The 71,345-nt window shown below is 33.4% G+C and overlaps 8 protein-coding genes across 10 annotated transcripts in view; 3 read left to right on the forward strand and 5 right to left on the reverse strand.

Annotated features, from left to right (window-relative positions):
* The window catches only part of LOC17894894 (protein TRIGALACTOSYLDIACYLGLYCEROL 3, chloroplastic), a 2,620-nt gene extending 2,551 nt beyond the window's left edge, over positions 1–69 (forward strand). For both annotated transcript variants that reach the window (XM_023788268.1, XM_006300473.2), the window contains exon 10: positions 1–69. This exon is cut by the window's left edge and continues 200 nt beyond it. The gene's annotated coding sequence lies outside the window, so the exon portion shown is untranslated.
* A 69-nt stretch (positions 70–138) lies between these two features.
* Positions 139–1,124, reverse strand: LOC17895529 (ycf20-like protein). Its single transcript, XM_006301911.2, has 2 exons — positions 735–1,124; positions 139–607 (listed from the first exon to the last, which is right to left on the reverse strand). Exons 1-2 carry the CDS (start codon positions 872–874, stop codon positions 160–162), a joined length of 588 nt encoding a protein of 195 aa, XP_006301973.1. The 5' UTR covers positions 875–1,124; the 3' UTR covers positions 139–159.
* A 9,737-nt stretch (positions 1,125–10,861) lies between these two features.
* LOC17894813 (tubulin-folding cofactor D) lies at positions 10,862–19,917 on the reverse strand. 2 transcript variants are annotated; one of them, XM_023787099.1, is made up of 22 exons: positions 19,775–19,917; positions 19,487–19,532; positions 18,271–18,326; positions 17,752–17,953; positions 17,121–17,668; positions 16,875–16,977; positions 16,493–16,669; positions 16,158–16,343; positions 15,743–15,859; positions 15,531–15,635; positions 15,239–15,409; positions 14,912–15,127; positions 14,483–14,681; positions 14,027–14,232; positions 13,721–13,942; positions 13,132–13,641; positions 12,778–13,050; positions 12,661–12,702; positions 12,389–12,574; positions 12,023–12,307; positions 11,418–11,544; positions 10,862–11,249 (listed from the first exon to the last, which is right to left on the reverse strand). In XM_023787099.1, exons 4-20 carry the CDS (start codon positions 17,935–17,937, stop codon positions 12,026–12,028), a joined length of 3,729 nt encoding a protein of 1,242 aa, XP_023642867.1. In that variant the 5' UTR covers positions 17,938–17,953; positions 18,271–18,326; positions 19,487–19,532; positions 19,775–19,917; the 3' UTR covers positions 10,862–11,249; positions 11,418–11,544; positions 12,023–12,025. The 2 variants fall into 2 exon arrangements, with proteins under 2 accessions (XP_023642867.1, XP_006300653.1); XM_006300591.2 differs by lacking the exon at positions 18,271–18,326.
* Positions 19,918–21,525: 1,608 nt separating this feature from the next.
* On the reverse strand, positions 21,526–26,691 carry LOC17894457 (probable E3 ubiquitin-protein ligase ARI8). The gene is made up of 15 exons (XM_006302018.2): positions 26,483–26,691; positions 26,149–26,273; positions 25,944–26,049; positions 25,763–25,853; positions 25,490–25,662; positions 25,226–25,330; positions 25,035–25,123; positions 24,622–24,729; positions 24,231–24,321; positions 24,043–24,132; positions 23,401–23,448; positions 23,039–23,110; positions 22,867–22,966; positions 22,268–22,394; positions 21,526–22,025 (listed from the first exon to the last, which is right to left on the reverse strand). Exons 1-15 carry the CDS (start codon positions 26,621–26,623, stop codon positions 21,791–21,793), a joined length of 1,701 nt encoding a protein of 566 aa, XP_006302080.1. The 5' UTR covers positions 26,624–26,691; the 3' UTR covers positions 21,526–21,790.
* A 1,032-nt stretch (positions 26,692–27,723) lies between these two features.
* Positions 27,724–35,939, reverse strand: LOC17896372 (transcription elongation factor SPT6 homolog). The gene is made up of 17 exons (XM_006300582.2): positions 35,822–35,939; positions 35,573–35,655; positions 35,355–35,447; positions 34,444–34,573; positions 34,151–34,214; positions 33,899–34,046; positions 33,675–33,795; positions 33,346–33,583; positions 33,047–33,247; positions 32,862–32,969; positions 32,380–32,766; positions 32,199–32,306; positions 31,315–32,094; positions 29,663–30,976; positions 29,348–29,557; positions 28,725–29,187; positions 27,724–28,543 (listed from the first exon to the last, which is right to left on the reverse strand). Exons 2-17 carry the CDS (start codon positions 35,601–35,603, stop codon positions 27,969–27,971), a joined length of 4,971 nt encoding a protein of 1,656 aa, XP_006300644.2. The 5' UTR covers positions 35,604–35,655; positions 35,822–35,939; the 3' UTR covers positions 27,724–27,968.
* A 5,601-nt stretch (positions 35,940–41,540) lies between these two features.
* Positions 41,541–44,851, forward strand: LOC17895888 (omega-hydroxypalmitate O-feruloyl transferase). Its single transcript, XM_006301921.2, has 2 exons — positions 41,541–42,125; positions 43,811–44,851. The coding sequence occupies exons 1-2, from the start codon at positions 41,661–41,663 to the stop codon at positions 44,699–44,701; spliced, it is 1,356 nt and encodes a 451-aa protein (XP_006301983.1). The 5' UTR covers positions 41,541–41,660; the 3' UTR covers positions 44,702–44,851.
* An 877-nt stretch (positions 44,852–45,728) lies between these two features.
* LOC17895851 (chromatin assembly factor 1 subunit FAS1) lies at positions 45,729–50,128 on the reverse strand. The gene is made up of 11 exons (XM_023788339.1): positions 49,468–50,128; positions 49,242–49,341; positions 49,010–49,157; positions 48,810–48,933; positions 48,297–48,682; positions 47,899–48,219; positions 47,332–47,413; positions 47,087–47,224; positions 46,423–46,836; positions 46,208–46,345; positions 45,729–46,109 (listed from the first exon to the last, which is right to left on the reverse strand). Exons 1-11 carry the CDS (start codon positions 49,927–49,929, stop codon positions 45,936–45,938), a joined length of 2,487 nt encoding a protein of 828 aa, XP_023644107.1. The 5' UTR covers positions 49,930–50,128; the 3' UTR covers positions 45,729–45,935.
* Positions 50,129–64,025: 13,897 nt separating this feature from the next.
* On the forward strand, positions 64,026–66,267 carry LOC17895285 (protein FLOWERING LOCUS T). Its single transcript, XM_006300493.2, has 4 exons — positions 64,026–64,285; positions 65,165–65,226; positions 65,688–65,728; positions 65,848–66,267. The coding sequence occupies exons 1-4, from the start codon at positions 64,085–64,087 to the stop codon at positions 66,069–66,071; spliced, it is 528 nt and encodes a 175-aa protein (XP_006300555.1). The 5' UTR covers positions 64,026–64,084; the 3' UTR covers positions 66,072–66,267.
* The last annotated feature ends 5,078 nt before the right edge of the window (positions 66,268–71,345 follow it).

A 71,345-nucleotide genomic window follows, 5' to 3' on the forward strand; every position in this document is an offset into this window, starting at 1 on the left:
GATCAGGAAAGCATTGTAAGTTGTGAGATTGAACTATAATGCATAAATGAGAATTGGGTTCAAACAAAACTGAGACTTGTGAATCTCTAAAACAGTAGTAACAAGTGTATATATATACACAAACATAACTCAATCTAGTAGAAGAAACAGATCCTTTATTCAACTCCCCAACTTGAAAGCATCAACAAAGAGACCTAAGCAAACACCAGCTTTCCAGAAATTCATAAACACAACAAAAGACTGCAACTTCCCTGAGAACATTGAAGAAGAAGGTCTCTTATACATAAGCATACCGATTCCTTCGATCGCAGCCACGACAATTCCCGCAACAAGCACATCCCAATCACCAGTCTGTCCAAGAATCGTTGCCAATGCATTGGCAGTGTAGAAACCAAGAAGCAGCAAAAAGATCTTCATTGGGAAGTTTTTTCTTGCAGAGTTTATCTTCCCAAGTAACAGTTTCCCTCCTGCAATCGCAATTCGACCTAATCGAGTGGTACCAAGACCGCTTCTGTCTTGTCCTCCTATACCATTATCATCCCCAGGAACAGAAGAACCTGTGTCCAACGCAAACGCTATTTTCCGGTTTGGTCTTGTCATCTGCAAACTATTGAACAAAAGGAAGAAACTTTTCAGTAATCAGACCAATGATTACGCCAAAATTCAATAGCAGAGCAATGTTGAACCAATGATGATGATAATGCACAAACGCAAACGCAAACGCAAAACGCTACCTTTTTAAGGGATAAGGGAATGAAGAGAGACTAATGGACGAAGCTCTTCTTCGTCTATGGAAGACGTTTATCATAAAGGAGAGACCTTTTTCAATTTCCGGAATTGGGGAGACGCGTGAAGCTTGAATTTGACAAGCCATTAGACCAAGTGACAAAACTCGATTGAACAAAAAAGGAAAAAGGAAGAAGCTTGAGTCGATTGAAACAATGGAGATCGGAGAAGATGAGTGAGATTTGAGAGACTCTCGACGCAACAGTGATGAACATTACAAAAGCCTTTTTTTTTTTTTTTTTCATCCACTTATGTTGACTTTCTTTTAACCCTTTTACTCCATAACTTTTACAGTTTTGAATTTTTTTCTTACAAAATTTAGTAAAAGTTATATCTTAAAGAATTGTGGATTGGTTGTATGAAGAAAAATGTGAGAATTATGTGAGTACCGTGAGGCTTATTTTGATGAGAGTTTAATAAACTCTCTAAAAGTTATATCTTAAGGAATTGTGGATTGGTTGTATGGAGAAAAATGTGAGGATTATGTGAGTACCGTGAGGCTTATTTTGATGAGAGTTTAATAAACTCTCTAAAAGTTATATCTTAAGGAATTGTGGATTGGTTGTATGGAGAAAAATGTGAGGATTATGTGAGTACCGTGAGGCTTATTTTGATGAGAGTTTAATAAACTCTCCAAAAGTTATATCTTAAGGAATTGTGGATTGTTTGTATGGAGAAAAATGTGAGGATTATATGAGTACCGTGAGGCTTATTTTGATGAGAGTTTAAGAAACTCTCCAATTAGTTACTTGATATTTCACTTCATGTCTCTACTAGCTACTACTATCACCACTACTTGGCTCTCCTAAAAGTCCGACTTGAGTATCTTCTGATTCGTATCATTATTTGAAGATCTGTTGTGAAGATTTCTTTCGTCTTCTTTTCCTTGGAACTTCTTCTTTATTAGAATCGAGTCTCTATGGTCAAGCTTCACAAATAGGTGTTGGTCAAGTTTCTATGGACTAATTACTATGGATACATCATTTTTTATTTTAACATGGATTCAATTTTTTTTGTCAACCAAACTTATATTAAAATGATACTCTCTTATTTGTAATCCAAGTAGGAGTAAAAAAATTTACACAAAAGAAATTTGAAAAAGCAAAGATCTTACTCTCATAACACCTCACAGCACAGATTTCATTTCCTCTAGCCTAGAACCACCAAGAACAGCCACCAAACACCACCAAAAAGCCTCACAAAACCCTCATAAAACTTTAGAAACTTTGAAAACACTTCACTTTCTCTGAAATGTTAAAAAGCGGATGAAAAGAACAAAACTCGACTTCTCTTCCATTTAAAACATGATCTAGGGTTAGCCAACCCGATCCCAATCAATTTCACAATTAAAATAAAACCGGATTAACCAAAAAAATGTTGGTGTCGATCGACACCACCCGTTTTCGAACACGGGTGTTACATTAAATCTCTCCGCAAACCGGGATCTGCACAATCTGTTTCGATTACCTGGCAATATTTCCTTCTTGTAAGGATAGTCTTCACACTCGAAAGTAGAGCTTCCATTTCTGCATGTAAAGGAGAAGGGCTTCTTCAGAGGCATTTGCCACCTATTAAAATTGAGCATCTCCTCTAAAACACCACCATCCTAGGACCCTAAAGGAATCCAAAATTTTCCACGAACCATTGAGCCGTGGGCTCTGTATAATTATTTTCTTCCTCTAAAATGGCTTATGCTTCTTCCCATGGCAACATGAATGTAATTTTTGATGTAAGAAATTAAAAAAATGGTTTCATGTGTTCAAGATTTCTTGAATGGTTTATAGTTTAGAATTTAGTGTTTAAGGTTAGGATTTGAGGTTTTGGGTTTAGAGTTTTGGACTTATGACTTAGGCTTTTAAGTTCTCTTGTTGCAGCTCTGAGTTTATAGGAAGCTATTTAGTCATTAAAAGTATTGAATTTCATTTTACGTAAGAAACTATATTATGATTTGTGTGGGAATCCACGTGAAGAGAACTGAAGTGACTTTGAATGGGATCCTATTCCCTGTCCGAAGCCATAGTATCTGTGAACAGTGTTTTTAAGTAGATGGTAAATTAAAGTATATAGCTTTATTGCCTCGAAAGATCAGCCCTTTGTACAATTGACCCTATCAGCTATTTATACAAATCAATCGTAGTCATTAAATGGATCGCGAGCTCTGCTCCGTTAACTTCGCGATCCTCATTAAGGCGGGATTTGACCACGGAATTGTCAGTTACGATCCGCTCCTTTACTTCTCGAAATCGCGTCTGATCTCTCCTTGGTGGGCTCAAGAAGTTCGGAAGTGGGCTTTTTGTCGTGGGTTCGAACAAAATGGGCCTGCCGGCCCGAAGTGCCAATTTCGGTATCCACAATGTGGAGAAAGACAACTAATTTTTGGTATTGAAAATGGTGAACAAAATATTATATCCACATAAGGTTTTTATTTGTGCAAATATTTGTGGATATCGTGTATATATATATATATTTTTTTTGATCATGTTAAAACTTGTTAATAAAGTTTACCATTAACTTAGCCCAATTGTTGGTTTGATAGTTTTTATGACTAATTTACCAAGCCTCAAACTCATTCATCAATTAGGTTTTCATTTTTTAAACTGTCTATAAATGATATTGCAATTGATATCCATTATGGGAGCCAAATCCCATACTCATGAATCTAAGTGGAGGAAACAAGATTTATTTCTTAAATAAATAACTAGGGATGGACCCGCACGTACGTGCGGGATCTATCTTAACATTTTTGAAGTACATTTTGTACTAAAATCTATTTTGGCTTATAACCTTTAATTTTTTAATATTTACAAAATCAAACCCTTGCCATTTGAATAAATAACAAAACTTAAAAGTAAATTTTGTAATTAAATCATAAGCAAATCGCAAAATTGGAAACAAATATTTATTACATCAAAAAATTTCCTAAAATCTCTCTCTAATAAACTGAATATCTGTTCAATATATTTATATACTCTTATTTGTTTTAAATTTATATTATTACATAAAATATATTTATAATAAAAACACAAATTTTTTTCCACACATTTTGCAATTTAAAATTTTGAAAACGGACGTATTTAACTCAATCAATAAAGGAAAAATATATGTACAACGTCTACATAAGATAGGAAATTTTAGATAATAGTTCAAAACCTTTATAAATAAGACTAATATGTTTACAACTACAAATGAGCATGAACTTTGATTTCTCAAGTATCCAAATTAAAAAATTTATTAGTTTAATACGGTTCTTTATTTAAGAAAAATAAAATTTTTAAAAAGTTTCAGAATATTATAAATTTTAATTTTTTAACAAGTTTAAAATATGATAAATATTAAAACTTTTAAAAGCTGAAAATTATGATATTTTATTTAAGTTTTATAGAATATTAAAATAATGAAAATATTTAATTCTACAAAAATTAATAGTATTATTAATATTTTAGCTCTACAAATATTTAAAATATAATAATATTGTATATAAATATGATTGAACGGGTTTGAATTTACATAAATATGATATATTTTTCTGCGGGTTGTCTATATTTAAAATATTTTACGGGTTAAGTTAAAATATATTTTTTTATTTACAACAAAATCGTCTCGTGATGTACTGTCGGTTTAGCACATATATCTATGAATCTACTTATAATACAAATTCATGAAATTATATTAAATTAAATGAAATAAACATGTATAAAACTAAACTATATAAACCAAATACGAAAATGATCAACCAAAGAAATATATTAAACTATGGACCCGTGGTGTACCACGGGTTAAATCCTAGTTGATTGCAAAACCTAAGTTCTATCATAAAGTTTGCAATATTCGGATCGACACGATAAGAGATTCGGATCGAGTGTGAATCGGATTAATGATAAATTAGAAATCAATAAATTCGTGAACTATCACATCACATAAAAACAATAGAAAACATTAAAAAAATTTAATAAAACAAATTTAGATGTCAAGAGAGTCAAACCCGTTTACTATGCATGTCGTGCAACAAATTGAAATATTTTGGCCCACCCACATGAATAAATAATATGTCTTCCTCCATGTTACCCATAATTCTCTTTTGTATATTATTAGACATAGTTATGATAATAACATTTATTTTCTAAATTACCCGTTCTCTTTCCGTATCCGTTATTTTTGTCCCGATATTTGAAATATTTAAGTAATTTGAAACTTACTTTTGGTATTTAAATTTCATATTCCTTTATCATACCTGTCATTAGATATTTGAAAGTTGAAATTGAAATGAAGTTTCCAAATTTTTTATTTCGTCTTGTTTTTGATGAGAAATAGTTTAGATACTTTTTTTTTAATTACCCGTTCCTTTCTGTACCCATTCCCATTTTGTACCCGTTCTTTCTCTTTAAGATAAGGTCATATGTTTTTATATATAAATGACATCATTTACATGTTTTCTGTTTTAAAAATTAACATTATGTAGTCTACAATTAAGTAATTAAATTACCCGTTCGTTCTCTTTTCATATATGTTATTTTTTGTCACGATATTTGAAATATTTAAGTAATTTAAAATTTATTTTTGGTATTTAAATTTCATATTCATGTATCATATCCGTCATTAGATATTTGAAAGTTGAAATTGAAATGAAGTTTCCAAATTTTTTATATCGTCTTGTTTTTGATGAGAAATAATTTAAATATTTTTTTTTATTACCCCTTTCCTTTTTGTACCCGTTCTCTTTTTGTACCCGTTCTTTCCCTTTAAGATAAGGTCATATTTTTATATATATATATGACTTCATTTACATGTTTTCTGTTTTAAAAATAAAATTATATAGTCTGTAATTAATTAATTAAATTACCCGTCCGTTTTCTTTTTCTATCTGTTATTTCTTGTCCCGATATTTGAAATTTTAAGTAATTTAAAACTTACATTTGCTATTTAAATTTTATATTCTTGTATCATAACCGTCATTTTATATTTGATAGTTGAAATTGAATTTAAGTTTCCAAATTTTTTATATCGTCTTATTTTTGATGAGAAATAATTTAGATTATTTTTTTTTGAATTACCCGTTTCCTTTTGTACCCGTTATTTCCCTTTAAGATATGATCGTAAATTGTTTATATATATATGAAATCATTTACATGTTTTATTTAAAAAACTACATAACATAGCTTGTAATTAACTAAATAAATTACCCGTTCTCTTTCTATATCCATTTTTTGTTCCGATATTTGCAATACGTAATTTAAAACTTACTTTTGCTATTTAAATTTCATATTCATGTATCATACCCGTCATTTGATATTTGAAATTTAAAATTGAATTTAAGTTTCCAAATTTTTTCTATCGTCTTATTTTTGATGAGAAATAGTTTAGATTTTTTTTTTGATTTACCCGTTACCTTTTTGTACTTGTTCTTTCCCTCTAAAATAAGATCTCATGTATATATATACATATTTTTAATATAAATGGCATATTTTACATGTATTTTTAAATAACATTATATAGCGTGTAATCTGTACTATTAATTGGAAAATATAATAATTATGTGATATGATTTCATGAAGTGTTATAAAATTATTAAATGCTAATTGCATATTAGTTAATATCCCGCAAGATTGGAGGGTTAATATATTATTAATTGATGTTAATAATTATGAATGTTTATTTGACTATTTTATTTTTGGTCACATGCTATTTTTGGTTTTTTTATTTTATTTCAAAGAAATATATGTATATCTCATTTCTAATCAATATATCTCAAAAAAAAATTGTTTTGCTATATTTGCGAGATTGTTTTTCAGTATGAAGATTTTTAATGTGAAAAATATTGTATGTGATATAAAATATTTATTCTGTTGGTTTTTGAAAAAAAAAATTTATCATTGATTTATTGAATATTTTTATTTAAGAATTTTAAATTATTGATTTACGATTTTTTTTTAATCATATTATCAATTCTGTTGAATATTTTTCTCCATATTTTATGCTATTGTACAATATATAACATATTTATTTTTGTGTTTAAAATATATGATGATTTTGTAAGGCAAAATAAATTTATTATCATATCATAAGAGATATAAAAAATAAATGTATCATAAACCATTTGAATAAAACCATTAAACAAAATAAATAAAATACAATAAATTAGATTTTATCAAATATTAAATTATTGTTTAAAAATATCTCAAAAATTAAATATGTTATATATGTAAATTTTCGAATTTAATTGTCCACTGTTTTGGCAACAAAATTAATATGATTTCCATAAATATAGGTAGTTTCTGTTTTTTATTATTTATTTAATTATTAAAAAGATTTTGCTGTCATTAATTTTGTTTGGCAACATGTTTTAGTTTCATGACATTTTTTAAAAAAATTGGGGGCTGTTTGGCTTCTTGTTGTGATTCCCAATTAATAGTATAGATAAATAATTTTGTATGAGGATAACTATAGAAAAGATAAAAACGTGCTCAAGAAATTTGTATAGTATTTTATCCTCCCAAGAGATCCCCCTTCTTCGAAAATCTATACCATGTATTTATATTCATACATGTGTTAAATACAAGTAAACACAATTATTCTCTAATCAATATATCCGTTTTGATTATGCATTTATTACGTAATGTCCTGACTTTTACTTTACTTGATCTCCTTTTGGGCCTTCTCCCAATCCCGCTATTGTCCACCTGAATCACTCTAGTATTGAACTATTCTTCGTTTCCCCCGAATTCCTGGAGAACTCTTTGAGATGGCACATGTTCTTCTTCTTCGGTTAGAATGACAAGTTTTACTTCTTTGGCTACAGAAATTAATTCATGAATTTAATCACACATTAATGCTAATACTTTACTTATATGAAACATGAATATTCTTGGACTTCTAAGTTGACTGGCCTTCCCAAATGGAGGAAGTTTTGGTCCCAACATCTAATTATTAGTGAACAAATGTTCAACTACAAATAGAGAATACAAAACATACTAAATCCGCTTAAAATATAGTAAAATGCAGCCTAGAAGGGGAAAAGATGGAGTGTATCACCCTAGAAAAATGGCTTTGATCACTCCTATAGACATATGGCCTTGTTGGGATCGTTCTATGTCTATGGAGTTTATAGAGACTAAAGATGGATACAAATACTTCAGGTATATTTTCTTTTGAGAGACATATTCATTTGTTTTCTTAATCGTGTATCCATCATTGTAATTCTGGCTTTTCTTCAATACACATATATGTCCAATCACCCTCATATAAGAAAGCTTAGTTGACATTTCAGCATGTACAAAATATATGTATTATTGTTCTCAATGAGAACTTACCATATGGATTCACTTATATGTATGGCTGGATGGTTGGAGCTTACAAAAAAAATCAACGTCACATGGCTGCAGATTCCACCGGGAGATGCTTATATGGACTCGAGCGGGCTTGGCATCCTCAGTTCACTCTGTTGAAAGGATATTGCAGGATGAGTAGCAAATCTGACGCAGACAGACCATTCTTCAAAGTTCTCTTCATTCGAATCAGGAATATGGGATCTGCCGAGATTCATAAAGCAGCCTTCGAAGAATACTCCACTATGTTGACTATTTTGATTTGAGAGCAAAAGAATACACTTGGCTGGAATGATTTGTGGAAGAGTATCGAAATGATTCATCGCGCGCTTTGGCTACTCTCGAACTTCTAATACTGATTAGTTGTTGCCTGACGCATTCTAAATCTTCTCCCCCCCCCATTTTAAGAGCTTTTGAAAGAGAGAGAGAGAGATATTAAATCATACATATTGTAGTGCATATAGGGTACAATAACCACAAAATGTGACTTACTAAGAAACAAATTAACATTATTTACTTTTGAATCATACATATTGGCAAAAACCCAAAAAATACCCCATATATTTATTTTTTTGGACGTTAAATACCTAATTTTTTTGGTTGGAAAAATAATAGCCCAACAAATAAAAATGTGCAACTTAACATTTAGAAAATATTATGCATCAAAATTTTAAAAATAAAATAAATTATTGGTGTTTTTGTGAAATTAGTACCTCCTGAATTTTGCCAGATGAAGTGACTTTTTGGTCTCCACTAATTTTTTTCTTTGATATTGAAAGTGCATGACTAAATTAGTTGATATTTGAAAATACAATATAAAATTATTAATTATGTGGATAAAGGTGGGAGACACTAATGTAGTAACAAAGATGCTTCAGTGGCGACTATAAAATTGAAGAAGACTAAAGCATGGATTACGAGAGTGGCTGACCAATGATTTATGTTTGTTGATATAGCGCGAATTCTACTTTTGTGTTTCAATTAGTAAAACTGCTCTATTTTCTCTCGATCCCTTTGAAATGATTGTAAAGAGTTATGTTTTTTTGGCTTTTTCTGAATAATATTAGCTAAAGATTGTGGTTTGATGTTTTAGGAATGTAGACTGATATATGAAGGATAAATTTGAGAGACGGTACATCAAGAGGAAACCACAATCTGATTTCATTTTTTTCTTTCTCATACACATATTTGATTTCATTAGTGCAAGTGGGAGAAAATAGTTTCGTCATTCTAAATTCAAGTTGTGACATCCAAGAAATGAATGAGACAATGTGGCATAAAGTGTAAGTTTTTTTTTTAACTATTCATATCAGTTTGGTTAAAAACTCTAAAAATAAATTATATCAAACACAGTAAATGCATCATATCAAATCTATGTTGTAGTTAGAATGAAAAATAATTAGCAAAAAGGAATGAGTAAAACAAATCAAAAATAAAACAAACTTAAAATTAGAAAATCAACATTGTTTATGATTTTTTTAATTCTTTTTTTTGGTAAATTATGAATTTTTTTATATGTTGTTTGTTTTTGTATTTTTTTTTTCTTACAATTTCTTCAGATACCTCATTTTAAGTTTTCTTTCTAAAAGTACCACAATTCTTTTTCCAAAATTACCATAATATATGAGCTTTAACCATATATTTTAATACTTCGCTTATTCTCGCAAATCTAATAACAACTATAATTTTATTTTATCTACTCTCAACCATTTTTTATATCTCCATACTTTCGTTAAACAACTCATGTTTTTTCCTACATTCTTTTCAATATGTAAATAAATTTACAATTTCACAGTTTTTTAGAATCAATAATTAATTTATATTTTTCTTAATCAAATTTTTTGTAAAGTAATCCTTTTTCTTTAGAATTAGGACATTAAAATTAAAATAAGTACACAATCTTATAATTTTGAATTTTATTAAAAGTATTTATATAATTATACTTTTACATTTTTAACATTGTTAAAAATAAATTTTTTGTTTTACATATGGTAAGATCTCTGATCGATAAAGTTTATACATGTCACAATCATGTAAGTTATTTAGTTTGAAAACCAATTTTTATATAATTAATAATATATTAGAAAATCTGGTCAAATTAGATTTCATATCTCTTTATAGCTTTTTTTTTTTAATAACTTGATTGTTTATCTAAAAACAATTAACATTATAGTAAATATATAGAAATGAAGCAAGTTAAAACTATAATCTAAAATTCCGAAACAAAACGAGATATATAACAAGAGGCATTCATTTTTCATATCAAAACAAGAAAGAGATGGAAGTGACTGCTCCATCATCACTACCAGACGATGTCATAGAGGAAATATTTGTGAGGCTTCCACTGAAAGAACTGATCAGACTCAAGTTGTCTCTCTCAAAAGAATGGCGATCGAGGATCGAGTCTCACGGTTTCGCGACACGATTCTGCGGGAATAACCCAAAACTGCACCAGGTTTTTATAGTGTTAGGAAAATACATCCTTAGGTGTTTATATGTGTTCTCCAAACCTGGTTTTACTTTGTGTTTTTCGGTTTTGTTTTATCTTGCTTTCCCTTTCCTAGTCCTTTTGGCTTTGATGTTCTTTATAGGTTTTAGAGATAGTCTTTCATGGATAGATCGTTCTTTGAGTACTTTTAAGAGATCAGACCTTATTTGAATGGTAAACAGAGGTTTTTGAGAAGGAGATTCTTGTGTGACCTCGAACAAACGTTTCCATTGACTCCATCACATTTATCTTCTAAGAACAAACGTTGTCATCAATCATGGCCGATATATTCAATTGATTGGATCCATTTATTCCAGTACGAAAAACATACAAAGTTATAAGAGACTTCAACTGAACATATGTATGACCAAACCCGACCAAACATTACTATTAGAGTCTTTAAGGCCACTTAGACAGATTTTTTGTTGGCATTTCACTGGCCATGTTAACAGATTTGGCAAATGGTGGTCGACGTTGAACTTCTAGACCATTGGCTGGAAGTGGAGCTGCTGCCTATAGAAGTTGATCCCTTTTAGTCTTCCCCCACTAAGCGCTTTGAACTTGAGGTTTGATCATATGCACCATGTGAGCTCACATCCGATAGCCCATTCTCCAGCGATTGAACCAAGTTAACAAAATAGTTCTTGGTAACACTGATCATTTCCAGGTAAGAAAATGTTAAAAGCTTCTTTCATAACGAAGACTTTGATAACTAAATATCTTTGAAACTGTTTCCGAACAGCTACTTTTTTCTATCAAGAGCATCACATGCCATGTCGCGAATTAAGCTTAACAGTTTGTTCTGTAGGTTTGTAATCTACCTTGTTAAACCTGCCAGTTATGTGTGGAACAGTGGAACTCATTAAAATCTTCACATGGACCATCTAAGTATGGTTGCAGGTCTTTTCAGCACACTGATGAAGTCATCCAAGCCCGACTCAGCTCCACCTAAATGCATGAGAACAGAAGAGAAGAAATAAAATGATAAACTTTAGTACAACAAAGCTTAATTCAAACAAAAGTCCCTATATAATATTATCAAACTGAAAGTACCAGGAACCCCTGATCAAATTGGTTAAGATTCAGATTAAGGAACTGGCGATAGAGTCCCTATTATCTCACATCAAACGTATCCTAAACTAGTCCCCATCTTACTAAAAGTCTAAGACTTATCACACAGAACAAATCTAATTGGTATGGTCAAGATCTTAAGAGCTTAGCCAACTGTCCTTGGGAACCCTACCTGTTGCTATGATAATTAACCACTAGTTTCTTTCTTATTCTAATATGAATATTGTATAATCTATTTTTACTATTGCAGTAAAATAAACTTGGTTGCAACTTGCAAGACTCCATAACTGTGAAAAACAAAGCAAAACGAAAACATAGTATTGAAAATTGACTCGAGTACGATGCATACGCTTACCAATCAGAAGCCAGAGGAATCTACCAGGGCTGAGTAAGAAGCATTCTCGTCCAAAGCCGTCATCATATCCCTCTTCACCCTTCTATTTCTGGTCCTGAAGACTACTCCATGATCTAAACCAGTCAATTCACACAATTCTAACCTCTGAGATTGGGTTGAATCCATGTCAGCATCCCAACAAGTCTGTGATAATATATCTTTCACATTCTCAATCTTTTCCTCTGGTACTAAGATTTTGTTTTGAAGGAGTGCAAGATAGGCTTGAAAAGCCGCCTTATTTCGGATCTGGATCAAGTGAACAATATAGTCATGTAACCAACATGAATTTTCTAAACATGGTTTGAGATGCAGAGAAGTGACATGAACCTTTGGGTATTGGTGGGCAATAAATGGTAGAAGCTGAGAGAACGCTCGAGTGCTGACGGGTTTCGAGACAGAAGCAATAGACCCAAGTATTCCAACGCCTGCCTCTACCTTTTCAAATTTCTTTAAGGCTCTTAGTTCGATGGCTAAGGAATCCATGACTCTCGTGTAGAAACCCAACATATAAGCCTGAAATTAAATGACACATAAGCTTTACGTGGAATCTATAAGCTTTGGCAAAATCTAATCAAACCTAGTAAAATTCTAAAACTAACCTCTTGGTTTCGAAAAATCCTGTCCAAGAGCTCTTGAATTGTCTGTGTCAAAAGAAAAATGCTAAGATATGACTGTTAACGATTGACATATAAGATAGAGATTAATGGTGTATTTACCTTTAGACAGGGTACGATAACTCGGTCACATTTCTTGTACTCTTGAAGTATCCAAACGATGTCGTCACAAATCTCAGATTCTCTAGATTGTTGTTGTTCAACATCTTTTGCTTCACCTTCTTCCCTCACATACTCCAGTAATGCAGAGAGTGAAGCAGTTTTAAGTGACTCTTGTAATCCTCCAATTGAGATTACTAGTCCAGACATTACCTGTTTGCTATAACAACGGAATTTCAATAGCTGAACAAAACGTGGGAAAGAGAAACCCGGAACCTACAAAAGAATAGAATATCTTATAGTCAGATAAACAATTTGAAACAGAAAAAGCAATCCAAGGCTCCAGGATCTGCATACCGCCCATTGCAAGCTTGCTTTGTTGGGAAGAATTTCTTCCAGTGTTTCTCTATGAGGTATGAAAGGGACGGTGACATTTTTGTGATACAAAATCCTTTGAAGAGCTTTTGCAGCGGTTTCTCTTATTTTATCCATTTTCTCCATTCCTTGCTTTACAATAGCTCCAATCAAATGGTTTGCGAGTTTTGAATCAAAAAGCGAGGAAGAATCATTGTTAAGATCACCCGCTGACATTGTTCCAACTTTCTTACAGAGAATATATGTACATTTCTCAAGTCCATGGATTGCAGCTTCACGAACCCAAGAGCCAACATCACCTCTGTTATCAACTGAATAGTCATCAAGAGCTTTTAGTAAAGTAGTTACCACTTCAGTCTTGATAAGAATAAAAAGAGATAGGTCATCATTTTCAGGATCCCTAGCACTTTGCTGAGTAAGAGTCTCAGACACAGATGTGAGTCCTTTCACAGCATTCATGCGTGCCTCAGCATCTCTATCTTCAGGATTCGCCTGCTTGGAAAAATAACAAATATATTCATCAACGTCAACAAAACTCCTAAGAATTGGACCCACATGATGTCTTCTTTACCTCTATCTGACACGCACTGCAGAGCTTTAAAACTACATCCTTCCATTTTGCAGTCAATAGTTCACATGGCAAGACACCTAGAGCAAGCGCAAAACCTCTTCTAGCAGCTACGTTTGGGTCGGTTAGATGTATCAGGTGTTTTGATACCAAATCAACAGCTATCTTATCGTTGAAAATGAGATAGGATTGCACAAACTGTTTAACAGCATTGACAGCTGCATTCTGTATAATAGTGAAACTTGTTAACTAATGAATTATGCTAACAGGACGAAACAAATAACTTCATGATATTAGAAACGTAGATACCTGTATTTGAGAATTGGGATGTCTTAAATTCTCATTGAGGGTATCAAGCAGGATCCGTTCTGTTCTCTCAGATAATGTCAGATGTGATAATGAGATACACTCGATAAACCGTGAAACAGCCAGTCGCATTATTTCTCCACCTTTTCCACGGTAAAGTCTTGCTTTCTCAATGGCAGGAACAACCCCAGCCATACGCTTATGGCTATCTGTAGAAATTTAGTGCATCAGGAACATTTAATAAAAGGGATAATGATGCCAACCACTGAACTTATTAGTTTTGTCCTCTAACAGAAAATCTAGCTCGAAAGGGGGTGAATACTATCTGAGTACATTTATGATGACAAGGATTAGATTCCAAGATGGTTCCACATATTTGGTTTTCCATAATAAACATGATATATAATAGCTATGCAAAGATGCCAGAAAAGTCAAAGCAGAGAAGCAGATGGTACCAACCAGGAGAAAGAACATAGCCACAGAGGTGCAGAGCTAAGACGACCTCTCCTGCTGCCAATGTTGCACCATGTCGCATGCACAAATCAGTTGAAAGGGTAGACGGAATTAGTTTCTCCAGCACATAGTTGGCAAAGTGCTTAGGCTCGTGTTTAACAAGAGCAGCAAGAGTTTCTGCAGCAAGTTCTCTCAAGCTTTTATCCTGAAATGACAAGATTGAATCATTAACACATTACGGAAGATACAACTAGGAAAAATGATTTAATCAGTTCCCAGTCAAAATATTGGCTCTAATTTATGGATTCTTGAATTTTAAAATTAGTGTGTCGACCACGTGAGAAAAAAATGTTTCACATTAATTACAAGCAGGGCCTTAAGGAGGTTTCGGTTTGCAGAGAAACCAGAGGCAAACTAATATCAAACAAAGCATACCCAGTGGCAGATCTTGTTGTATAGCAATTCATCCACAAAAGGATATAGATAGCCTTCATACTGAGCAATGGAAACAGCAACCTGAAGGCATGAGTTCACCCGAGAAGAAAGGGAAAAATAGTTAGCTATGTTCACTATGTCAATCCCATGAGGGTAATTTCCTTGCCTTCCAACATTCTCTTGGAAAGCAGCGGCAGCTGCCCTTCTACAGTTCACCTGAAAAACGAAGTCAATAAACTTTACGCAATGAAGATATTTACAAAAACAGAATTCTTCAAATTAAGCAAGACACGACAAACAAATTACAGTCAAAAGAATGATTAGTACCTCTCTATCGAAGGAACCCACTATCAATAAATCTGGAGCAAGCTGATCCAGGACGTTTTTCATATCTTTGTGGTAATAGGCCCGCCCAAATGCCCAACAAACATAGGCAGCTGCATCACGCACATGAGATCCAACACTATGCGGACCTCTACGGACATCATAATGGAGTGCCTGTAAAGGATATTTATATTTAAATCCAGACAGCTTCTGCATAATTTGGGAGAGTGATGGCATTTCTTCTTATGTGTTGACTAGAGAAATAAGTAATTCTGTGAATTGGGAAAAGTAGGACCTTCACGATAACTGGGACGACTCGTGGGAAACTTCTAGGCAACAGTAACCCCCTACGAGATAGTTCAGCTAAAGCCAAACAACCCCCATGCCATGAGCCATCTCCCTGAATATCATGAAAATCACAAAAACTGTCAGCTAGAAAGTGGCTTGTTTTAAATGGACTTTGAAGCATGCAAGCCATGCTACCAGAAATACATTAATTTTTAGTACCTCTCCAGGTGAAAACAATTCCAAAACAGATGATAGCACTTCTTCAGAAAGAATAGATGTTAGTCGTGAAGTTACACGACCTATACCCTTTGCAGCAGACCAACGAACCACGGTATCCTACATCGTTCAGAAAATAGTGAAAATCTTGATAGCAAAATGCTTTCAAATACTAGTAACATGTGAGACTTTCTGGATGGCAGCTGGGGTTTCATGTGACATACAAATATTTGTAGCATCCAAGAAAATAAATATTTGTCTTACGTGTTAACTGGTCACTCCAGTCTATACGTTGGTGCATACCAGTGTGCTTTTACTCAGATTATCATGTTGCAGTCTACTTGTATAAGTTGAGATGTTACCACCTCTAGTTATCAGCCTAAGTTCCTAACAATAGTATCTCACCCACTAAACTTACCGTGTCTCTCAAACCAGAGAGTAGCATTTCAATTATCTGTTCTAAGATTTCAGGAACATCCATATCTTCATCCTCTTGGTCATCCAAACTTTCTGGTTGTGAGACGGAAACAACAGCATGATCAGCCGGCACCACCGTTTGGGTCAAACTCATAGATATATTCTCAGAAAGGGAGGCGGTTTGAGCCTGCATGGTAATTCAATAAACAAGTTTCAGATGACAAACTTGAGAATAAAATTATTTCTACTACGGGCATAACCATAAATTCTAAAATATTAAAACCCGTGAAGGGAAGTTGCTAGTTACACTAACTATACATGCTAAAAGGAATTTACCACATAGCGCCAGGAAGGTGAGCGATGAGGAAGACAGACAAGCCCTATCCTCTGAGTTAACTTGATCAAATACTTGCGAAGCAGAGGACTTCTAGTTGCTGCATTTGATTTGCTTAGCACAGTCACATCATTCAGAACAACAGGAAGGGCATCTAGCAAAACTTCTCGGCTAGCAGTCTGCCAATATTAGTAAGACATATAAAACCCCGATGCAAAATACAAAAACTTGAGTAATCAAAACCGGCAATATTTCCTACAAGATTTAAAACATGCAAATTAAATCTGATATTTACTTTACTAGCATCTCTATTTATGTTTAACATGTGCAATATGGACCAATATTGAAAACATAGTGAATAAGTCCAGGTTACAATAAAAAAACCTTTAAAATGGCAGCCAGAGCCTCCATCACACCAAGCAAGCAAAAGTTGTTCACAACACTATCTTCCTCAGAAGATAAAACTTCATGTGTCCACTCAAAAAAACTGAACCGGAAATGCCACAGTGCAACAAAGAAAAGTAAGTCTATGTGAGTAATCCAAAAAATTTTGTTGATGAAGTCAAGTGTCCAAACCATAACAAACACATAAAGGAAACTCAAACTGAAGCTATGGTGATAGAATCAGACCTTGCAAATGCCTTTCCCATATCCGGACGCGTTAAAAGCTTAGAGAGTAGCAATCCCGAAATCCTGCGCGTAGGGCCAGCAGTGCACAGATAGTCCTTACAGAAACCCAAAATCTTCAATACCAAAGGAGCAAGATCGTCCACACCGAAGCTCTTGTCGTTGGCAATGCTTGTATCAACAGAAGAAATATCAAACGGAACCAACACAAGGATTGAAAGCCACAAAAGAGTAACACATTTGGCCTCCATTTCTCCAGTGCTTTCTTGCCTCAAGGATGAAACAGAAGTCATGGTATGGCACTTCTCCAAAAGCGCCACAGCGAGTTCTAGATCAGATACTTGATGCGGAAAGTACTTGATTACAGGTTTGTACCCACAGACAGTAACTAAACTATAAATAATGATACATATGGGTTTGATTATTTCGAGAATCGCATCAGGTTTCGCTTCTAATTCAAGTGTTTTAGAGCGAATGATTAACATTAATGGTGAAACAATGCTCTCTAAGTAAGGCTCCACTAGTTGACCTTGCTCTTGGTATTTATCCATCTACAATACAACCTAAACAACGTCAGCAAAAAGGAATCACATAAGAAGAAGATGAAGCTATAAGAGTAAGAAGCCAAGCGTACAATGGAGCGGATTTTGTGAACAGAAGAAGGATCTACGACTCGGCCATTTGCAACAATATCATCGAGAAGTGATTTAACGAGCTTCCATTCTTGCAAAAAGTATTTATGTAGAAATCTTTCCCTCGAATCATGAATGTCCTCTTCTCCATTCTCAGCCACCAAACTGTCCTCTTCTCTAGCTGCCATTACTCTCACTGTAAAACTGGAACAGAGAAAGGGATTTCACCGCTAGCGAATTCAGTAAATTACTAATATTGGCAAGAAGATATCAACTTTAAGTGGGAATTTGAGCAACAGGCAATCAAACAACGAGATAACAACTTAAACAGAGATTCAATAGCATCACCAAATCTAAACTCACAATCAGATTTCAATAGCTTTTTAAAATTACTAATTCAATAGAAACAGTGAGCAAAAAACAAAAAAGATCTCACTTAAAACCCCAAACATGGATCTAACACCGCCATTAGAAAACTTGTCGGTTCATTTCAAAACAAAGAGCAGATGGACCAAACTAACCTCAATTGATCTAAACGATCAACTTAATAAAACATTCCCTTGAGGTATTTGCTATCCTTCCAACACAGATACAAAACTCGAGCTTCAGAGTGAATAATAATTCGGTCTGAATTGCAGAAACTGAACAAGATCTACAAACTCTCCTGAGACGAAGCTTAGGTACTTGAAAAGATGCCAAAGGGAATATGCAGAGAGGAGAAAAGATTGAATCAGTGGGTCGTTATCGTTGTTAGCTTGTTATCTCTCAGTTTATGATGAACCCTCTTGCCCATGAAGCGGAATAGTGAATAATTCAATTTACTTTGGTTTATCAATTTTGGTTGTATCTTGCTTTTTTTCTTTGGGTTATTGAAATTTTTTTCTTTTTTATAAATACATCTCTCTGGGTGATATAGAATCAGGATGGTTTGATTAATTAAGATTTGAAGTACACATACCAAGGCAATACACATCAAAAGCAAAGTTTGAAGGAAATAAGTAATCAAGTTTTTGTCCTAATTCTAAAGACAGCGTCTCTGTTCACTGGCACAACAACTACAGAACCAACATGAATTGTAAAGGTAGTGCAATAAAGAAGAAGCAGGAACAGCAAGAAAGACAGAAGATGCAAACAGTTTCATCATCACTACAAATATGAAACACATGAAACATTTCACTACCTTGCTATGATCTCTCACAAAAACGAAACAGACTTAACTAAAACAAGCAATAACGGAAGCAAAGCAAACCGCTTCAAGAAATCAAGCTCATATCAGATGTAAATAAAACATTCACTCAGCCCCATCATAAAACAAAGAAGACCAGTGTCAATTAAAGAATCAAAAACTGAGCTTTAAGCTGCAGATGATGATGGTCTAAGAGCAAGATTGTAAGAACAAAGCATCAAAAACAAAAGCAAAAGACAAGATTCCTGATAGCAAAATCAACAAAAGAATAACAATTTCATAAGTGAAACAAAGGAAGATTCCTGATAGCAAAAGACGAGACAAGAGCTTCTAAACAAAAGCACGATCCGTGAAACAGATACTTAAAAATGATAAAAGCACATTCTAACAACCAAAGAAACTCACATTAAACATCAAACACAAAACATTGCATGAAATAATAACGCACTAAAGAAACTCACATCAAACATCGAACATGAAAAATAACAAATCAAAGACAACTTGAGAATACATACTTCAGCCTTCTTGATAAGAATAAGGAAAAGACTAACCAAAAATCCGTAAAGTGTCTTCTCTTAAAGCTTCCTCCGTCACGTTCTGAGACATTGACAGCATCAGGAAGGTCATTACAATTGAAATCAAAGAAGAGTAACATAATGGTGTGAACAAATGGAGATTGCTTAGCATTGTAATGAAGACATATAGACAATCGAATCAAAGCATTATAAATTCTAAGTCTACATCTACACATATCCAAAAGCTAGCATCTTTTTTATCCCAACCGATGGAAACATTCTAATCAAAATGCAAAATCGAATTAGTAAAAGGAAAAGACTAACCAAAATCGTAAAACCCACTTCGAAATTGACAATATATAGCTTAATCCGTGGCCAGCAATGGCGGAATCGATTTGATTTCGGAATCGAAAACAATGGAGGACGAAGCAACACTCACTGATTCAATGTTGGAGTCGATGAGAAGAAGAAAGGAATTCGAATTTATCAAAGGGAAGAAGAAAGAAGAAGAAAAGGTTTTTAAGTGTTTTGATAAGGAAACGGTATCGTTTTGTTGATTAGGAGCAGAGAAAAAAAAAAGCTTGACCGGGTATTTGGGTTTGGGTATTCGGTTTGGTTCCGGGTATTCGGTTTGGTTCCGGGTATTTCGATTTTCGAGTAGGAGTAGGAGAGTTACCCATTCGGTTATTTTAGATTTTTGGTTCGGATTTGTTTCAGTTCTTTTCGGTTTGGTTTCGGGTATACGAAATAGTAAATTATTTTATATGATTAATTTTTGAAAAATGTGTCTAACACTTCTCAATATTTTGGTTATTTTAATATTTTAGTTGGTTATTTAAAATATTTTAGTTTAAAAATATTTGATACTTATGGATCTATAATTGAATATTTTAGATATATAACTAGGTGTTGGATAATTATGGGTAGCCGTTTGGTTCTTGGTTTGGTATCATTTCGGTTCCAGTTCTTTCGGTTCTCAAATTTACTATCCACTTGGTTATTATGTTAATCTTGGTTCGGTTCGGTTTGGTTCCTCTTTTTCAGTTCGGTTATTTTTCCCATAACTCTTAATAAGATAAACCCATATAAGATTCTACTATTTTGGGTACCCGCCCGTTTTAAACCATTTTACGGGTAACTTTTTTTTAACATCCCAGTGATTTTAAGTAACAACACGCTCTGCGGGATCATCCGCCATGTGATACACCCCGCCACATGCGCTGCAGCGCATCGACCCTAACCTCTCTCCTGTGGGCCCAAACTGCGCAGCCCACTTGCTCGCAGCCTCCTGGCCCACCAGGTAGGTTATTGGTGAGTGGTAACAACTTGTCATGTGGGAAGGTTGTTAAAGGGTGAGGACCTGGGTTCGATGAACGTCAGGCGCACCAATAACCTACCTGGTGGGCCAGGAGGCTGCGAGCAGTGGGCTGCAAAGTTTGGGCCCACAGAAGAGAGGTTAGGATCGATGCGCTGCAGCTGGATGCCATGTGGCGGATGATCCCACATGACGGGTTGTTATATATATCAATTGGTAACAGCTTGTCCTGTGGGAAGGTTGTTAAAGGGTGAGTACATGGGTTCGAGTAACGCCAGGAGCACCAATAACTGGGTTCGAGTAACGCCAGGAGCACCAATAACCTACCTGGTGGGCCAGGAGGCTGCGAGCAAGTGCGCTGTGCAGTTTGGGCCCACAGGAAAAAGGTTAGGGTCGATGCGCTGCAGCGCTGTAATGATGCCATGTGGCGGGGTGTGTCACATAGCGGATGATCCCACAGGACGGGTTGTTATATTTTTAAAGATCAGACCTAATTTGAAAAAGAATGGAGGATCCCATCACATATTCACATGATTTACAACAACTGCTGCATCCGTTCCACATAAACACAATCCACATACTCTATAAAGCTAATCCAGCCACGATGGCTCCAACAATGGCTCCGACATGGGTTCAAGTTTTAATTCAAGGGTTAAACCCCCACAAGACACAAGGAACATGTACTAAAGCAGTAGCAACAACAACAAAAGTAGTGGTCTGGAAAAAAGTTTAGCGAAAGAAGACTTAATAGAACATCATATAAAGGAATCGAGAGAGATCAAGTAATGCAAGCACATAATCTTGTACAGTTTATATCTTGTAAGAACTTACATGATCGAGATCTTATGTCTTCGCTTTCTCCATCATCGGCACAATCAAATAATGGCCAATCTAATCCAATTTACTGGATCCCTTTATTTCTCCAATACAAGAAAACATATAAAGTTACAAGGACACTTTCACTTGATCATATTTATGACCAAACATTACTATTACAGTCTTTGTTTGCCCAAGTTACCGACATTTCAACGGCCATGTTCACACATTTGGCAAATCGTGGTCGACCTTGGATTTACATAAGTGCAATATTCACAAGACCACTGTGCTGAATCTGAGCTGCTGGCTTTAGATGTGGATCCTTTTGTCTTCCCTGCTAAACTCTTTGAACTGGAGGTTCGATCATATGCACCATGTGAGCTTACATCTGATAGCCCATTCTCCAGCGCTCTAACTAAGTTCTCGAAATAGTTTTTAGTGACACTGTAAATTTTCCAGTAATAAACGTTATTTAAGCTTCGTCCATCACGCAGAGCCAACTAAATGAATGAAAAGTTTCTGTTTTCTCTAAACTCTTTTACCCAGTACTTTCACTTAGCAGGTCAGTCATAACTAAATGTCCTTTCGAAACAGTTTCGGAACAGCTACGAGACTTTTCAAGAGCATATATAAACATATCATGTCACTAATTAAGCCTATTAGTTTTCTATATGTTTGGAAAGTACCTTGTTAAACCTGCCAGTTTCGTGCGGAACTCGTTAAAATCTTCGCATGGACCTTTGGCTTCTAAGTATGGCTCCAGCTCTTTTTCAGCACATTGATGAAGTCGTTCAAGGCCCGACTCAGCTTCGCCTAAACATATGATAAAATAAGATAAGAAATAAAATAATAAATCTTTAATAATAGAGCCTGTTACAAATAAAAGTGCATATCCCATTACAAATTGAAATTAGCCGGTCAAAGATGGAACTGAACCCTGACCAAATTGTTAAGGATTTGGATTACGGAGCTTCACCAATCTCTTATCAGTGACGCTTGACTATATAGACATAGTCCACATTATCTCAAATAGGGAAAATCCTAAACTATTCCCTATTTTACTAAGACTACATGATGTTCTATAAATCACAAAAAGATTCATCAATGCATGTAAGAACCACTGATGGATCTAACCATCACTAAATTCTCTTATCCAACTTTTTTTCAACTGTTCCAGCTAGGAAAAGACCAAAACCAGGAAAAACAAGGACAAAGTAATTCACTCATCAAAACCAAATTTTTGAAAGCAAAGTTAATTTCAAATGTGAGAGCTAAATCAAGTTACCTTGTAAGTACTCAAAAAACACTCTTTTTCCATGCTCGTGGTCAGGTATGTAAAAACCATAGGCATATGTCCATTTTAGAACTCGTCTGCACTCGACTATCTATGATGGTAGAGCAAATTAGTGAGCAAAATCCAAAAGTCTCAGAAAGGCCAAAGGAGGAACGGATTTTACCTGTAACCACGCTTCTATAATGAACTTCAGTTGTGATTCAGGCTGACACTGAATGTCGCTGAGCTTCTCAATCTGTGAAGCCCATTAAAAGCAAGAAGAAATTCATCGAAGTTAGAAGTTTCATACCAAAATAGACAAAAATCAATAAGGACATATATAGTATCTCTTGTAAAAGATCATCATGCTAACTTAATCAAACGTCCTAATCTTAACCAAACTTCCTGAATTTAAGTGGATAAAATCTGAAATCACAGATTGGTATGAAAACAAGCAATGCTTATTTTAGATATTTCACACTTTTATCATCAAACAATACTTGGTGACTCTTATTTACATCAGCAAGTGTTGCACTGTAAGCTCACATCATCAGTTTGCATCTTCTCAAGATCCGCCAGCGCCTTTTGCCTAGACTGCAGAAAGCAGTGAAAAAACTTGTAAATTGTTTAAGAATAAACGCCAATATGCTTTTTGGGATATACTTTCTTGGGGTCATTATTCAATAAAAAATATATTTTAAAGGAAACATGAACCTTCAGGCAGATGAACCTTCCAAAGCCTAATTTCGTTAATATGCTTAATATGACAGAGACTTTTAACAAATTTAACATAATACCTAAGCCCTCAACGAACATAAGTAGGGGACAACAGTTCCTTCTCCGGAAAATATATCACAGGCACTATATGTACCTCAAAGTTCAGAGTCTCTTTAATTTTTTTCAAAACAGTCAGCTTCACTTCCTTAATTTTCCAAAATTCTCAACCAAAATATATACTTTCATATCTTTTTGTACTCTATCTTGAACAATTAAAAACGTATAAACTTTAGATTAGTCATTAAACATCAAACTGTGAAAGAGTTCATCTACTTTTCAAGGTACATAAAGAGATTTTCTGTTCTATAGCAAGGGATTTGAATTTGGCAGCTGAAAACTCTTTCTTAATTTCCTCCTTAAGAGGAATTAGATTAAAAAATGTGAAAATTAAATGAATAAATAGTTACATACCGATTGATTGGTCGCCCATCTTTCGTAGTAGTGGGTATATCTCTCAAGAGAGTTCTTTGCCATCTCTCGGCGTTTTTCAGTCTCATCATACTGCACAGAAAGATTATGGAAGACATCAAATGTGTTCGAAGATAAAATAGACAATAGTTTTCAGTCAGGAAAAGAAACAATGTACAGAAAAAACGTACAATGCCATCTTGCTTCGCTGCTTCATAACGGTTACAAGCATAAAAACCACCTGTCTTCTCACCATGCTCTGTCCACGCACCAAGGCAAAGCCTGCATTTATACAATACAAACTACTTTTCACGATATCTCACTGTGAGCAACAAAGAATCTTACACAACCAGATGATTCACATGACCATCAGATTATAAGATACGGAAAGCTACAGAAAGATGATACACAGCAGATTTTTATACACTAGCAAAACCTTAAAAAATTAATCCACTTATGTTCTACTTCTCTTCAGAGCTAAAAACATAAAAATTCAATTCGGAGTTGAATTCCAGGAAGTATAGAGAGGCAGAACTAATGAGATGATGGCATTCTGTACAATCAACCACTCTATCAACTTACCAGCAAAACTCAAATTTACATGGCGGGGTGCATGTAATATGCATACAACCCTGGTTTTTCTCAATTGGCCGTTTGCATTTTGGACAGGGCTTGGAATTTGCCAAAATCCTGAAAGTCAAAATTGAATTTAGCAGCAACAATAGTACAATAAATTATGTGAAGCATGATGCAGCCTAATGCTAGGAGATGATAGAGAAGTAACTAAATTGGCTTTCTAACAACTGAAAATGCATACGATCCACCATTTTGGCTACCTTTGGCTATACAAAATGGTAGCCATCACTACCAGTATAATATAAATAAGTAAAGAACCCAAACACTTTAATGAATACTTGCGAAACCTTTCTTGTCAACAACATCCCAAACATCTTAAGCATCGACATATCTCAAATATATCTTATAAATCAACGTACCAATTCATATTCTCAGACTCGGCGCTATTCTTCAATATCCACTTAGAAACGGTGTCACAATCAACAGGACGGTGAGCTTCTTCAGCACACTGCAGAAACCATGATGATTGAGTCACATGGTAGTTTGTGTCAATAATTCAACACAATGGAAAGAAGAAAATATTTTGATTCTAACTGATAGAGCAACTTACATTCCAGCAGAAACTGTAACAACAGCGACAGTTCACATCATAATTACCACTCCCAACAACAAAGTTTACAGCGTAGTCACAGCCAGGAGCGGGACACCACTTGGTCTACAGAATAGAAAATGCATTACTAACTCAGTGAGAACATAATATGGACAAAAAAAGAGCACTAAAATTATGCAATGCTTCTCATTTGAAGGTTAAGATAAGAGAAATAAATGTCATACACATGTCTGAAGTATGACCAAACTGAAATAGCTTGCTTACCTTTCGATTGTCTTCAACATATGATCTGACAAAATAAGATGTGTACTTCTGCCTATCTTTTTCAGGTGCTAACAAATTTATCATATCCTGACCAACAGCAGCTCTGCAAGAAGGATCTGGACATCGTAACGTAAGACACCCTGGACCATCATTAATCGCGGTGGTGATATAACCTAAAGATGGCGAAAGGTCAGATAGGCAACCCAAAAGTTATATCTAAACATCAAAGTTGGAAATGGGTCTCAATATTATCAAGATAACAGTAAAACAAACCTTCCCAACATGACTCGCAGAACGGGTGACCACAAGCAGCAGCATGCAATTTGTCAGAAAGGAAAGTCTCGAAACAGATTCCACAATCAAGCTGCCAAGATGAGAAAGAAACAATTATGAACAAAAGGCACAGCTAAATTAATGTTAATCACAATGGAAATATAAACTATGGGAAGCATACTTCTCCATCAGTTGGGAAATCAACAACAGGTTTCTCCAACAAACCAACAGCATCTCGAACCTTTTCCTCATCAGCAAACCATTCATCATGAACTCTGCTCACACACCTAAACATTTTTCACAAACAAAACACTTCTAAGCACCAAAACAATTTGAAAAAAAAAAGCTGCAATCAATGTTCTTGATTACGAAATTTGGAATCACACCAATTGTAGTGACGAAGCAGGATAGCAGATGAATTTCTCGAAATCGACAAAACAGTAGAAATCCTTGAAATATCATCTTCTTGTAGCTTACATACATCTGCCTCGCTTAACACACTATAATTTTGCTACAAAACCAAAACCAAAACCAAAACAAAATCAATTTTTTCATGAGCAATTTGCGATCTATAAAATTGCTCAATTCAATTCGAAATCATCACCAACATTACAAAATAGGTCCTGCGAGAATTTGATAAACCAAAACTCGAATACAAATATTGCATCTCTGTATTTCAAAACCTTTAAAATGAGATGTAGATCAAGATGGGGGAGAAACCTGGCGGCGGCGGAAAATGAGGTCATCGGAATCATCAGCGGCGTCTTCAACGAACTCGAAGTCGGCGTCTTCTTCGGCGTCGCTGTCGGCGTAATCGGAGTAGTTTTCGGTGCCGCTGTAGAAATCGTCATCACCATCCATTGAGATTGATTGCGTCTAAATCGATTTCAAAATCACGAAGCTCTCTTTTCTCTTCTTCTCACAAAGACGTTTTTAATCGAAAAAGAAGAAATGGCAAAAGGGTAAATTAAGCTCAGCCATTTTTACGACAAAAAAAAAAAAAACGACAAAAAAAAAAAAGCTCAGCCATTTTTAATTACTTAAAATCATAATTTTGTCTTAATTAGTGTTAATAGAATTGGAATTAATAGTATTCCTCCAATTTTATCCCAAAGAACGATTATCCCAATTTGGTGAGGGTGTTGATTTTAGAAAAGTCACCATGGTAATATATTGGATTTATTTTAAGGGTGAACAAAAATTAACCGAACCGGTTTTTTACAAACCCCGAAACAAAAATTTAGAAAACCGAATACGATCTAAAATTTGATTCGAGATCTAAATGGTTTAGTTTTACTTTAAAGAATTTCACAAAGTAATCTATAAGGACAAGTTTAAGCCAAAGAAAAGAAACAATCTAACTCAGATAATTAAGTTTACATACCAAGATGGTAAATTGTTAAGATATGGTATGATTTAGAGTTTGAATGGTTACACAGTTCAAGCAAACAACCCATTTATGAATCGACCCACTTTTTATTCACCATTCACTAATTATATATGTAGTAGTGTGGTTACAAAGAAAACTGATGTGGAACAAATGTGTATCGTTTTTATATACAGATATAGTTGGTACGCTGTTGTTTGTTATCCGCCACGAAAATAGAGTGGACTAAACTGTTGATGGATTTGTTTATCTCGATCGATGTAACCATTCACACCTTTAGTCACATTGTAGCAAATACGAATTGTATTCATTTAAAGTTTAACATATTCGATTTGCATAAGATATGTGTAAGACTGGTGTCAAATTTACAAGCATACATATGTAACAAAAAGGAAATACTAACCGTCTAGAAGAACTATAGACATAAAGATGCAAATTGACAAAGAAAATAAAACAAATAAGATAATTCTTAATTTTGTTACTGTTACTATTTGAATGTTGGAAAATTAAATATTGTTATCTTAAGAATACAATATCGAGGTTGTTTTGGTATTTAAGTATTTTATAAACTAAATCTCGAACCTTTTTTTTTTACTTCATCGATGTTAATGTAAGCATCGCTTGAAAGAGTTTCTTGGAAACAGGAAAGTAAAAAAAAGTCGGACAATACATAACCGATACTAATACCATCAAGTTAAGACAAAAAGAAAAGATTAAGAACAAAGCAGATTTAACTACTAATGTGTTTTATGTCTTTGTCTTAGCCTTTGCAATTTTTAATTACCCAACCAAACATTGTTGAAGCTGCGGTTGTGTTCCTCACCATCCACCACCACCGCCGCCGCCATCGCTCTTTCGACTGCTGGGTTCATTCCCCCAACCGCCATCTCCGTCGCTCTTTTTAGCACCAGACTCGTTTCCCCAACCGCCATCTGCACTGCTCTTTTTACCACCAGATGCGTTTCCGCCAGAACCATTTCCCCAACCACCATCCTCACTGCTCTTTTTACCGCCAGAATCATTTCCCCAACCTCCGCCACCACCGGATCCACTACCCCAGCCGCCCGCACCATCACTCTTTTTGTCAGCAGGCTCGCTTCCCCAACCACCAGTACTGCCACCACCAGACTCATTACCCCAGCCACCTGCACCACCGCTCTTTTTACCAGCAGACTCGCTTCCCCAACCGCCACCGCCACCACCACTACTTCCCCAACCTCCATCTCCAGTTCCAGTATCATTATTACCCCAATCTCCATTTCCATCTTGTCTATCACCGTTCATATCATCTCTTCGTCCTCTGCCTCGACCACGACCGCGACCACCAAATGGCCTTGGCGCTCCACTTGGATGGCCATCACGTCCACCACCATTTCTGTAATCACCACCCCTCCCTATAATACATTTGCACAATTCCGTGAAGAAACATAGTCAAGACAACAGAGATGTAATATAATATTAATACATGAATGGTTTCTCTCCAACCAAAATCCAGATTACCAGAATTTGAATTAAATCAAACCCCGAGAAGTCAAACAATGGCCACAGAAAAAAAACAACTTTGAAATGCGTTACCTGAGCCTGAGCGATCTGAGTTTCCTTTCCAGCCTCCTTCATTCTGAGAACTACCCCAACCACTTCCCCCAGATGAGCCACGGTCAGCTGGGCTTCTCATCGGTACCATGGCAGCAACAGACCGGATTGATGGCACTGACTCCTGCAATGGGTCATCAATATGCCTCTGGAAGTATGCCACAAGCCTATCAATGTCCTCAAACATCCTTTTCCTGAACTTAAATCCCTTAGGATATAGGCCTATATACTCATGATGTGGATTTGTACTCCTTATATAAGATAGTATAAAGGTGCCTGGATGTTCATGAGAAATCCCGAAGCAGTAAACTATTCTTGAAGGATTTTCGCCCTTCTCGATCTTAAGAAGATCATCAACTTCTGATTTGGTCCCCTTTCGGAATTTCCGATAGTTGAGCATTGTCTTAAGATGAGATACCAAAGGATCAACATATCGATCCATCACCTGCAATTATGAGATGGTGTGGTTAAAATTATTTATAGACACAGCATATTAGATCCAAAAGGAGCTCCCAGGTACCAGGAATCTTAAAAAGCTTAAGGATGTTCAAGAATCAAATAATTTTATTTATTGATAGTACAATTAGATATATAAAACGACAAACCTCATCTAGATCTTCGAAGGTGTCCTCTCCAATTTTAAGGGTTTTCCCAATACACTGTAGGCTAGTGATGTCCTTGTTTTCTTTCCCACCTTCAACTATCTCTTTGTGAGCGTAAACTCCATTATAAATCTTGAGCGTCAAAGTTAAATAATTGAGTCCTCGAGCACTTGGACGAACAATGCTTTCTCCAAAGTCTTTGTCAGACAAATACTGTACATAACACCAACAATTAATCTTAGAGATTTCTTTAAATAGAAAACAAAAGCATTCATCAAGACATACTAAGTACAAGTAAAGAGTAAATGTTTTGCATACCTCTGTTGCTTGGTCCGCAGTGATATTCTGAAAGCGAGGATGGACAATCATCCGAGACTTAAAATGCTTTCTCACTAGCTCTTTTTCCTTTCGAGCTTTCTCTTTTACAAGCTGGAGACTGTTTCTATCCTCATGATAATAGGCATCCACATTCTGGTTATGCTGGTGTCTGTTGTTTCTCATTTCACTTTCTTTGCAAACAAGGAACACCTGATACCTCTCCTTTTGAATCGATTTGATCTTGCATGTCAGGATATCGCCTTCTTTCAGTCGGTCCGATAACTCAACAATATCTCTCCCATCATCTGAGAAATCTTCCTTCGTAAGCATCCCAGTTAACCCAGAATCTAATACACATATGGCTCTTCCACCCTGTAATCTCCGAACACTAGCCTGCACAATTCTTCCCTCAGCTATGGTGTCTTCAGTTTCACCTGAAATCATATAAAATTCTTCATCTGGACTTGGGTCTTTAAACGGTATCCGCCAATCCTGGAAACCACAGCTTAATTCTCTCATGATATTACTATAGGTTTCCTTCTTATTCTCCCTTTTCTTGCTGGCAAGATACTCATCAAGGACCACTTTTCTCAAAGAGCCTGGACGATCTCTCACATGCTCTATTGCCATCTCTATTGCATCCTCATCATCATTTGAGTCACCTCTGACATCTTGATCATAAATATCTTTAGCTAATTCTTGGGCAAGACTATATGACTCGGGATGTATTCGGGTGTCATCCAATAAGTCAATAAACTGACTGCTACTAGCAGCCAGTCCACTCCTGCGAATGCGCAAAAAACCGGCTGCATTTACAAAAACCTTTTTACCAAGCCCATGCATTATCAGGTCCTTGCGAACAAATATTGAACCAGCTCTTACAAGCGACCTCTGCAATGATGCAGCTTTCCTAGGCCCAAGTCCAGAAATGAACTGTAAAGGGGAAAAAAACCACTCATGGCTAGCTGCCAAATTAATGTCGATTCCAACCTGGTTTGTTATGTCAACCATAACCTGCTCAACCATTCCATACTTCTCGTCTGCCTGAAGAAAATGCTCTAAGGGATGAAGCTTCCAAGACAAAATTTCCCTACCTGGACCGCATAAAGTAGCAGCCATTGCTAGTGGATTTTGGAGATAGCGTCCAAGAGCAACCGCACGTTTCACGATCCCTGACTGCTGAGGTAGCTGTTCACCCGAGATTCGAGAATTTTCATATAGTCTAGGAAGCGATTCATCTACATAAACAATGCTTAAATCATCCATTCCATGTCCAACATCTCTAGGCTTTTCCTCCACCATCTGGAATATGACCTGATATAAAAAAAATAAAACATGACCAAGTTTACTAAACAAGAAAAACAACAATACAAACTGAAACACAACCAGATAACTTTGACATGATGAGCTACAAAAGTAGTGACTCAAGCTTACTACATCAGATAAGCATCAATTTTGGGAAAGCAGTCAAACTCAGAAAGGTATATCAGTTCAAAAGTACAAATGACAAAACACAAAATTCAGGACTCTACAGACAAAACTCCAGAACCATATGAATATAAGTGCTATAATAAAGGATTTAACTTAGAACATGTATGTTACATTAGCTAGAGTCAAAGATCATAGTTCCATTGCGTTTCATGAATCCTTACCTCATAAATATCATCTTTCAGACGAGTACAAGACAAATTGACAGCTCCTAAAGCCACAACATGCGGTTGGTGGTCCATCATAAACTTTAAAACACGATCTTGGTCATTCTTTTTACGTTGCTGGTCGTTGACATTTTGATTTCGTATTGTGAGGGATCCAGCATAGAGCACATCAAGCACCTCTCCCGATGAATCCAGCATCACAAACGTATTTGGTGGCTTTCCAGGTCCCCAACAACATGCCATGACCCTAGGTGCAGCCTCCTCATCTGAGCTAATGTCCATTTCTTTCTTTTGATATGGCCCCGCGGAAACCTTTTTCCACAAAGCCTGTCCATACTCTGAAAGCAACCGACTCTTTGCTCTGCTAGTCAACAAGGATCTTGCTTCTTTCTCCATCGATGGCAAAAGAAAAGTATGAAGTGCATCCTCCAGAATCAACTTTCTTTGCTCATTCCAGAGTTGAGCATACTTACTAACACCAACACTTAGATAATGTTCATTGCAGTCGCTAATTAGCCTATTCATGTGATTCTCAGGCAGCTTGAAGGTTACTTGAAGAAGTTTCTCCTCTTCTGCCTTTTGAATGAGAAGCCATTGTGCACCCTCAAACTTGCTCAATGGCTTTTCACGTAACCACTTTATCCCAGAAAACTGATGGAATGAATCTATTACTGTATTTCCATCTGCTGTTGGACTTGTTGAGACTACTGCATTCTCCATATAAATGCCACGGACATACTTTTTGACAGATGGCTCGCAACTTATCTCAACTGCAGCCTAACAAAGAAAATTCCGATATCTCATCATTAATGATAAAATAAGTTCTTAGGACATTCGATCCAGTAAAACAGATCATAAAATAGTTTTATTGCAGAGTATACCATATGCCGTGCACCCTTCAGAACAGCTTGAGGGTCTTCAAACATTGCACACACAAAGTTCATTGCCATCTCCTCTGGTGTTTCCTTTGCGTCCTCAAGTTCATCAACCTGAAACTCAACCAGCGTCAGAACTGTCCTTCCAGTACAACATACAGCTCAAACAATATAAAATCATACTGACCAATTTTTCCAGGGACAATGCAAGTCCCAATTGCTCAGCACTATACCCAAATTTGTTGGCAACCTCCCAGAGGCCCGCTTTGCTGCAGATGCTATATTGTGATTTTCTTTTCGGTCTCTTGTATTGCCCTTCATCAACACCAATTTCACCAGCAGGAAAATGCAAGTTGAACTTCGAATCTACATCATCAACTTCTCTTTCTGTTTCTGCAACTTTAAGAGACTTAATGACTGATTCAAAAAGATACTGATTTAGATTAAGCCTAGTTTCATCATAGACCCTCCTAGACTCTTCTTCGTAACGTTTTGTATAGTATCCATGCAGCGCCATTTTCCTTTTTCGAAGAAGGAGCCATTTTTTATCCAAGTCCTGAATCATCCAGAAGACCTACATTGGCAAATACCTTACATTAATCTAACACATTTCCCCGGACAATAAATTTTAACCTGAGTACTTGTAGTTTCTCCAAAATAATTGCTTACCTTATGCCACTTAGTCTCAGGTTTCTTATCTTGATTGGCGCTATCAACATCAGCAGTGTCCAACAAGCTCCGGCATTGCTCCTTTCGATACATAGCTATAAACGGTATCTAGAGAAGACATAAAACATTAGCATACTAATCAATGAATCAAGGAAAATTTACAACAACAGAATATATTCAGAAACCTCTAATTTCTGCACATGATGTAGCTCCAAAAATTTTGCAATGTCATCCTTGTTAACCGAGAAACCCCTCTCTTCAAAACTATGAAAACCTTGTCCATCAGATTCTTTAAGTAGAGAAGTAAGTTGGGCATATATCCAATTACTCTCTTCCTCAATGCTAATTTCATCTACGGGAGGGCTTCCAGTGCTTTCTTCAGATATCTGTCAAAGTTACAAGATATCTTTACATCTATCATGAACACCAAATAAAAAAATGTAGACCACAAGCACATACAGGGAAACTAAAGCAGATAATGCACCTGCATTCTCTCGGGGATATCAAGCTGGCGGATTTCATCATCTTGCCCCGTCATGTACTTCTCAGAGAGAACAGTTGGTTCAAACTCATCTTCGAGCCTTCTTTCCATCCTTTCACTAGATGCCAAACCCTTTTTGCGAATAGTCAAAAGTTCATCAACATCACCAAATATTTCATTAGCATCTCGCATAGCATTCATATCTGATCCCTGCCTAAATTTATTTTTCTTTGAGTGCCCCCTGAAAAAATAAGTTATTAAGAATCAGAAAATATATGCGACATAAGAGATATATTAAATCACAAGAGAGATAAAAGACAGAAAAACAATACCTCTTAGGGAGACCTTGCCCTTCATCTTCATCTACAATAAAATCTGCCATGTCGTCGTCACTCCCAACTACATCTTCTTCCACAACTAAATCTTCCTCATCGCCTACATCATCAGGTAGATCTACTAGACACAAAAAGTACATAGTCAACTATGCGCCAATGAACCAAGGAAGGCTGTGGTGTGATTTGCCCAGGGGCGTATCAGAAGGAACGAGAGATCCTACCATCAACATCATCATCAAACAGCCCGTCTTTGATTTTATCCTCAGCACTTCTTCTAGCTCCACCACTTCCAGCAAACTCATCATCAGATGATCCCCCCTGGCCATTTTCCCTTTCCCTTTGAGCTTTTTTCAACCGCTTATACTTCTTCTGTCATGGTTCAAGAAAAAGAAAATCAATCAATATTAGTACTGCACGTATATTTTTAGTATATGTACAAACTCTTGATATAGTAATATACATATATGACAAACCTTTTGGAATTTGACGTTGTTATCTTGGAGAAGCAGATAATCATCTTCATCAAGATCTTCGTCCCTATTAAAAACATAATACGTGTTAATCAGTTAGAGAACAGCCCTGCTATAGTCCATAACACAGTGAATAATATACTAATCATAAGGGACTGCTGAGAATTAAAGGAACATTTCATAAACTGCATCCTGCAACATTCTATTATGTATAACGCATGTCAACACTGGCATCAAGTTTTTCATATAATATAAGAGGTAAAATTAAGAGAACGAGTAGGGGATATAATGTTCACTTTTTTCTTCGCCTCTTCTTCTTTTTCTGCTTTTCCTCATCGCTATCTTGCCTTTCTTCATCCTCCTCTTGTTCTTCTTCCTCATCTTCATCTCCCACTATGAACCCATCATTCTCATACTCATTCCCAACTACAAAACAAATATACGGAACTCACATCATGGAACAAAAATAGCCTGAATCTAAGTTCAAAATATTAGGAAAATACAGCATTAACTCCAAACCCAAGTGAGAGAAATGTGGAACTCAAAGCTTAATATACAGAATCAATGAAGTCTAAAGGAACATAACAAGGAAACATTGCCACATATAAATCAAGGATCTATATGAGAGTGAAGATATATACAAGAAATGATAGAAGTATATAAACATCTAAGAACACACATGTCTGTTCATTCGATTCGATTCTTTCGAACAATCAAATGCACACATTGTATCCTTCAATGGAAATGCATCAGTTTCAAGACAGTGAACTTCATGCAACTCTGTACTTGGCAAAATAATACCACTAGTTTCCTTCAATGCAATAAGACCTTTATGGCTACAAGTTGTAGTATGATAAGCAAAAAAAACATCTAAGAATCTGTGCAATCATTAAGTTTCTTCGACCCAGTAACATTGGTTTCCTAACTGTTTATTGTGTTGCCAAATGCAGCCACTGAGATACAGCAGTGTTTCTTCAAATGAATCAATTTTCAGACAATGAAACTAGATGTACTTATGTACTTAACCAAGCCATAGTATTCATCTCTTTCGATGCAATCAGAGTCTAAAGCTTTCAGATTTAGGATGGTAACCAAAACGATAGCCAGGAAAAGCAAAAAGAAACTTAGAGTAAATGTCAAAACGAACAGAAACAAAGAACAATCATTTCTCACTCGGAGGAGTCAAAATCAAGGGAAAAACATGTACCGTCATCATCATCTTCTTCATCATCATCGTCACCGTGTTCCACAGGATCTCCATGAACTGGCTCTCCGTCCTCATCCTCAAGCTCATGATCATCTGCTTGAAAGAGAGAAAAAGAATCAAACTTTCATACAAACCAGAAGCAAAAAAGCAAAACCCTAGTGAAATCACGGCGTTCCACAGAGGAAAAATTAGGGTTTGGTCGAAGCGACATTAGGTACCTTCATCGTCAGAAATTGCGTTCCTCGGCATGTTTATCTCAACAAATCAGAAGTGCGATCAACCCAGAAACAACCCCTGAAAGCTGCAAAAACGTAGAGATGAGTGAAACCACGATTTTGATTTTGCAAAGAGAAAGGGGGAAAAAACAAGAAGAAGAAGGTTCTCGAGCTTTTCTAGGGTTCTTCAGAAAGCGAACCCAGAGAAAGCTTAAGGACGAAGAAGGGATGGTAAAGGCAGAGAGGGCTTACCAGAGTGAAATTTTTCAGAAGCAAAAGGCAACAAAAGAACTGAATCACGAAGAAGAAGACGGAGCAGGGTGATGAAATTTCAAGTTTATACTGAGATTTTCCTCAATTTTTTCTGTGTTTCTTTTACAAATGATTTTTTTTTTTTTTTTTGTAATTCTAAACTCAAACAAAACAAAAAAAAATCATATTATAATTCTTTTATTATTATGGTACAGCGCGACATTACTAAAATATATTCTTTTTATTAATTTTGTTTGGTATAAAGGAGTGTAAAACTATATTTTGATTGTTAATTTTATAATTTAATCCGTACGATATTATATGATAATTTATTCTATATATAATCGCAATTTAATAAAATTAATTAAATAAGTATAATATTTAAAATAATGAAATGATATTGACATAATATTCGTTTACATAGTATAATTTCATATTAAAATATTTTGTAAGTAATACTATAGTAGACCACCCGTAAAAATATTTATAATCATAATTATGTAAATTATAACCCGTTACATCACATGACCTGTGCTATACAATTATCAACAATACTTTAGTACATCCATTTTTGTATCAATGAGTAATATACATCCGTTTCTAAAAATTCAAATTGCAACATATGCAAAAAAAAATTATATTTTTATTATACATATATTTATGTAATAATATAAATTTAAAAACAAATAAGATCATATAAAGATGTTGGAGAAATATTTGATTTATTAGAGAGATTTTAGGAAATTTATTAAATGTAATAAATATTGATTTCTAATTTTGCAATTTTATTATGATTTAATTATAAAATTTATCTTAAATTTTGAACACAAAAGGTACTTCAAAAATGTTAATATAGATGGAAAATAATTAAATAACATTTATACCAAATTAGAATAATTTTTAAAATGATAATAATAATGTTTAGAGTATGTATAAACACTCATATTTAATAAATAAATTAATATTTTATTTTTAATAACTATTATATCCTCCCTTTCAAGATGTTTAGAGTATAAACACTCCTATTTAATAGATAATTTGTTAAAATATATTTAGATAAGAACAAATATTTTGTTTTTCTTTAATTAAATTTTTGTTTATGTTACTTAAAAAATATCCAACTAATCATGTTGAGGCATTTGGACATATGTGAAGATTTAGTTGTGAAAGTGTGAGCAGTGAGGTTAGTAATGCCTTGTTCTTTTCCTAGTCTTGCGACTGTTAGCAGCGACTAGTTTTAAACAACTGAGTCTTAACTCTTTTTTTCCTCTTTTTTTTTTGTTTTTACGGGTTGTGTTGTACAGATCTATAAATGGAGAAGATGATAAAACCGTACAGATCTTAAATATCTGGTAATTTTAATATGATTTGAGTTTACGGATCTGTAAAATAGAAAAGCTAGCGACAGTTGCTACTTTAAAGTGACAGGTTGGGTTAAGTCGCTATTTAATCCGACGATTTCGAATCACTGATATTGCAATCCCACGACAAAGATTACAAGAAATGGAAAAGAGATGAATTAGAGATGAAAGAGATCTGAGGTAGTTTTCTTGGCGCATGTTGTTGTAGCTATTATATATCTTCCCCGTCAAGATGTTTAAAGTAAAAATAGCTTATAGAGGGAGTATTAATTTGTTCTTTGAAACATATATATCTAATGATTTTCTTATGCAATAAACACTACTATTCTCTTGTGTTGAACATTAATCCTCCAAGTTGAGTCAACAAGATTGATATCATCATACTCAGTATTGTATGTCAAAATGTCTCAAATAATATTTTCTTAAATTTCTTAGAAATTATTGTTTTATTGAGCTAACTCAAAAGTACGACTCATTAATCATCATCCAAGCACAACGAATATTTCGACTAAATATGTCTAATGTATTTGCGTTAGGGCCTCTTTGAAGGAGAAAGTTATGTCCAACCAAACATAAGTAAATGACTTTTATGTAAAACTACATTGTTAACTATTAAGATACATCAAGAATTCATCTTCACATACCGTAAGATAAGATTTACCAACCTTGTTCACGCACTTCTATCCAAAAGTAACTAAGATGTAGTAAAATATATTTTCTTCTAGAGATTTTAACAACTAAGTTAATTTTAACGTCATGCCACATATACAAAGCCTTTTTGGGTTAATTTTTAATTCAAGATTCAGATTTTTTTTAATAAAGTTGTTAATATTATTAGTATGATTATTTGATAATTTTTTATTAGAATTTTTTATTTTTATGTCCAAGACTTGTACAAAAATCTTTTTTTTATTATTGTGTTAAATATCAGTTTGACATTTATTGTAACTTAATTAAAAATTATTGTGTTAAATGTCATTGTTGTCGAATGTTGTTAGATGCCTCCCTTTGTTCAGAGAGATTCGCCGATTTCTCTACAAACCAAGAGAGAAGTTATTTTTCCGAAGAGCTAGGGTTTCCCACTATTCATCCTCCCGTTCGAAAAAGTTACATACTTGATTTCTACGCTAAAGAGAAGAACGAGCCAATGTTGATCAGGAAGAAGGATCTTAGGGATTAGTACAAAAAGGTTTTTTAGATTATCATCTCTAAATTGCCGTAGTATTTTTGTTTGCATCTGGTCACGTGAGGTAAAGGCTTAGGTGAGGGAAGGCACGTGATAGTATTTGCCTTTGCACATGCACTTGTAGACAAGAGGGCAAGCCTTAGAGGCCGAGCACTTAATGATCACAACGAGCTTGCATGGTTTACATAGACCACATGCATTCGAACAATCATGTATGCTAGATCCGCTCGCAACATCTACAACCCCGCAAATCACAATACATCAAATAAAAGAACCAACCAATAGATAATATAATACGTTCATTGTCTCAAATCATGAAACATGTACGGAATACTCACAGTTGAAGAGATCCAGTTGGAAACTATTACAACTAACAAAGAGATGAAGAAGAACAATCACGAATAAAGAAACCAAATTCATTCCGAAAATTTTGAAGGAAGTACTCGTATATATAAAGAGTGGTTGTTGAACAAAAGAAAAATGTGGTGAGGAGGTCAAAAACACCAAAAGTGTTATGAGTTATGTGAGGAGGCTTGTTTTAAGGAAAAAGATGAAAATATAGAAGTACAGTTGATTAATTTCAAAGATGGTGCGATACTTCAGTAAGGTCTTATCTAAAAAGAAACAGCACTTGGTTAAGTGTAATGCCATTTATCAGCAATTCTATAATGCTCTTATGTTTCCTATTTTGTTTCTAACTTAAACGTGCAATGCTTTTTCTTTTTGATTTGGTAAGATGTTGGACCTCTCATGCTATGATATTTTGATTAAAAAAAATAAAAAAAGAAAAACAACAACAACATTATTTCGTAACTTAATGTCTAAACAATTACTTCATATATTGTCACCCTACCATAGATTTCATGCATCAAAGGAAATAGTTTTGGGTTTTAAAGGCATGTCTTTAACTTCTTTGCCTAGTGTATTTATCTTTTGTGATTGAGAATCCACTTCTTGCGAATCGATATAAGGTTCTCGCATTCAGAAAATCACATCTCTAACTTCTTTTCAAAAGAATGTTGGATATGGGCCTCGACCCACGAGTCCCCCTCCACTTGTCTACACTCGGCCCGACAAAAGAGGAGTGACGTGGCAACATTCCTCACAAAACGACAAGCGACGATCAGACCCATGCAGCGGCCCAGTCGTCGCCCGACCCAAGACGATCGACCCATGATGACGATCGGCCCGCGAGAATCTAACCTAAGGCGGTGTCTTGTCACATCACTTGCCTATAAAAGGAAAGAAACTTGATGTGACAAGACAGAACGTATTGAGCAAGGACAGAGAGTACAACAGAGAGCACGGCATATAGTTTCTAAGTGACGACCAATTTCTATTCTCCTTTTGTACTTTGTATTTGCCGACCTCTGATCAGTAAGACGAGCCTTTTTGTTCGACCTTTGACTTATATTTGATATCCCCCTTGTGACGAGCTTATCAATCAACAGACAACATCCTTTGCAATTGAAAATCCATCTCTTGTGAGTTGGCATTCGGTTCTCTAGTTCTAATTTGCATGAATATTTTATCTAAACTATAGAGAAAGAAGTTTAGATCTGAAAACAATCTAAATATAGAAAAATTTAGAATAAAAATGTTTAAAACATTGCTTAAATAGATAAAGGTTTGAATTGCTCCTAACCTGTTCTAGCCGGGGTAGATTACAACTAAAACAGCAAAAGAAATACATCAACACAATATATTGACTAATCCCTTTAAAAAGAGGTAACGTAACAGAAATTAAAGAAGGCTAAACTCATCAAAGGGTAACCAAAAATTACTCACAAAGAGGCTCAAAACATGCTTACCCAAATGGATCATAAGCCCTAAACGAAGGGGTGATGCCTACCAAACCAAAATCTGTCAAGTGAGAAACCATATTTCAGACGCCGTACTTGTCGGTCTAGTCCTTACTCGGACAGAGGCCAAGCGACCAGAGTTCCAGCACTTCCATACGATTCTTGACCTTTGCTGAGAAACCAACGGAGAAAATTATGCTAAGTATTAGATTATTCAGTATTGAAAGTGTCTTAAATATATATATCGATGCGATCCACAACGATACCAAAATGTTACAATACTAAAAATAACGAGTATGTTCTTTGATCTCTCCACTAAAATTCCCCTTAAATTGCCAACAATTATATGTTCTTTAAAAACTAATAACGAGTCAGCTCCTTCAGAAGCTACGTAGTGTCACTAATTACCATGTCTTCAGAAGATATATGTAACTGTTAAAATATTGATTAAATAGATTTTCTAAATTGAATGTGAATTGTACATGACAACTATGAACCACTGCGCATATGGTTCATAGTTGTCATGTACAAATGTCAATCATATATAGCAAATTTACATTTTGTAATGCTATTAAAAAAACCTTTATGTGGTTAAGTAGGCGATTAACGTTTTTTATTCTGAATAACTAAACCAATTATATAGTGTCGTCTCAAGAGATACTCAAACTAACAACTTTAAAACTTTTGTCCGAGATCTTTACCTGTTTAGCAATAAGATTTTAGTCGACAATTAAACTTGACCGCAACCATCCGCAAAGAATTCGAGGCCGGAGTACTTGAAAAAAAAAAAGTTAGAAACCAAAGAAATACTAACCCTAATGAGATGCTGTAAATATGTGTTAATCATATTTTGTTTTACACAAACCACAAAATGGATAAGTCAAAGTTTGGCAAAAACATCAATCAAATCAACTCAAAAAAGTTATCATCACATGCAATTACGTAGTTAACACCGACATATCAAACATATCATATCAAAATCCTTATAAAAATAAATCACCAACCCTACTCACACCTACCAAAACAGCCCATCACTACTCCCAAATCTAAAAACACAACACAATAATACAAACGGTGACACAACTTTAGATAATAACGTTTTCATGTGACTTAGTTTATAACGACGTCGACGTAGCACGAAAATGCTTGGTTTGTTCTTGTTACTCCCTACTAAATCTCTTCGTATTCATTATAATTTATATTGTGGGATCACTATGGATTATTTCATTCTATATTCACACGTAAATAATCATAAAAGCCGATATAAAAGAAACGTCACAGCATTTTTTCTGTTGGAAATATTACATTTATTATTTGATCATGATGTTACTCTCCAATGATGATTTCATACTATAATCATAAAGCAAAGATAAAAAAACGTCATTCACTATGTGTTAGTCTATATAATAAGAGATTAAGTCTCAAACCAAACTCACAAACTTCACTCAAAACCTAATTAGATCAGAGAGAGAAAGAGATTTGTTTCAAGAATGGGTTCTTTGTACCAAGAATCACCACCATTGCTTCTTCAAGATCTCAAGGTGACAATCAAAGAATCAACACTCATTTTCCCATCTGAAGAAACAACAAGTGAGAAGAAATCCATGTTCTTGTCCAACGTCGACCAGATCCTCAACTTTGACGTCCAGACAGTTCATTTCTTCCGACCAAACAAAGATTTTCCTCCGGAGATGGTGTCGGAGAAGCTGAGGAAGGCTTTGGTGAAAGCCATGGACGCTTATGAGTTCTTGGCCGGGAGACTCCGTGTGGATCCTAGCTCTGGACGGCTTGATGTTGACTGTAATGGTGCTGGAGCTGGCTTTGTGATAGCTGCGAGTGAGTACACGTTGGAAGAACTTGGAGATTTGGTTTATCCAAATCCAGCTTTTGCTCAACTGGTTACAAGCCAGCTTGAGAGTTTGCCTAAAGATGATCAACCCTTGTTTGCCTTTCAGGTAACCTAACCATTGCTTTCTAACCTTTTTTGTTGCAAAAGTTCCTAAACACAAGTTTCTTGCTTCTCTTTGCATTTTTATTTGGTTTCTGTTTTGTCAACATCACACAAAAGAAAACTTTCTTAGAATCTAGAATCTTTGGTTCACAATAAATAGTGTGAGCTGTTAGTTATTTTGCAACCTGTATAGGAAAGGCTCTCATGGATCTAATTACTAGTATGCTACCTATAAAAATCGAGTTCATGTAGATCATTGGTCAAGGATTAAGTGAGTAGAATTAGAGTATTAAATGGTAAGATAAATTCGGATGTGAAATGGTGTAATGATCAAAATATATGCATCATGCATGTATGGTTAAGTATAACTATGAATCATATGTTAAGTCCCGGCATTTTGGATTATTCTAAATAATGAATAGCTAGGTAGAATATATCAGTTAAATTTAGTTAGAATAATTAATAAATATAGAATATTTAAACAAAAAATATTGCAAATTTTTTCAATTCTTAAATTAGATACCTAAACGAATATGTGAAATACATAATATAGGTTAAGCCCCGGCATTATGGATTATCATTATTTTTGTAACAAAACCACTATTAAAAAGTCAATATTTTGAGATATTGACTCAAATAAAACATTCTTAAGAAACCCTTAAAAGTAAATCACACCCAACAATATACAATAACAAATGTAACATGTACCATGTATAAAAATATGTATGCTTGGACATGTTCCATTTTCGCCTACACATATATAAAATATGCCAAATAAGTTTATGATGCTTCCAATGTACAATAATACTGATTCCATGCATATATAAAAACTAGGCATACATTTCCAGTCTAAACATTATCAAAGTTTTGAAGCAAGTGAGAGATGTTCATTATTTAGAAGAAAAAAAAAACATACCAATCTAGTGTGTGTGTTTTTTTTTTAATTGACATCAAATTTGTATATGCCTACAGTTGTTAGTATTAATTAAATTTACTATTATGTGACTAGCATTAAACCGGCGATAAACCACAAGATTATAATTTTTAAATTATTTTATATAAGTTATAACTTAAAATTCATACTCCTTCTGTTTCAATTTAAGTGATGTTTTAGCCCAAAACATTTGTTTCTAAGTGATGTTTTTAATTTTCTATGCAAAAATTAAATGTGTTTAATACTTTTTGACCAATCATATTTTACATCTTATTGTGTGGTTGGTTGAATTCCATTTAATTAATAATGTTTTTATAGAAACAAGAGAAATTATATGTTTTCTTAATATGTGTGTAACAACCTTAAACATCACTTAAAATAAAACAAAATGAGTATTATTTAGGCTTAATTTTTACGAATTAGTGTTTCTTGGCTTCTCTAATTCGTATATAACTTATTTTCTTTGGCTTAGAACTTTACGAATTATAATTAGTTGTTGTAAAAGAATTTGAATATACATAGCTACATTGTTAGTATTAATTAAAACTTATATGATTGCAACATAGATCTACCTATTCCGCGTGAAGTTAAACCGCTGGTTCTTTTTGTTGCTCATTTATTGAATCCCGACCAAACATAAAGCAATTTGTCATAATGTGACATTAACTCGTGTCTTTGTATACTGCCAAATAATTTAAAATCGCTTTCTAACAATAATTATTCTATTCCTCTATGTTAATCATGAATATGTGCAGATGACATCATTCAAGTGCGGTGGATTTGCAATGGGAATCTCAACAAACCATACAACGTTCGATGGACTTAGTTTCAAAACATTCCTCGAAAACTTAGCTTCTCTACTCAATGAGAAGCCTTTATCAACACCACCATGCAACGACCGTACTCTTCTCAAGGCTCGTACGCCGCCTAGTGTCACGTTCCCGCACCACGAGCTTGTTAAGTTCTTAGACTGTGAGACAACAACAGTCTTTGAAGCGACTTCACAGAAGTTAGACTTCAAAATCTTTAAGCTATCCTCTGATCAAATCAAGAAGCTTAAGGAGAGAGCATCGGAGACTAGTAGTGGTGATGTCCGCGTAACGGGTTTTAACGTTGTAACTGCTTTGGTTTGGAGGTGCAAGGCACTCTCTGTAACAACAGAAGAAGAAGAAGAAGCTAATCTTGAAAGAGAATCAACGATTCTTTACGCGGTGGACATAAGAGGAAGGCTAAACCCTGAGCTTCCATCGAGTTACACTGGTAACGCGGTTTTAACGGCTTACGCAAAGGCGAAATGCAATGCATTGCTCGAAGAGCCGTTTGGGGAAATTGTGGATATGGTAGGAGAAGGGGCGAAGAGGATGACGAATGAGTATGCGCGGTCAGCTATCGATTGGGGAGAGTTGTACAAAGGGTTTCCTCATGGGGAAGTTTTGGTTTCTTCATGGTGGAAACTTGGTTTTGCTGAAGTTGAGTATCCATGGGGAAAGCCTAAGTATAGCTGTCCTGTTGTGTATCATCGCAAAGACATAGTTTTGCTGTTTCCGGACATCGATGGAGATGGTAAAGGTGTTTATGTCTTGGCTGCTTTGCCTTCTAAGGAGATGATTAAGTTTCAGCATTGGTTTGAAGACACTCTCTGCTGATTTCTTGGCTTCGCATTATAAAAATGGTGAAGTTCAAGTTCAAGACAACCCTACAGGCTACAGTATCTTTCTTCTATTTTCTTTACTAAAAGTGTAAAACTATGTAATGAAAAACACAAAAGATATTGTACAATATCTAATAATTAATCTCCAAAGGTTTTATAAGATATATATCGTTTTTGCATCAGATTTTCACATATAATTTGCATGATTGTCAAACTTGTAAATTTTTAATATCGGCCATGTTCTTGTGGGAGTCACTGGGGCTGCGACTTCAGCAGAGTAAAACGAGTTTAATAACATTGGGAGCGGAGGCAAATTTGTATAGTAGTCATCGTTTTGCACAATACAACACCAGTGACTATTTTATGAAATTAAACTCACAAAAAAATTAAAGAATTCAAATTCTCAACCTAATTATATGAAATTAGCCAAAATCGAGACGGTATTAGTTAACCGCTTAACGGTGATTAGTCAACCAATAACGTGGCAATGACGTGGCATCGAAGTTGAGTACAACGACGTCGTTTTGTGAGTTTAGGGTTCTCAAATCGAATAATCGCTGAAGCAAACGAGAATCCTAAACTCACGAAACGAGGTCGTTTCACTCAATTCCAATGACGTCATTGCCACAGTGTTGACTAACTCATTCACGTTAAGCGACTAACTAACTCGTTTCGGCATATGTTGATTTTGGCTAATTTCATATAGTTTAAGTCGAGAATTTGAAGTTTTAGTGAGCTCAAATAGATTTTTGCCCAGTATCATAGTTTGGACATAAAAACGCTGCCGACATATAGTCTTGCTTGATTTTGACTATTTTCCCCTACTTTTAACTACTCTTTTCATTAAATATATATCTCTGTCTTAGGCTATTTTCTTTGTCGCGGTCACAATCGCATAAGATCCAGGCCATCAACTTAAGTTTCCTTTTGCTATTGGTCATTGCTGCTACTTTTTTGCTAACAATTAAGACGTCTGTAATGAAGACACATTTATACAGTAATCTCCAAAGAGGTCAGAGTAATTGGAAGGGGAAATAAGTAAAGTAGATTTATAGACTTTGACCTGAACAAAACATCTCAGGTTTGATTCTTAACAATTTATCATTCCCCTTAACTACTACACTTATCCGAAGTTATTGCATCATACATTTGTATCCACAAGAAGCAAAAAGAAAGGATATAGCTAAGTTGAGGGATGTAACCAAAAAGTATGGGAACCGTGATGAGACTTACGCATTCTCATTTTCCAATCTCTGTGCCTCTTCGACTGCATCAGGTTGTGGTGGCTTTGCGGATGGAGGCAAACACCGTTTTGAGAAGAATGTAGATATCGTTTTTGGTCTCTTACCACTTTTATCTGGTGACGGCGATAATCCGAGCTTTGTTAATACTTCTTTCTTTACCTGTTTATTGAACAACGGATCACGGGAGTACTTAGTAAGCAACTCTGTCTCGAGAAATGGTTGAAAAGTGTTGAAGAGAAGATCGACGTAGAACTAACCTGCCAACGGCTATCCTCGAAATCTGATATCTCGCGCACTTTTTGTCTTAGCTTGGTCTTTGGAACATCAGGGAACTTCTGCTGTAATGTTTCAATCACTCTGTTGATACCTTGAGAGCATGATTGAATAGTTGATACCTGGACGGCAACTTTTTGTTAGCGCGATGTAGCAATATACAAAAATACACGTTATTTGTATGGAGAAATCTACTCACAACTGTAATTAAATCCGAGTCTGGTATGGATTTTGCTTTTGAGTTAGATGGAGGTGTGCTCTGACTACAAGACAACTTGCTAGTTTCCTGATCCTCATCTTCCATGTCATTGATAGATATCTCGATAAGAGAAGTCCAAGGGAATGCTCGCACCATGAGAGCTCGTAGACATATCTGTTCCACTTTTTGTGTCCCTTCTAGATCTTTAGCGGCCATGAGAGGGACCTTCTCGTGCGTTAGGTTACATATAATCAGTGGCTGCGTTTTCTTCAGAGCATGGTCAGTTAAACTTTGCAGATGTTTTTGTTGTTGGAGTAATGCACAAAACTCTTGACTTTCTTGATCTTGCTTACATGATGATGTACTTGCATCCTGCTCAGACGGATCAGTGTCCATTCTATCCACTTGGACCCCCTGAAAGTAACAATCACAAAGTTTACATAAGAAACTTCACATTTGTTATTTAAACTGCCTATAGATAACAAACCCCGTTCACAAAAATGGGACTAGTAAATGAATGAGGAATATGAGTTGAATTGGCCAATAGTTAGATACTTCAGAGAAATGCGAATTTTGCTATATAATCTTAGATTGTCAACTTAGATTTAGAAGAATGTATGACGAGTTCATCTATAACGAGTTAATTAAAAATTGCTTTAGTTACCTCATCTTCTGAGAGATATCCATCAGGCACCATAAAGTCATCTTCACTATCATCTTCATCATCAGCCTTTGAATATCCTTCTTCCAAACTTTCCTCTTCATCTTTCTCACAATCTGAAAGGCTTTCACCAGCTTCTTCCTGCGAACAAAACACAATTTATTACCCAAGGATCATTTGTTGCGTTTTTTGGGTTGTAACAAAAATAAATATATCCAAAAACTAGTTACTGAAATTAATAAAACTACCTCTTCCCATTCTTCATCACTCTCAACTTCATAATCCAGTTCTGGATCCTTTTTTAGAGGACAACGTGGCCGAATAACTTGACTGCAAATGTTAAAAAGAAGAACCCTCAGTACCATTGTAAGCTAACTTAGACAGTGAACACTAGTTATCTTCTACTTCATATTTGTTGTAACTCTAGCAGAATTTCAAAACGTTCACTACAATGATTGTTCAATCCAAATTGAAATGCATCAGATGATGTTAACCACAGATTCCAAAATTGACAATGGTCAGTTAAATTAAGGATCAGCCTCTACAAAGAAATATAAAAGTGTAAAGTAGCACAGTAGTATGTTTACAGAGGTTTTTATCATGCTTTATTTAACCACAACGAATAATTCGTTCACATAGGTAGCTGAGATCACCTTCATGACTATACCGGTGAAATATGTAATGCAACAAAGCTATAATGAAAAAGTAGTAACAAACAAACTCATGAGAACGCTTTGAATTGGTTAAGGCTTCACATAATTTATGTTATCTTAGCTTACTGCGGAAATGAAAGTTTTCCAAAATTAAGTACTAACCTTTGGCTAGGCCAGATACCATAAAAGCCGGGTCTGCAGCTTTTATCAAATTGTAACAACTGCTTGGCCCTCCTGGACTTCTTCTTACGATCAGATGACGAAGACTCACACTGACTAATGGAAGATACACTATCAAAGTTTTTCTCTTCACACCCATCCACTTGCTTCTCCATGTTAGGTTCACCGTCAGATGTTGCTTCCCTATTTGTAGATAGTTTTAGTTTTGGAAACAGTTCACTCTTTGGTTGCCTACGAATACCCCAATGCTTTTTCGATCTGGAGAGCGAATGACCCAACTGCCGCCAGGAAGCAAAGTGTTCCCTAAAAACTTATACAACTCAGATGCCAATACGCAAACTGAAACCATAAAGAGCAATCATAAGGAAAAACTGTCATACCTGCGAATATCATCAACTGTAGCTTCACAAGTTGTTGAAAAGGCATTGTCAATAGCCTGAATAACTGTTCCACTCTCACTCTCAGTTTTTGCACAGGAAGGACCCTGAACAGTTATTTCACTAGATGGAAGTTTCGGTTGGGCTAATGAACTGCCTTTGCTCTTTTTAAGAAATCGCTCCATGATTGAAGCTTGTTTCTGTACTTGAAGTTGCTTCTTTTGCTCGGCTTGTTGCTTCTTTAGCTCAGCTTGTTCCTTCTCTCTGCGCTTCTGCTCCTTCTCTGCCTCATCTTGCTGTTTCTTTATCCGTTTTCTTGACTCAGTCTCTTCCTTTTCCTTATTATTTTCTTCAATAATTGCTTTCTGCGTTAGCTTCTGCTCTTTTTCCTGGTACATCAGTCAGAACTCAGAAGTGAGAATCTGGAAACAAATAACACCACCCAAGATGACCAAAAGAGAATTAGCAGCACCAGAAAAGAATTCCAGAAGACAAGGAAGAAAAATATCTGCTTACTTGTTGCAATCTTTCTTTCAATACTTGACGTTCCATTCTCTTCTTTTCCTTCTCAGCTTCACATCTACTTTTCTCCAATTGTTTAAGAAGCAGCTTCTCTTCTCGCTTTGAGTCTTGCTCAGCCCTTAACAATCACACAATTACAGAGTCAGAAAAATCGAAAGATAAATATAAATGAATTAAGAATAAAAGATGCTTACATCTCTGTGCTGTTCTTCTGCAACATGTTATCCATAAATGATCGAATATCCACCTCACTCAGTATTTTACCAAGCTTTTCAGCAGCTTTGCTCAGATCAGATCTACACGACTTTTCAGTTTCTCCTCTTTGTAATACAGCTAACATTGCTAAACACACAACACTAAGGCATAAGTCTTCACATCTTATATAAGCAACCAATAAGAATCACCAACAGAAAAAACAACATTTACCAGAAACTGCTGTAATCCTTTCATGAATCTTCTTCCGACAAGTCCGACGAACTTTTAGCAATCCACGAACAGATTTCGGCATCATTTTTAAATCTCTCGTCTATAACATCAAATAAACATCACATCTCAACATTAAATGATACCACCAAAGCATATAAACCACACCAAAGTTTCCATTTCTATCAAGATTCATAGATCAAAACACCAATTGAATAAACAAAATTACCTCCCAACACCATAGACAAGATTCAGAACCATCCTCCAAAACATCAGCGTCAGCGTTAGGCAAACCATAACACACTCTCTGACCAACGGAAACAACAGCACTCTTCACAGCTACCAAACTAACACTCTCAATCTTCTCCTTCAACCTCAAGAAAATCTCATCAACAAGCTTCGACAACGGCAAACTCATTTCCTCCATTAACAAAGCAACCATAGAATTCAAAGACGAACAATCACTAAACCTAGTGAACAGATCTGTTCTCTTACTCTCATCCATCAATTCTCGGAAATAATCAAAAAGCCCTTTCATCTCATGATTCAACGACGAGATCTGAGCTTGTTTCTCCTCAGATGTTAGATTCTCAATCGCCGTGGGTTCTCTCTTCCGTTTATTACTTGACTTCTTCGGCTCAGTCGTCGTCTTCCGATTCTCAATTTCATCCGCCGTCGTAACTGATTCCATCGCGAAACCCTAGAAATTTGGGAATTTATATAAATCCAGAGAAAAAAATTGAAACGAGATCTAGAATCTGAGAAATCGATAAAGAGAAGAATCACGAGCTAGGGTTTTGTGTTTACTATTGGAAATTTTGGAAATTTTTTTTTTATTCTTTGGTCTCTGAGTTCTCAGGTTTTGGAAGAAGAAGAAGAAGAAGAGAGAAGTGGGAAGATGGGGTTTGAAAAAAAAAAAAAAAAAAAGACGAACTAAGAAAAAAAAAGAAATTGGAGGAGTCATTGATTTTCCCGCCAAAGATTTGACGGATGGATTTGGCTCCAAATGACACAGATGCACAATTTTCACGGTTTGGCGCCACTTATGTGTGTTTTAGAGATTGGAAGCTGATTTATTATATATGGGCCTGGTTTTGTTTCTTTTAAGCCCATCAAAACAGCCAAATCTCGGACTTCTGATATCGGTTTTAGTTAGAGGTAATCGGTGGTTTGGACAGTTTTTGGGGAAGTAATTGGTTGTATAAACCGTTCACCGAGATGTTGTCGTGGATAAAAAAAACCCAGTCCGACCCGAATCTGTAAAAAACCCGTTCAGTAAAAACCTAGATTCAAAAAACCCGATTGGATTTTAGTTTTAATGGGTAAACTTAAATGGGTTTTTGTCTTTAATGGTAAACCTGCGGGTATCCAATTTGGTTGAAAGAAAAATAATCAGATGTAGTTTATTTGATGTATTGGTTTTTCTTATTTGTAATTTTTTTCTGTATTTTGTTCTATTATTATTTTGTGTCTTTTATTGTATTTGAAAAAATATGTTATTTTCAAAAATATAATATTTTATGTTATATAGAGAACTTATACAAAATATATTTAAAAATTATATATGTGACCATAATTTTTAATAAAATTCAATAAAAATATATCTATTCTACAAAAAAAGCTGACAAAATATAGATTAAGTATCAAAAATTCAAAGCATAAACGACTATCAGAACCAAAAAAAAAGTCATAAAACAATAATATAATATCAATTTAATTGTTATTAAGGTACAACATTAGAATAATATAAATTACAACTTATTTTATATTTTTCCCGTATTCTATAAAGAATTAATTATGAAAGATATAAGTTGAAATTAGAGTTTATTTTAAGGGAAATATGAGATAACAAACTAACATTAGTATTTTTATTTTAAAAATAAAGATAAAAATATACATATAGATGTGTGTGTGCATATATAGATATTTTTCTTTTTTTTTGTTCAAAACTTGATTTTTTTTCTTCTCAACTACATCTGACTTTATTAACTTTATAATGATGTTAGTAAGTACACAAAACAAAATAAAAAATAAAGATTTTTAAAAAATAAAAATTAAAAAATAGAAAATATAACAAAAAGCCCGTGGGTACCCAAAACCCTATAGGGTAAAACCCATATAAAACTTGTTATAAACGGGACCTGGCCGTTTTAAGCCCGTTTTTATTTACTGTACAAAATTGGTTATCTAAACCCGAAATTATAACCGGGTTCCGGGTACCCACTGCGTTTTTACCCATCATTAACATCCCTACCGTTCACTATATGTTATTGGCCAAACACAACACATTTATTGCAATTCCCCTCTGCCCTCAGCTATTATGAAAATTCACAATTATGCCATTAAACACAAAAAATTTCACCTCTCTAGATCTTTTTCCTGATTTTTATTTTTTCTCTTATTTTTAATTTTTCTCTCTTTTTCTTCTCTTTCCTAAATCTTATAAACACATCTATCACGAAAATTTTCATCCAAATATGATATTAATCTGTAGAACATTTTTTCCAATCTAAAAAGACCAATTTTGATACATTTTGCAAATATGTAAATATATTTTTTCATATTTAATATGTCCGTACTCCATGTTCAGTGTTCATACTTTTTAGCATGTTTGTATTTCTATTCTTTTGTTATTCTTACTCCTCTTCAAGTGTTCAATCTCCCATTCTTGTGTTCGAATTCTCCTTCTAGTGTTCATATTTTTCTTCGGTGTTCGTACTTCGTTTAGTATGCATATTTTCATGTTGTAAAGTAGGTTATAGATATATTTGGGTTGATTAATGCTACTTAGGGTTTATTATCAATTTGGTTATAGATATATTTGAGTTTATTAATGCGACTTCGGATTTATTATCAAATTTGGTTATAAATATATTTGGTTATAGATATATTTGGGTTGATAAATGCGACTTTGCATTTATTATCAAGTAGGTTATAGATAAGTTTGGGTTGATTAATGCAACTTAAGGTTTAGATTTTAGAATTGAAACAAATTTATATGTTGGTCTGGGTTTAGTCTTAAAAGTTAAGGGTTTCATAACAAAATTATTTTCATAATTCGTTGATATGTACTCTTCATTGGAACACCCTTCGTATTTCAAATATATGATACAATTCTTATCCAATACGTAGATTCGAACTCCCACTACAGAATCGTACCTCTTAGGCCCCTATCTCGAATTCGTCCCAAAGATGTAGGATACATATAACAATTCGAACCCCCAATACAGAATCCGTCAATCGTAACACTTACCCCCATTATTGAACTTGTCCTCCAGACATAGTATTCGTAATACATTATTTCACTGTGGTATATTAGAACTCCTGTTTTTGTGTACGTACTCCCATTTAGGCCCAAATATTCACCCGTTCAGTCTCCCCCCACCACACAATACCCATTTATGTCTTTTCACCCTCTCTATTACACACCCTCACACACTCCCTCTCTCTCACAACGTCTAATAGCCTATCATTTCTCCTAATTATAAATAGTAAGGTGGCTAATTTGCATATAACTCTCTAAAAATTGTATATACTACCATTTCACCCTTTTAGTTATTAGGCTTGAGGTGAGTTCGGGTTTTTGGTTCGGTTTGGATCGGGTTGTTAAGATAGTCGGATTTTTGAGTTTTCAAAAACTTAAGCAAACAAAATCAGTTGGGGTTGTTTTAGTCTTAGGATTTTCCGGTTAAAAATTTGACATATTTTGGTATATTTTGGAAAATCGGGTCAGATCAGATACTGTACATAAATCTCCACCTCTATGAATTAAACCAAATTTCAAATCGAGTTGATTTAAAATCCAAAAAATCAAGTCAAGTCAGGTTGACGGTTTTAGGTCAAGGCAAAGTTGTAGAGCTAATTTATAGTTTAGGATCTTCATAGGCAAATCCTTCTTCAAACATACAGGTCCTGTTCGTTTCATAATCGCAAGCGGCTGCGATTGCGACTGCGATTATAAATCGCGGGATGTTGTTCGTTTCATAATCGCGCGACTAGTCGCGGCGACTAGTTGCGGCGACTAATCGCAATTAAAACAGTCGCATCACTGTTTTCTCCTGCGATCAAAATTTTTAATCGCAGGACCTTGCGATTGATCGCAGCGACTAGTCGCAGGACCCTGCGATTACAAAACGAACAATATTCAGTCGCAGTCGCAATCGCAGGCTCATGCGACTGCCAAACGAACAGCACCACATACTCATAAATACATCTTTCATTTTCAATATGTGAATCTTGGTATTGCGTCATAATGGGTATGATATTCCGGGTCATGAATCTCGTTGTTATCTATATTCTCAATGTTGAATGAGTTCATCTAGCAGGAATATCTATCATTTCAACTCTCATAAATTGTAGTAGAAAATTAATAATGGTTGTTAAAACTCTCATAAACTTTAGTAGATAGAGAAACCCTTATATTATAATTTATAAATCACAAGTCACTTGTATAATCGAATGTACCCATATGGCAAAAGGATCAATTTTAAAAAAAATCAACGTGAAAATGGAGTATTATTAAGTTTAAACTCCACCACTAATATTATGATCAAACTAACTTCTCCATCTCCATTTTATTATAATTTACCCATTTTTCATTATTATAAATCCAATGTATAATTAATTTCACTTTTAATAAATTCAACATACATGTATGTTATACATTATAGTAGTGTCTTCCAAATATATATTTTATCTTATTCAGTTTTAATATCGCTGATAATGTAAAAAAGTTATATTAAAATAGGAAATTTTGTTAGATCTACCACTTTCTTAGTTTTGTCAACAAAACTACCACTTAAAAAAAAATTCACCACTACCACATTACAAAAATTGAAAAGACATTGTTGCCCATGACCTATGCTATTTCCCCATATTTTTCATCTTTATTCTTCCTCTTCACATTTAACAACGCCAACAAAAATCTTTGGTTCGGAACTTAGAATACCGATTTCATAGTCAAAACTCGGAATTCCTACTATAAACGATATTCGCCAAGATTTTTTAAACGATAACTAAATTTTCGAAATATATCTATGTCCACGAAATGATTATCCACAAAATTATTTTGTCCAGGAAATATAAATCTATTTATTATCGTATATTTCATGTTATACTTAGTTATAATGGAAAAACATTTCAATTATATTTAAGTTATAATTATTTTCTACAATAGAATAATTATTGTTTACGTTATATTATAATATATTTTTACTGTATACTGTTTTTAGTCATTGTTATATATATTTCTTGTCTATAACAATTATTGTGTTTATAATATAATAATTGTTTCTCACGATATAATTAAACTATGGAAAATAGCTAAATTAATAGCATGTCTATGATATTAATTATCCGTCCTTAAGTATGGATGGAGAATATTAGTAAAAAAATATTCAATAAGAACATATGTATTTTATACAACAAAAAAGTTAGTTTTCAGCAAAAAGAACAAAAGGTGGTTTTCAAAATATTTTATGTAGATAGTATCATTTACGAAAGTATCCCTCAACTTTTCCGTTCATTAATAAATAAAAAATGAAAATAATATGATTTTATCTTTCAAAAATGAAAAAAACAAATTATTGACTGGATGTTATTCTTATAAGAATCAGAAAAATAATTTATAAAAAGAATGTAAATAAAATAAAATAAAATATCCAAAAAGGGTGATACAATACAATTTGGTGGGCATTATATGCTTTTTTATTCTTTCCCACGAGCTTACCATCACGGCTCACACAACTTTCGTCATGCTTTCAACTATCATGCCACGTCATGCTTTTCCTGATTTCATATTATATGATTTCACACAAATTCATTTTTCTTTTCAATTGAATTTTGACTTTGTTTTTTTTAAAATCATCATGAAGTGGATTATATTTTCAGCCAAAGTCTTCAAATCTAGTTGTAACATCCCGACCGCTATCTATCTAGTGGATCTTATGTTCACCACCAGTCCATGTACCAACCTTTTTTAATGGGACTCACGTACTCTCACTAGACCTATGAGTTCATTAATATATGTTGGCCGGTTTGATACGATCAGGAAGCTTAAATTCTTGTTTACTGACCCTACAAATCACCACATGATATTTCTCTGTGTTTTGGTCTCACTCACACAGTTCCGACAACCACTTCCCGGAAGGCCACCCATTCTTTGACTATGTCAGCATAAACACACTTAACTGTGAAGTTCTCTCAGGACCTTTGACCGAAAAGATAAGTGCACTTTGGTGACATAGGTGCCAAATCAATTCATTTAAACCTCTTCGCAAACTGGGGTCTCACACTAGTAATATGATCCAAACACCATATATGTGATTAGGTATAGATTATAGAGAATTTTTGAGAAATACCCCTTTTGGTTTACCCCTTTTCAAAAATACCCCCCTTATCTATCAATTTTCAAAAATACCTCTGTTTTTAAATATGAAAAATTATAAATTTGTATATACTATATAGTTTATAAGGTACTTTTATATAATAGCTACTAATTGAAGATTCAATACAAATATTTTAAAAGTGGTATTTGAAAAGGGGTATTTATAAAATTAAATTCACGGGATTTCGTTAATAGCTAATTAATGATGTGTTATTTTTCCGTTTGGCCAAACATTTGTTGACATTATCTCTCATATGGACAACTCGAGAAGACTTCATGATTTAATAAAAAGTTAACAAAAAATTGTGAACATTTTTAACCATATGTGAAAAGTTCATATTTTAAATAAGAAAAATGTAAAATTTTTATTATTTAAATAACATTTTTTCCATATTAAATTAGGTATAGAACATATAAAAATTATAAATAAATAATAAGAAATATTCTAACGGGGCATATGAATTACAACAAAAAGTCATGATCTGTATAATCTAAAATCCCAAAAAAATTATAATCTAATAATCACTTAAAATCTTCCAAACATTTGATGCCTTTAATTTAAAATTCCTGTAAATTCTAGCTTTGAAAAGTGTTTTTAACTTTAACATTAGAGTAATCCGAAAAGAAAAAGAAACTACATAGACAATGGCAAAAACATAGATTATGGGTAGAAAAAAAAGAAAAGAAAAGAAGACAAATGTCCAAGAAGCTTTCAATCAAAACCTTTTTGTTTTTCCAACAACTTGTTTTCATTCATCCAAAAGAAACAAGGTTCAAAGAAGCCACATGTCAAGGATAAAAAGGCTTAAAAGAAACACCATACAAAGGTTAAACAAAAGCCACACAATAGTTCAATGAAGGGTCCATGAGACCTTGGAGACCAAAGCTATGAAGCATAGTGGTGCAAATTATAACACGTTTGTTGAAGAATCATACACGGACAAAGCAATAGACATTACAATGGTCACAGTCAAAAGACTAAGCTAAGTGACATTTAAGAGTTATATATATATATATATATATATATATATATATATATTTTGATAACCCAGGTATTCCAAGCATGCGCTTGGACTAGTCACGTGAGCGGCCTAAAGGCACTCCACGTGTTGGCTTCTGGAACACTGCAGCCCGTATGTGAAATCTGCAGTTATATTTAAGAGTTATATTCTTAAACTAATTCTAATAAATTCATCCCTAAAAAAAAAGACCAATTCTATCTAATCTCTTTAACACACTAAAAAGTTATATTCTTATCAATTTCACCCTTACCTTGGTGATAGATACTAACTAAATAACCAGCTCCTTAAAATTAGATTCTTTATATCACAAGAGTTACATTAAGTAATAGCCAATCATTTATTTTATTCTGTATACAATCATTTACACAAAATGATGACAAACCCACAAAAACAACAAAAACAATCGGAATCAATTCGAATGAATTTTTATGTTTATGATATTTTCTTTTTTTCTAAAGGTCTATATAAGAGATGGTGAGTTTGAAGTTTATCAAGAATAATGAGATCTTTCATACACACATAAAATAGAAGAAGAAAAAAGTGAGAGATATTATGAAGATAGATACGTTGATGATAGTGAAGTGAGACGTCTTGGCCAACATTAGAAGAAGAAGATTCCATAAAGCATTGGATGAGTTGCAAAGTATATAGAGAGACGTCTCTACTTGGTTGCGTTTTTTTTCTTCCTATTTTTATATTCGATTTTTTTCATTACTTCCTATTTCTATATATATATATTTAATTTCTCCTCCACCCAATTCTTCTTTTTTTCTCTATCTCAAATTTCACCATTTTCTACTTAAGAAAATAATAGTACAAAGAGATTCTTACGGATTTTGCTATTTTCTATATCAAACTTTATAAATGTGCTATTTTATCTAAAATCTAATGGATTTGCCATTTTTGAACTTTTATAAATATATTTTTTTTTTGCTAAAAGACGTATTTTATAGTACATACTTTACCTTAAATACAATAAGAACCGACTAAACCCAAACATAACGAATAAAACGCATGATTAATCACATTTTTTTAACTTGGAAAATAGCAAATCTATAAAATTTTATCAAAAATGGCAAAACCAAATAATATGTCATTGAAAAAAGTCCTTATTGAGTAATTATCCCTAGTACAAATGAGAAAACAATTGAAAATAATAGTGCAAATGAGAAATAAGGATGTTGACTAGTAGTACAACATGGGAAATAAAAAAAGTTGAGGTCCAAGTTTAGGAACTGTTGATATTTTGGAGCCACCAACTTCACAAAGAGATACAAACACAGACGCCAAAGCCAAAAAGCAAACAAGACGACTGGGAAAACTATAGAAAAAGAATTTAATATAATGGAAAGTGTAACACTTGTTATATTCTATGATTTCTCATCTATCGAATTTATTCGGTTGCTCTTATGATTTTTAGTGTCAATTTTGTATAAAATGGATTGTGGGGGTTCACTTCCTTTTAGCTCCTTCTACATGTTACTATTCTTATATAATATATAGAATGTGTGAATGGTTAATGTACCACTTCGATTTGATGGTGTATGCGAAAAGTTTTTAAAAAATTTGATTTGGTTATATATATATCATCAAAGTGCATTTATTTTTTCAGTTAAATATTCTAAAAAAAATTACAATTAAACATGCTTATGCGAGAGTAATTTAACAATGAATAATTTTCTAAAAATTACTTTTCGTAAATATGTGAGTGAGAATAAAATATGGAGAAAGATCACGTGATACTTTATAGGGTCTGTAAACAAATTTTTAAAACTTTCCGGACAAAGGAGAAGGCATCTAAAAATTATATTTTATAGGAGTCAAATGACACCCATAAAATTTTGAAATCTAGTTAATTTTTGATTTGACTCTAATACAATGATTAAATTGAGCCCTATATTTATTTTTTGAAATTCTGACCCATAACTACAAATTCTAGCTTTACCACTGCTTCCGAACGTACCAACCGAGAATTGGATAAGAGTAAACTCATAGGCCGAAAGAGCATGTGGAATACACTAAGAAAAGTGGCGATTGGTGCGTTACATTTACTTACATTACAAGTTAGATGTTTGCTGTAATATGTTTCCTATACAAAGAGAAAACAGATTGTGTGAAACTAGCATCATACTTATCATGAATTTTTTAATACATAAAAATAGTTTGCATAAAAAGCTGATTTGTAGCTCCAAATGAAATGACAAAAGCAACTCTTGCTTTTAGTGTCCAAATGGATAAACCAATCCAAACCAACTCATAATCCAAACCGTTAGGCTTAAATGGTTTATTAATTGATCCGAGCCATTTAACAAATATTTGTACTTTTGCTTTTAACAAATATCCAAACCGAACTCATAATCCTAGTTTTAGTACTTTTGCTTTTGCTTTTGCTTTTGGTTTTGTGATGAAATAGAGTAAAGCTCATTAAGAGAAACCAAAACAGAGTAACCCAAATTCATCTATTATACCAAAGAGTTAAAATCTTCTTTCTTTTTCGATTCAATTATGTAGCCGTAACGAATTAGAAAGTTTTCTCTTTGTCACACTCCTAGCCATATTAGTGACTAGAGAATTCGATTTCGTCAATGATATAGTAAGAATTGCTATATAATCAAAATCACAAAAATAATTTGGTGATCATAGTTATGTTGTACAGAACATATCATTACAAAATTCATTCATATAGTTTAATTGATGAATACAATTCAAGTATAATTAAATAAAACATTGAAAAAACAATTATGGAATTCATAACCAATTTAGGTTTTGTGAACGAAAATGATAAAATTAATGGAAAATAGGGAATATAATGAATATTAAATCAATTTTCATTGATTTAAATATTTGTTTATATAAGATTTTTTTATCTTGTAATATTTGTATATAAAAAAATTCTTTCAGACCAGTTATGTTCATGTCTTTATATAATTAAATATATTTACTAAATTTATAAAATATTTGTAATGTTAATTAAGTAATCATAAAAAATCAAATACCCAAAATGCTCTTGATTTAGAAATAAAATGTCATTAAAATGTTGTACATTCTTCCCTTCTTTTTGTAATGAAAACACTATTTTAATTTCACCAATTAAAAAACTTTTGAAAAAGTTTCACTGTGGAAACCTTCTTAAGAAAAATATAGAGTACCATAAATGTGCTTGCAACTTTTTTTAATAGGAAACTTAGAATATATTCTGTGACGCGAAAATCCAATGGTTAAAAGATAGACAAATTCAATTAATCGTTCCTTTTGACTAATTTTAGTAAAACACAACCTTCACCTTAGTTATTTTTATATAACTTAACTAGATTCGGACCCGCGCTGTAGCGCGGGGGAAATAATTACATATATATAACCTTTAACGGATTACAATATATTACATTTTAATTTTATTGCAATGCAGTCGATTACGGTGAATCATATATTTTTATAATAAGCTTAAAATTAGATATGGAAAGTATCCGATGTATGTATCCAAACCCAAATTAATATCCAACTTTGAAATATCCAATTGTTAAAATCAGATTAATTTTTTAATTTTGACCCGACCCGTATTCTATTGTGTACTTCTCTTTTACTAATATAGGGATATTAATCAAAATATACATATGTTTTTCAAAGATGTCATTTGAAAGCTTTTGATTATATAAACAAAAGACCATGCAAAATCGCAGCTTAATTGTATTTCTGTTTCCAAATAAAAAAAAGACTCTTACTAAAAAAATTATTTTCTTAGATAAATCATACGCATATACCTTTTTAATAAAATCTTATGGATTTACCATTTTCAAACAGTTAAATTTGTTTCTATTTTGCTAAAATATATAACTTTATAACAAATACTAAACCAATAAGAACAAATGAAACCGACTAAATTCAAATATAACAGTTAAAACATTATTTTAACCGTGTTTTTGTAGTATGAATAATTGCAAATTCTTAAAATTTTAGACAAACTAACAAAACCCATATATATCACTAAGAAAAATGGTTAATTCATAACTGCGTCAGAAAAAATGATAAAACATAAATATTTTATGAAAGTTAAAGACAAGACAAAAGGAAGATAAGTGAAATAATAAACTAGAAATTAAGGTTAAAAAATAAACACCCAAAAAAAGAAAGAATCTACATCGGATAAGTAAAAAAACTAGAACATTAAGAGAAAAACAAATGAAACACTAGTGGCGAACAATCTATCTATCTCATTGTATCGAACAATATAATCTTGTCTGCGACTACGACCTATATTTTCTCCACATTACGTTTTGTGTTTCTTATGTACATGATTGTACATCAACATGCATTGCATGACAATTATAGTTGCAATACTTAAACAAATATGTCACTAAGGTTAATAAGAACTGAGTGGTTATGAACATATGATCTAGTGCTTCATATTCGAAGAGAAATGTTTTTTATATGTCTATGTATCTAAGGATTAATTTTCTTTATAAGCGGAAATTATCTAAGTCACTTATTTATGTAGTCGAAATAAATTATGGTTTACGTCTATACGAAAATTAAGTACAAATTCGACGGTTATATGTACATAAAATTTATTTGGATGGTAAAAAGATAAACAAATAAATAATCGAAGGTTTAGGCGTATGGAGCAGCGTCTATAAATGGATTAAGTCTTAGTAAAACTGGAAAGATTAACTGAAATGATAAATTATACTTTCAAACTCCATTTTGGACAGAAGAATTAACTAGTTAAGGAGAATAATTACTTCAGTTATTAGAATATGGTTAGATTAAAAATTACATTTATAATTTGTATTGTATTAGATTAATTTATATGAAAAAAACAGAGGTGAATTCCATCACATATTTTAGCATTTTTTTGTGTTTTTTTAAACCGCGGAAATTTAAATCCAATCAATTATATTGTTTTACATTCTATAAATTTGTGTATGAGTTGGATCTTGTTGACCATAATAACTAACAATAAAGAAACGAAAAAAGTAAATTGGTTTTTTTTTTTTGACGACAAATTGAATAAATTGATTTTAAGAAAGCCAATTGTGGGGATAATTGTTTACATACTTAGCATGCGGTAAAACAGTAAATTGGTTTGAAGATACTCTATGATGTCTATCGAAAAATAATACTTATATTGTATATGTGGCAATGCAAAACACGTGAAATAAAGCCATGTTGAGTATAGGAATAACTAAACAAGTCTTACAAGTTTGTTAAGCAAGCGTGCATCAGTGGCCGGAAACAAATGAGCTCACGTACCGATACGGTCGAAACGTTACAACTATAAAGTGTATATAAGGACTTGAGAGATACAATAAGATGGTACGAACACTCATCAACACTAGCTAGCTAGAGAGATTCAATGACTTAAATCTATCAGAGCATCAACTAAGTTTGGATTCACAAGAGAGAGAGCAAAAACGAGCTTTGCTATACCAACTTGTTAATTAGCATGCATCTCAATCTTTTAAGACCTCATCATACCTAAAGCCTAGCTATATGAGTATATGACACTTATGATATATTGCATGGTTTCTTATTTTCTATCTTTTAGGCTAGAGCATTTTCATTGCATGATCTCTTAGGGTGTTTTTAGCTTAAGATTTGATAACTCTTATATATAATCAATCTTAAGCTAAGAACACCCTAAGAGACCATCGATACTTATACGTTCTGCTTCTCCGGCGAACAAAAAATTCTTTTCTCACTTTTTGATTTAAAGAGATATGTAATTGCTCTGTTTAATTGTTTGTCAATAACATTATATTTAGGTAAGAAATAAACTGTAGTACACACAAACATTTAGCACTAATTTATCCGCTTCATGCTCAAAAGGATTGCTAAATCAAATATTATTTTGCTTCTAAACCCAACGTCAATAAAGTTATGATACTTCCTTTTTAATTTTGGGTTGCATGTAACAATCTACTTGTACTTACTATAAACGTTTAATTATGATTACTATATACTTTCACGCTCCCCTCAATTAACAAGATATATATATTAAGTATCTATATATATAAAGTTAACTTTGGTCTCTTCTCCTTAAACTACCTCATCATACTAATCATCATTCACATCATTTTACTATTTAATTTTAATAATTTATTTATACCATTTTATTCTTTCATTTAAATATTTATACACATGTAAACAAGTTTTCAAAAAGGAATATGAAAAGTCCTTTCAAACATCATCCACATCATTTTACTATTTAATTTTAATAATTTATTTATTTATACCATTTTGTCATTTAATTTAAAGATTTATACACATGAATACAAGTTTTTTCAAAAACAAATATGAAAAGTCCTTTCAAATAATAATTATAATAAAATAAATATGTTAAATTAGTATAAAGTAGATTATACTAATATGTATGTTACATAACAAAAACAAATAACAAATATAACAAATATAACAAATAAAAATAACAAACAAAAACATAACAAACAAAAATAAATAGATAATAAACAACAAATCGCCAAATCAATAAAAAAAAAATACAACAATTCGCGCGAATGCACAAATCATTCTCAACTTTTGGACCAACATATTAAAATGACCTATAATATTAACATCATCTAGATCTATATTTGGTGGGAGCCTTAATAACACATTTTTTCTGCAACTCTGCATAACACTTCCGTTTATGCCTACACATCGATTTATACTATACACGCTTAATTTCTCAACTATGATCGAAACTAAAATGAAATAGATTTTTTATACAAACACAACATGAGATAGAAAATAAAAATATCATGTAGTAGAGAAAATAAGTACGAAATAAAATATGAATCAATTACTTATAAACTACGTAATAAAACTTTCGCGCGTAGCGCGGGCAACTAACTAGTTAACTATAAACTTCATAATTTCACCAAATCTATAAAATTCTTCCCAAGTTAACCAAATTCAATTAATTATGATTTAACGAGTTAAATCGCGTTTACTGTTCACGATTAGAATAAACCCGAATTTCAAATGGTAACATGCAATTTGTTAGACCCTTTTACATTCCTTTCTCTTCTAATTCTTTCTAGCCTGAATTTAATATAGGGTAGAAAGTATATTGTCGAGAGAGGTATCCGATTGAATGAAATATATAAATCAAATATTATTGGCTATCAAGTGGGAGATATTATAATTTGGAATATTACCAGTCTAACAGTGTGCAATACCACAAACATAAATATATAAAAAAAAAAATATGAAAAATATATTAAGACGATAGTGTGTGGATGTACATAGAATCAGTTTTAGATTCTACTACATCAATAGACAAGAAAAAGATTGTGGTGATGAGTTCACCAACCCAAGTTTAATGCAAATCTTGAAAACAGTATAAATATATGTACATGGCTCTTTGCATATGATACGACAAAAAAACAAAACAAAACACAAAGTCCAAAACAAGAAACCCATACTTGTTTGTGTAAGATCAAAAGATGACTTCAAACGTGAGAGACCCTCTTATAGTAAGCAGAGTTGTTGGAGATGTTCTTGATCCGTTCAATAGATCAATCTCTCTAAGGGTTACTTATGGCCAAAGAGAGGTGACTAATGGCTTGGATCTTAGGCCTTCTCAAGTTCAGAACAAGCCTAGAGTTGAGATTGGTGGAGAAGACCTCAGGAACTTCTACACTTTGGTTCTTTTTTCACTTAAAACTCTCTTTTGTCTCCTTTCACTTAATTAAACTTCTACACTTTGGTTTCTTTAGTTTCTTATATCTTGTTTTTTTAGAAAGATTTTTTTTTTGGTTTAAATTAGTTGAAAAATATATCTTGGGCATGCAAAGATCTTAGTTAAATGCCCCACTTCTTCTTTTTCTCTGTTTTCTTATGATTTATTTAACTTAAAATTTTCATACCCAAATGAAAAAGTAAATATTTTTTTTCTATTATTATTTTTTGAAAATGAAGATGGACCCATAAGATATATCATCTAATCCTAATATATTATATATAAAAAAATTATAATAGAACACAATTTTTTATTTCTTGGCTTCATATTTAAATTCTAGATGTTTTTTTCCAACCATCTTCTTGCATAATTGGTTTTCATTTTGTGTAAGAATATTGGGATTTTACTTTGTTCCTCCCGATCAATTTAATTTGTATTCGTTTGGTTTATTGTTTTTTTTATTATTCGATACTTTTTAAAAGGCAGAAACATCTGGGGTTCGAATATGCAAAAATATATAATAATAAAAAAATTATGTTCTTTAAAAACTATATATATTGATGAATCTTTATTTTGGAATATTTGATGACTGTTTGAAAAAGGATATTCAAGAAAAACGAACGCACTATATATACATTACAAAAAGCTACTAGCTATATATAGTCATTTTAGCTATTACCTCTTTCTATTTATACATTTCTTCTTCTTTCTCGTGTAATCTAATTCCTCAAAATTAAAAAGAAAGAAAAAAAACAAAAGAGCTTTTGCTTTCTTTATCACTTTAAGAGAATGATAAATCTTATCTTATCTTTTTCTTATTCGTTTTCTTATTTGTTTAATGAAGGTCATGGTGGATCCAGATGTTCCAAGTCCTAGCAACCCTCACCTCCGAGAATATCTCCACTGGTAACATATATATAGCTAGCCTTAGTGCACTCAACGTCACATATAAATCAATTTCACTGTTTGTGTATATGTTTTACTGAACCACATAGTAGATTCGATTAAAGTATATATAGGAGTACATGATCACTTGTACTATGATTCGATTAAAGTTTCAACTAGCTAGTGTTTGTACGAAACATGCTTGGCCTTGAAATAGCAAGTTGACGTGTCTTTGATGATCTAATTGTGACTTGAAGTGATCAGCATGCACTAGGTTTACTGTTATATCTCACAACTACCACATAATAATACATCATCTCTTTCTATTTTCATGGGTCAAATCACATTTTCTGTTCCTAGGATCACTTTTTACATGTGCATGCACCAAATGAAACCTTTCAAAGACTAAATTTAAATATTAACCTTAAGGTTTTGGTGCAATATGGCTTATAAATTTGTATGGATAACTCTGATCATTACAGGTTGGTCACTGATATCCCTGCTACAACAGGAACAACCTTTGGTGAGTTTTACTCTATAATCCTTAATTAGGTAGTACAAATATAGAAAGAGTTAGCATACATGTAATAAAGACAAAGATTACAAGAAGAAAAATTCTAATGTTTTTGATTTTGTTTCTAGGTAATGAGATTGTGTGTTATGAAAATCCAAGTCCATCTGCGGGAATCCACCGTGTTGTGATGACATTGTTTCGACAGCTTGGGAGGCAAACAGTTTACGCACCAGGGTGGCGCCAGAACTTCAACACCCGCGAGTTCACGGAGATCTACAACCTCGGCCTGCCCGTGGCCGCGGTTTTCTTCAATTGTCAGAGGGAGAGTGGTTGCGGAGGAAGAAGAAGTTAGATGGCTTCTACGTTCTACCTTTATAACCAATTGATATTGCATACTCTGATGAGGAGATATTAATTATGCAACTATAGTATTTTATAATAACCAATTTATAATACGAGTAAAACGAAAGCTGGTGATGACCATAGTAATTTTATATGTATGTAATAAATGAGAGGGGGAGAAAAATGAGTGTGGTTTTTAGTTTTAATTATATGGTGTGTGATGTGATATTTTATACTAATATTCTACATGAAAATAAAATGTTATATTTTTAATACTTTACGTGTATTTCAGTTTTTTTTTCCTTCTGATGCAATATATAGAAATTGCGTTTAGTCCTATATACTTTTGAGTTCATCATTTAGCTACTGATTAAAGTATTAAATTACTGAATTAATAACTTAAATGCAAACATAAATCTTTGAACAACTTAATATATACTAGATTCGGACCCGCACATACGTGCGGGATTGATTTCAAAAATTATGTTTACTATCATGTTTACAATATATTACGTACATGCGGTGTTATGTTTATAAACGTAATTATTAGAAATGCTATTAAAAATTCGTAATCCAAACTTGTACATGTTCAATATCTGTTTCTTTTTAATTCGGTATAGACAAAAAAAACGATAAGAGTTGGTTTTTTTTTTATCAGTATTGTTTGCTACTGCATATGTCATTTAAACTACAGAATTTTCAAAAAATACATAAACCATTAAAGGATGAATATGGATATAATTAACTTTATGTGGTTAAGTATATATTAAAAACACATATATCTATCTCTTCGAGGTAATATCCGGATCAAAATGTATATATATATAGATATATATGTGTTTTTGTGTGGTAACATCATTTAAAAAAAATACTCAAACGAGCCAAGAACTATTTAAAGGTATAAAATAAATAAGTTAACAAGTAACATCAATTTTTTCGATAAATTAAATCAATTAAGTAAACGAAATAAATTACTTAACAAAAAAAAAAACCGTGTAAATGTTATATATAAAAAGGTTTGAATTTCTACAATACAAGGAAATATTATATCTAAAACCCTTTTATATAAAAAAGATTATTTCATGAAACTGTTGTTCTAAACTTTAGATAGAAAATGACGACTCGTAAAAAGAAGAGAATTTTTGAGAAATACCCCTTTTGGTGTACCCCTTTTTAAAAATATCCCCTTTATCTATCCATTTTAAAAAATACCCCTTTTTAAATATAAAAAATTATAAAGTTTTATATAGTTTATAAGGTACTTCTATATAATAACTACTACTGGGAGATTCGATACAAATATTTTAAAATGTTTTAAATAGTTTTAAATCGTTTTATAAGTTTTATAAGGTTTTTAAAAGGTTTTTAAAAGGGTTTATACGGTTTTTATAAGGTTTTTATAAGGTTTTTATAATTTAATTTTACGCTATTTATGAAAGATATATAAAGTTTTATACACATATAAATGTAATTTGTGTATTATTTATAAGGTTACACACATATTTGGATAAATTTCAACATTTTTAGTGGGTTTTTTTGATAAAGTTTGAAAGGGGGTATTTTTAAAAAGAGGTATATGAAAAGGGGTATTTTTGAAATTCCCCCTAAAAAAAATCTCTAGCTCTTGTCAAAAAATTAGATTACAATTATTATGCGTTAATCCTTTTTTATTTTTCTCTGATTCGCTGCAAATTGCCCCGGAAACTACCGCTGAATACACATAGCAAAATGTGAACAATTCGTTTCAGGTCAAACAACAAAAATCACTTCCTATATAATGGATAAAGCAATGGACAAAAGCACATTTTGGTCAGTGATTTCATGAGTTATATATTTTTCAAGAACCATTTGGAAAGAAAAAAATATCAGCCATACAAAAGAAGGTTTACAAGAATCTTAATGCTAGTAAACATCGGTGCTTATCTAAAACATAAATAGTAAGAAAATGAAGACTTTGCTTTCCAAAATAAACATGAAAGTGTCTAGTTATATAAAGCAAAGTTATTTTAGAGATAAAAAGCAATAGGAGTCTTGCTTTCAACAAAAGCAACAAAGAAATTACAAAGGAGAGGTGGCATGATTTTGTTGGAAAAGATAGATAGATAAGAGAATATTTTCATAAAGAAAGATTGATTGTATCTTGATTGGTGAACGTGTTAAATCTCATGGGACTTGATCATTCGTTTGTGACAGTACTTTGAATATAACATGTCACTATGTTTTTTAGATTTTTCACTATCATTCGGACAGTCTTGTCAAACCAATTGTTACACTCCTCGTGTATGTTATGTCCATTTCAATAGTGGAGAATGAAACGACTCGACTACTTTTTTGTTATTGGGTCCCTAAACATTTTAGTTGACTATTGGTTATAAGATGATATTTGTTTTTGTATATTTGACAGCTGGTTTAATATGTTCGAAATTTCTTAAGATATTTTCGTTGACTTGACCATTTGTATCATCATATAAATTATTTTCATACAACATTTTAGTTATAACTACTCAAAATAGTAAAAGTTGAAAGGTCGTCGATTCGAATAGTGTTTGGAACTAAATTATATAACATGTTTTGGTTTTGAGTCTTAAAAGATGTATGAAATTCGGTCTCAAACCTCTTAGTTATTAAAAAAAAATAGTAAAAGTTGACTATTGTAGAGTAGATGAACCTGCACTATGAAATTAATAATGGAATTCATTTGGAACATTACGAGAACATAACGTCCCTCACGCTTAAGTAACAAAACAGCTCGTAAGAAATATTTTTCATCGCCAAGATGTAAGAAAGTATGTGGGAATTCCTATAGTTTAAGTATATTTAGATGTTTCTATTTGTCTCTATAATGAAATAAGGGATTTATTTTCAATTAAATGGTATTTAGGGTAATATTCTTAAGACACAGTTTTAAGGATTTAGATACAAGGAATCCGAGAAATATATAGTGTTAAGATTGTACACTTGTTGCCCGTCTACACAAGAGATACATGTGCACTCTAGAGTGGCAAAACTAGTATTCCTTCTACACACCATTGATGTAATAATGCTTTGAGTATTTATTTTTTCATTGAGAGGTGATTTCCCTTTCAAGGACGAACCCACACATTCAAGGTTACATGGTTACTTCATAAATCTTATAATTAATTTAGTATTGTGCATTGTTGATAACTAGGATTAGGTGGTTCGATTACTTCTTCCAGTATAATGGGATCGAAGTGCTTAGGTGCTTAGATGCATCCTACATATTCATCATTTTCAATACTACTTGTTTTATTTAGTTCCGCCATAGAATTTTGTTATTATATTACTTATTTTCTTTTTCTTTTTTATAAACATTGGACCACAACTGGCCGGTCCATTAGCCTAATCCCTACAAATATGTAGGGAGCGGGACTCGATCCCTGGTGTGATGGTGCATGTCTATCAGTGAACTTATCATTTGCCACTAGACTAAAATCACTTCACAAATTACTTATTGTCTAAGACCACTATTGAATATAATAAATAAAGATTAAATTATGATGTGGAAGAAAGATAAAATGACATAGAGGATAAAAATTAAAAAAGTAGAGTTTTATAATTCTAAACCAATTTAAGAAAATTAAAAAGATATGCTTATGTGGCAGATGATGTAGTGCTGACGTGGCGAAAAAAGAAGAGATAAAAGGTAATTATATATATATGAAATTTTGTTCTATTTTTCTAATAAAAATTGGCCTTTAACGAAAAAATGAAGAGAATATATATAAATTTCATTAATTTGTAGTTAGAGGTTTTAAAAATGAATAGAGTGATACTTAGTTCTTTTGTTTTCACTAAATTCTCTATATGTACATCTAATCTAAATGGCACTTAGGCGGCCACTATAGACAAGTAAACGATTGAGACACTTATCCATTGATCTTATCAGAATTTAACACTTTCTAGAGCTTTGCATAGACCTAGACCAAGACCAATAGACCAAAACCATTACCATAACATTTGTAGTATAAAAAAAGAATTGGAGAAGAAAGTCGCGGACGACACTTCATATTTTGGTCCGACAGATGGGAGAGGAAGACAATATAGATGTAATTACAACTCATGAGAAGTTAAATACATTAGAGATGGGACATTAAATTCTGAACATTCGACAAGAGAAGTGTTGTAGAAGACATGTTGTCATGGGAATCTGATTTGCAAGAAGATTAGATATCTCTATGTCACATCTATCGTGACAACCTTTTTGTTTGTGTTTTATAAATATAGTTACCTTAACAAAAAAGAAAGAAAGAGCGTTTACTAAACTTAACTAAATCTTATATCTTACGTTTTAATACGAATAAAATGGCATGATTGGATGTTGATACAATGGCATTGTCCCCTAAGTTTACCATTGACCGAGAGGTATTCCGGTCAAAATTTTGGCTATTTATGGGCGTGTTTGGGAACTAGTCGCCGCGATAATGCTACGTGACCAGAAAAATGCTCGTACTTTTCTTTCCGTTCTTCCTCTTTCTTCTTTTATTTCAGTCTCTGCTATTTACATTTCAAAATTTCAGAGTTGCCAGATTAATTAGCAACAACACCTACACAATAATTTTGAAGTTGCGATCGTCGCTCCATTAATACAGATCTCCAAAGAAGACGAAGTATAGAAAACTAGAAAAAGAAAATTAAGAATTTTGACTGAGAATTGACAAAATTTACATTTTACCCTTTAAAATACTTGTAATTACAATATATGGTTTGCTCCCGAAGAAATCGCAGGTAGAATAGTGCGACTTTGAAAATAACAGGACCTATGTACCAAAAATAATTGAGTTTTTAGCGGGTATGAAAATCTATAGTCGATCTAATCTGAACATGGAAATATAAGAATCAAAATTTTAGATTTATTCTATTGGGTCTTAAATTTCCCTACCCGAGACTTAACCCGAACGATTTTTACCCGCACCTGACCCAAGTAGCCGAATGCCTATATTTAATCCTTTGAGCTAGTTCGGGTTGGATCGGATATAGATTTTCATATCTGCTAAAAACCCGATTATTTTCGGGTACATAAATACCCGAAAATGGGTTCAGTGATCTGATTACTGATTTTTGTGAGTAATTATAAGTACTTGTGAGAATGAAGCTCAGTCCCGTCAGCAATCGAGATTTTGGAGTTACTTTGCGAAAACATAATTTTTCTTAAGTTCTATCTAAGGTTTAAAACAATTTTTTCAGTTTCCATTCTTTTGTGAGTAACGGATCATTTTTAACTCGAGATTCTTTAAAAGATGACAATTCCCACTTGTTAATTTGA

Source organism: Capsella rubella, unplaced genomic scaffold (genome assembly GCF_000375325.1).
Source record: "Capsella rubella cultivar Monte Gargano unplaced genomic scaffold, Caprub1_0 scaffold_2, whole genome shotgun sequence".
Classification (NCBI taxonomy): domain Eukaryota; kingdom Viridiplantae; phylum Streptophyta; class Magnoliopsida; order Brassicales; family Brassicaceae; genus Capsella; species Capsella rubella.

Coding starts and splice junctions, on each gene's coding strand:
- LOC17895529 (XM_006301911.2), bottom strand. CDS start 874: ATGGCTTGTCAAATTCAAGCTTCACGCGTCTCCCCAATTCCGGAAATT. Junction 608..734: donor TTCCCTTATCCCTTAAAAAG/GTAGCGTTTTGC, acceptor TTTGTTCAATAG/TTTGCAGATGACAAGACCAA.
- LOC17894813 (XM_006300591.2), bottom strand. CDS start 17,937: ATGGCAGCTAGAGAAGAGGACAGTTTGGTGGCTGAGAATGGAGAAGAG. Junction 16,344..16,492: donor CACCTTCCTGGCGCTATGTG/GTAAATTCCTTT, acceptor ATTACCATGCAG/GCTCAAACCGCCTCCCTTTC. Junction 13,051..13,131: donor AAGCAAGCTTGCAATGGGCG/GTATGCAGATCC, acceptor ATTCTTTTGTAG/GTTCCGGGTTTCTCTTTCCC.
- LOC17894457 (XM_006302018.2), bottom strand. CDS start 26,623: ATGGATGGTGATGACGATTTCTACAGCGGCACCGAAAACTACTCCGAT. Junction 26,274..26,482: donor TCATTTTCCGCCGCCGCCAG/GTTTCTCCCCCA, acceptor TTGGTTTTGTAG/CAAAATTATAGTGTGTTAAG. Junction 26,050..26,148: donor CTGCTTCGTCACTACAATTG/GTGTGATTCCAA, acceptor AAAAATGTTTAG/GTGTGTGAGCAGAGTTCATG.
- LOC17896372 (XM_006300582.2), bottom strand. CDS start 35,603: ATGCCGAGGAACGCAATTTCTGACGATGAAG. Junction 33,796..33,898: donor GTTTGATGATGATGTTGATG/GTAGGATCTCTC, acceptor TGTGTCTAGTAG/ATCTACCTGATGATGTAGGC. Junction 29,188..29,347: donor CCTTCGAAGATCTAGATGAG/GTTTGTCGTTTT, acceptor TCATAATTGCAG/GTGATGGATCGATATGTTGA.
- LOC17895888 (XM_006301921.2), top strand. CDS start 41,661: ATGGGTTCTTTGTACCAAGAATCACCACCATTGCTTCTTCAAGATCTC. Junction 42,126..43,810: donor AACCCTTGTTTGCCTTTCAG/GTAACCTAACCA, acceptor GAATATGTGCAG/ATGACATCATTCAAGTGCGG.
- LOC17895851 (XM_023788339.1), bottom strand. CDS start 49,929: ATGGAATCAGTTACGACGGCGGATGAAATTGAGAATCGGAAGACGACG. Junction 48,220..48,296: donor ACAGTTGATGATATTCGCAG/GTATGACAGTTT, acceptor ATAAGTTTTTAG/GGAACACTTTGCTTCCTGGC. Junction 46,110..46,207: donor TCGAGGATAGCCGTTGGCAG/GTTAGTTCTACG, acceptor TTCAATAAACAG/GTAAAGAAAGAAGTATTAAC.
- LOC17895285 (XM_006300493.2), top strand. CDS start 64,085: ATGACTTCAAACGTGAGAGACCCTCTTATAGTAAGCAGAGTTGTTGGA. Junction 65,227..65,687: donor CTCCGAGAATATCTCCACTG/GTAACATATATA, acceptor TGATCATTACAG/GTTGGTCACTGATATCCCTG. Junction 65,729..65,847: donor TACAACAGGAACAACCTTTG/GTGAGTTTTACT, acceptor TTTTGTTTCTAG/GTAATGAGATTGTGTGTTAT.